A 72,089-nucleotide genomic window follows, 5' to 3' on the forward strand; every position below is an offset into this window, starting at 1 on the left:
TTGATTTTTATTGTGGAAAATAGCAACTGGAATATACAAACACTTATTGCAGGAACAACATGCATGAACGAAGGGCATACTTCAACTCACAACTTGTTTATTAGTGATTATTAACGACAAACCATATGCATTTTTTTCAAAAGTGTCAAACCAATGACTGGACTATATTTCTGCTCATAGTATATTTAGGGCAAATCATCTAAAAAAAACCATGCTAACTGCTGTGCACCAACAACGTAACATTCTGCATGTGCAGAAAAGATACTGATCAACTCCTCAAACCCAGATGCTGAAAAATATGACTGAAATTTAACAGAGCAAGTACTTACAATCAGAAGACCTCTCTTCACCACCATTTCTAGAAGGATCCATTAATCACTACATACCACCACACATTTCCACAAGTACCTTGCATCTGGCTGATATAATGATGTTATAAGGCTTTTCCGCTGTATGGACATCAATTCCAGTATTCCCCAAAATATCATTGCCGGTTTGGGAAACACATGCCTAAAACAGTACAATTTATATCAGAAAATCTTATGTTGGTGTCTGCATTAATAAGAAAGCTATTCCACACCTGGCTGAACCACATCATGGTTTGCAGTGGGAATTTAACACAGAAGAAAGTGAAAGTGAACATGAATTTCTGGTGTTATGAATTCTGTGATGTTAAAGAAATGTCTAATGAAAGACATCTTTAACAGGGAAAGTCCCATGCCTGCCTCCAGCTACCCTAATAAGTGCTCTTCAGCAAAATTACAAGCTTGTTTGTTTCTAGCTGAACATATATGTGCCAGCTCTTCCAAATATGCCAAATACCAACATGGGGTTGGTTCAGTAAACAAAGTAGAGCTACAATTTTGACACATCAGTGACAGAAATGATGTCTGATACAATTCCATATTTTGACCTTATATTCCTGTGCATTTTCAGGTGAACAATTGACTTGCCTTTGCATGTGTTTGTGATGCGTGCCGCAGGTAGGACAGGATATGCTTACCTTTTCACGAACACCTGGTATTTGATAGTGATTAAAAACACATGCTCAGAATCAGAATTGTAAAATCGACTCTCTTTTGACAGAGGTTTCTTATCAATATGGAAAAGGTTTTGTCACCTGTTTTTATATTTCTGTTGACATTATATTCTGTGGAAACCCTATCCACAGCATCACAAGATCAATGATTCAGTTGAAATGTGATACCCTCAGCAACTGAGGTGGGACTAAGTGTGTGTATGTCTCTTTTTCACCATTACATTTTGCAGAAACCCAAATCATCGCATGACAAGATCAACAATTCTATCACCTTTAGGCTTAGGGTTATCTTAGCCAGGTAGAGATTTCTTATGAATCTGGAAAGGGTTTTGTTGCTTTTACTTACATTTGTTTGTTTGTTGTTGAATGCAATATTGCAGCTATATGATGGCAGACTAAATATTTGTGATTGATATTATGCAACCCATGAAAATATCGCATATGCTTCTCACTGAAGTAGGTCATGTGACATGTCATCACTTGTCAAACACCTGTGTTGATATAACAGTTACATGCACAAGATATAAAAAATATATCTGCAGAAACAACTGAGTTTAAATGGTAAATACACTGTACAAATTACCTTCACTGTGACCTTCACTAATATGTAGGTCACTCATGATCTTTTCCAATTTCAAGCCCTTTCACTGTCCTTAAGATAACATTTAACAAGTATCATAAACCGACTGTAAAACTTTCACAAGTTAGACAATAAGACCTTTAAGATGACCTTGACCCTTGACATGATTGACCATTGAGTTTGAACTCTTTTAACAGGGTAATAAATGTGACATACCGTATTCGACGTAATAAGCGCCCAGGGCGCTCTCAAAATTAGGAATAGGGGGCTCTTATTAGAATATTATTTTGGTGTAAAAAACAGAGTTGAAAGATAAACTTTGTGGTTGAAGCTGACAACCTGAAATGTTTATGTACGACAGATATATTTTTCCAGAATTAAATTGCTCATAATTAAGGGTGCATATAACACACGAGTGCGTATCATACGCGAATAACTAAGTCTTGTGTACATTGATCAGTTGGAAGGGGTGCTAATTGGGATTGTTCACTTGCCAATATATTAACAAATATCGCCCTGGGCGCTTATTGAAGAGGGGCGCTTATTACGTCGAATACGGTACATGATATGTTATTCGTGAGGTACCCAAGCACGGAGTGGTTTCAAACACAAAGTGTGGTGGTGGTCAAATTCAGGGCTGCTTAAACACAACTACTCTTGTGATAGACAAGGCACAAACATGCAAATATCAGGATTGATGTGAACCAATAACCTTGTTCATCACATCTCTCCTCATAATATTTCAATATTTCAAGGGTGTTGTTGAAGTATGCCTTCCGTTTATTAAGAATAACTGGTACAGATCTATTCATACATTGGTAACACAAAATATCCAACGGAGGAAATAACAAACCAACATGCATCTGAATACATAGCACATAGTCATCATCTTCTTTGACTGACAACATACACCAAGTTGGAGATCATTTCCAATCACTTAAAAATCTTGATGTTGTAATAAAAGATACAAATTGTTCTACTACACCAGTACTAGTAAATACCTTTCAGAAGTTTGAATTACTGGTCCTTATAATGCAAAGAATACTTAGCTGAAACCAAATATATACACAAGACTGGGGATGTGCTCATCGGTAGATGGATAGGTTAATATACTTGACAAATGATGGACAACACATGATGGTTTGAACTCCATTCCGTAGTTGAGCAAATAATATATCTGTAAAACTTTAAAAATTGTAAATAAAAAAGTAATATGGTGAAGTGAAATAAAAAAACCCAACACTTTCTGTAGACATATGAGCATAAGTATTCCTGGTACAAAATATTCTTTTGTTTCAAACACAATCAACAAAGTAACATTCATGTCACACAGGCTTATTACATCACCGAGAATCATTTTACAAGTCACCTTTAAATAGAAACTTGAATAATAACAACTTGAATTTTTTAGACATGTCTTCACTCATGTTATGACTACAAATCATTAATATATAAATCTGAAAATGTTACTTTTAGTTTGAAACCAATTTATCAAACATGGTAATGCAACTCATGCAACATAAAAAACTACCACAAATACAAATACAGTCTCAAAACTGATATACAGCTGTTTTTACTGCAAACATAAACATACATGTTTGACACTATTTTTGAATAGACTCATCGTCAACAACTGTCAACTTCCATCAAGACAGCAATTATTATTCACAACACTTTCGAGAATAATGGATACATCTAAGTAAAGATTTACTGGTTCTGAAATAGATACAAAGATAAATATGTACACTGAATAACTATCAACACTCTCTAAATATATGGATATAAATAAAGTAAGTATTTAGGGTCTTAGGGCTCTGCAAACAACATAAGTTTTTATCGAATAATAAACTTGAACCGAAAACGGGTGAACAAGTGTGTGCAAAAACAATAGACATACTATCTGCATGAATATTACTTCTCTATATTTAATTAATTGATATGGCATAACTTAAGTTTAGAGAGTCAAAATACACAACACATATATATCATATTATTCTTTGTACAAAGTACCAAAACAATTAATAAGATATTGCAAAACTGTATATATATATATATATATATATATACACACACACACACACACATCTTAAAAATGTACTAAGTCAAAAACAAAAAAAAGGAATACAATTCTAGTACAGTAACAAATCAAAACAACAATACTAAGTTACAACATTTTTTTGCAACAATGCAGAAGTAGAGGAACGTCCTTGTCATTGACCAATAATCTTGTTTGCAATATGTGTTGGTACATTTTGCAAAATGCTTGTTGCACTACTCACAATACAATTATAACTGATTAGAATAATCCAGAATTTCAAATTTACAGCCCTTGTAATGTGAGAGGCCTGTTTGAAGGGTAAGATCCCAGAGTTGGACCAAGTGATGTAAAACATAGGTGATCACCAGACTTGTCCAATAGGAGCTATCAAATGGGCAAGTATAGTGAACCTCTTATTACTGGTGAGTTACATCAGTGTTGTATCATAGAAATTGACTTGAAGTCAAACAAAATTATTTGGACAAGATTGAGATAAAATTACAGGTTAACAGTATTTCATACTGTTATATTGCATATTCATTACATTTTTATGTCGTAACTTCTTTGTGTCACCAGACATGGTAGAAATCTTTTGATTGGTCCTCCATGAAAAATATTATTGTAGATATTGTAGATAAAAAGGATTTTACAGACCATATAGTAGTGACGAAACAAAGTATCATAACTTGTGCTTATTTTTAAAATCATTCATGAATATTGTATTCATGACGGTATTTAATTTTATAAATTGATTGGGTAAATACACATTTGAAGTTTACCAATAGTATATAACAATATGATGGTATTTTACTACTGGAAGCAACTTAAAGGGAAACAACACTCCAACTCTCAGTTGTCTAGCTGGCGCCATTTAATTATTCCTCGTAATCACCAGATGCCAATTAATTAGCATCAGTGACCCAACAAACTGGGCTTCCGACCAACAAGGTAGGACCTTGTTGACAGCAAGAGGGAATCCCCTTGAATCCTCGCATTTGATTGGATGATGCTAACTAAAACCTGTCACCTTGGAAATTTTTCTGTGTGTGTATATGTGTATGTACAATTAAGTAGTTTAGTATACAGCAAATATATGTACATATCATTTTGCAGCAATGAAGTTCAGGTCATATTCTCAAAATAGCAATGATAACAATTTTTCAGGAAAATTGGACATAGTACAACAATTATAACTCCCTTCTTTCCAGGTCATGTGTGCATAAATCAACCACAAAAACACATGTCAGTTTGGATGCAGCTCTTTATTTTTTATATTCTTTGTTACGAAATACGGTTTGTCATTCTTTGATCCTCGGGTGGATGTTGCTTCACTTCCCGCAGTGAGAATAACACGGAACAACGTCAAATCAGTCGAGATAATAGTCCATAATAAGCAAATTTTGATTAAGCACAGAAAAGGTTTTCAGAGGTTGGAGTGTTGTTTCCCTTAAAAGGTGTTAGATGAAGGTTACACCATTCAAACAAACACTATCTCGTATCATTCATCAATCCATTGCATAAAAAACATGCATCTTCAAACATAAAAATAATTATTTTTATTATCAAGCTGGGCATAATCAAAGTTCAGATTTAAAAACAACAAACCCTTTTTGCTTAAACTTACTGTGTTGTCAAAATGTAATAAGTAGTCCTGTCAATAATGAAATTATTTTTTATTTTTCTTCGTCCACACAGATGTAGCAAGAAACTCATGTTGAGTTTTCTACCACGAAGGTACATACTTCTACATTGTTCTTGAGTTATCTTTATGTTTCTATTCTTCTTAACAGCTGTATATGTAACCAGATTTCATTCTGTTTTTAAGCCTGAACTGACCCTTCATTTGTCTTCTCCTTGGATTTCCTGGTCGATGTGTCCAGGGTAGTGTTCAAAGGGGGTAGTCTACGTGGGGGTAGAGGTCTAGGAGAGTCGGTTGATCTAGCTTTACTCAGCTGTAAAGGCACAACAGTAGGATCAATATCCTCTGTATTGTGGCTTTCTGGTGGTAAGCTGTTATCAACATTGTGTTTCCGGACCAACTGATGAAGTGGAGTCTTCTTTGGTTGTTTTGTGCAATCGCTGTGTTCTCTGTAATTGTCATGCAATATGAAGTCAGTGTTTTCATTTCAGAGTGTGTCTCTTTGATGACTGGTTTGAACCCCTTACAGACAATATGAGTTGTATTATGTAATGTAAACTTGAATGATAATGTCTGTATACATGTATAGGACACCCCGTATCAACAAATGAAATATCCTCTTGGTCTCGTGTATGACCTGGTCATGTTTCCAGACAAATTATGAAAAAACACATACCCCTGGACTAGTTGTTATGAAATATTTTTTGAAAAGGTTAACACCATGAGGCAACATATAATTATGCACAATAACATATTTGACAACCATACAGTTATGTTTAACAAGTACAAGCTACAGAACCATAGATACATCATCATGAACCTGTGGTCAGGAATAAAAAATCTAAAAGAACAATGAAGAAAACCCTGCTATTTTGAAATTATCAAAACATTAGATATATTTCTTTCATGTATGTTGAAATAAAATTAAGTGACTTGTAACAGTAAAAGGTAGCAGCAAACATACAGTCTCATATTACAGAAAGTTATTGACAGAAATTCTTTATCATACAGAGCGATGTGTCTTTACATCTCACCTCATCTTCATCAAGCCATCACTGTATGGATCACCATGCAATGATATAACATTAAATGGATCTAATAGGCAAACAGTTTGGATGAGTTACATGGTTTTAATCTGTTTTGGCAGATAATCAAGACTGGTTGTTTTCTCGTATTGACATTTAATATTTAAATAGTTTGGATGATAAGAACGTTGCACAACCATCATCAGCAAATGAAAAAAGGCAACATATTTATAACTGGATCAGATAACTGTTGGTAGGATATCATGATACCACTGCAGGCATTCAGTTTCATTTTGAACTGCATGTTCAGGGTATATTACTTTTTTCCCCAAAGAGTTTGGCAAATATATGACTCATCAAAAGATCTGCCCAATAACATAACTATCTGGACATATCACATGTTTTACTTCATATCAAAATTCTTTACTTCATGCAAAAATAAAGGAGCAATAGGTTCAAAATGACCATCAGTGGCTAGTAACAGATCGATAATCTTTGAACAAGTTTTGGAAGGCAACAGTTCTTCCAAAAGAAAGATTGTATACAACAGCATTCAAAATAACAAGGTTCTTGCTCTTGCCATGTTATGAGTGATTTAGTAATGTTCTACATTTCCTCTTCGAAACGAATCTATCACTACGAAGAAGCCAATTCATTACAATGCAAAATGTCTTTGAATATTCATGTCAAGACCTCTGCACATTAATATCTGAAGTATTTATGGTAATAACAAAGTAGTATCTATTAAACTAACATATACTGTAAATCATGAAATATATGTGAGTGTCGACTGCTGGCCTAAAATGTGTTAATATATTCCACTATGTCCAGATAAAAAGGTGTCATTTTATTGATGCGAACATGGGACACTGGCATTTTTCACATTACTTTCATGACTTACAGTATACAAAAGACAGAGGGAAGCTTACATATGTTAATCAGCAGAAGTCTAACTTGCCAATAAAGCAGAGAGAGAGAGTACAGAACACAACAAGTCATTATATGAAATACATTATGATGCAATTTATCAGGGATGTTTCTCATGATTCACAAATTGTTAAAACTGATCAGCAATTTCACTGAATTAACAATGCAGATCTTTTTAAGGCCTGCAACACAGTTTCAACTGACCATCCCTGACATAATATACCATCACAAATAACAAAAAGCATTTGAAGGCAAGTTTAAGAGCTTAGAAGTGGAATATTCACACAAAGTGAAATTAGCACTACCAGACTATACTGAAGAATGTCACTCTTCAACAGGATAACCTACTGCGTAGTTCTGAAAAATAAAAATGAAGATTTTTGTAACATAATCTTTGAAAGAAATAAGGAAGAATTGTATTGAGCAAAATGCTAGCAAGAACTTCCAATAATGAGTATTAATTAACTTGTTCATTATGTTAGATTAATCCATTCACATGATTTTCTTTTGATAATAAATAAACCAGACCAGAAATCTGCATTAATGAGTGAGGCTTCTAATGTTGATGTTTAGTGATTTGACTAGTATCTAAAACCCTTCAATATGGATAATTGTACAGCATCAAGAGCCATGCCATGTGACCTTTGACAATGTTCTGATGATTGACCAATTTCGTTGGCTAATGAAATGTCTTTCATAAAGAACAGCTATTGCCTATTTATCAGATCTAGGTCATCACTTGGAAAACAATGTCAGGCAGATCACACCTTTGGTACTTAATTTTGACTGTTTTCAGTGGTACTTTATCAGTCTTTTATGATTTGTTTCAGAAATTATTTGTCACATAAAATGCAATCCTAAAATACAGTTTTTCACCACCAAGAGAGAATATATTGTCATTATTTTGGAGCAGCAATACCAGGGATCACTTTGGGAGGTAACTTAATCATTTAATTGCATTACATTTGCCTTCATTTTGAAACATGATTTGTGTTATTATGTACGATCTAAAAACAACTGGGAAAGCATGGTAGTATAAATACTTTCCAGTTTTAATATTCAAGAAAACATCTTTTTCAGCTTGAAGTTCTTTTTGAAATGTTGTATAATCCCTTCTTTGAAACATATCGATGGCTCACTATTTTGAACGTAGATCTGTGCCGAACAGTACTTTGATTGGTTGTTGAGTTTAAACTCATGAGAGACAGAAATTCTGTGCTTTGTTTAGCAATATATGAGATGGTGCTTGTAACAGCACTTCTGTAAGGAAGTTCTGGATAACCTAGGATGAAGGAAACTTAGATATGTTGAATCTTTATCAAGATTAGCATGTGAAAGACTGAATGTAGTTAACAGCTCATTGATAATGAGAATATAAGCACCATGAAAAGCTTACAAATGAGACCCTCATAATTTGCATAAATGGACCAGCAAATGAGTAAGAAAACAAAAGTCATCAGGAGATGAATCAATTCAGAAATGGAGTTTGACTACTTGTTCCCCACTTTTGGTTCATTGTGCTATTCAGTATTTTTCAATATCCCAAATCATCAAATGACACGTTCTGATCCAGAAAAGAGCACTTCCCTGATTTTAGTACAAGTCCAACTTGACGCTATTGTTATATGGCAGTGTACTTTACTGTTAAAAAATGTTGTAACTGTATTAAATGGTTTCTGGTAAGATTCAGTAGAAGCTCATAACTTTGTATTTGGACAATGTTGTCAGGAATGTAGTATTATTTAATGTAAGCAGTGGTGAGGAAGTAACTAGTTGGATGCTTCCCTCCTGAAACAATGTCGACTGATGTGGAGCATTACAGAATATTCTGGAAGGTGTTTGGGCTATATAAGAGGACGAAGGCATGATTATATCATCTCACATTTCATCTGACATTACATCAAGATCAGTGGTTGTGTGTAGATCAATTAACACCCTGGATTTCTTGCCAAGGCCTATCTCAGAAGCTTGACCACTGTTTCTTACAGGTGAATATCATTATCACAGAATGTTTTGCTATCACTACTGCCATGATATTTTGTAGTATGTATTGATTTGAAAACCTAGTTAACTGTGTAATAATATTGTTGGTTGTTTACTATTTGTTGTTTGTTTGTTGGTTTCATACTAAATTATTTTACGTACAGATTACTGGGTCAACATATTGTTTCAATTTTGGAATTGACTCGTAACACTATTGTCACATCATGTCATGCCGAAGATGCAATCACATGGACTATGTCAAGATGAGATACACACAAACTAAAAAGTATACATACTCCTTGGGTTTTGATGTTCCTTCACCTACAAACAAAATGATAATATTAGGACCAGAGTAGATTTGTTGAAATAATAATTTATGAATTTGTTCACAAAGAAATGCAAAATTAGTTATCAATTTGTATTTAGGTTTCCTCATAATTAAGGTGAGCTTCAGAGCAGTATGGTTCTGTCTAAGGAAAAAGACCCCAGTTGTAGAAAGAGGCCAAAGTTGCAGGATGGTGAAACATAATCCACCTTTTCTTTTCAAAGTCTCCCTTCGAAACACCAGAAACCTATGATTGTGGGTTTAAATCCCAGTTCACCCCACGTTCTATATTTTAACTTTTGTCAGCACCATACCCGTGGTTGCAGGTTTCACCACAGTGGTAAACATCTGAGACCTGCAACACTTTGGGCTTTCCTCTCATTAAACTTACATGCCGTGATAAAACAGGGATACTTTCAAAGCGGCGTTAAAGCCAACTCACTCTTTTTTAAGTCAAGTTTGGTTTCCAGGGAAGCATATATTGCTCCCAATGTAGATAATTCAATGAAATATGGAGGCAGGCTTGTGTGCTGTTGGGCCTAAGATGTGCTTATCCAATTTTGAAACTACTTCATGACCTGGTTACACCAACTATTATGTCATGGTTGAAGAGTACACATCGAATCATGAATTGTGCGTGTGCGTGTGTGTGAATGTGTGTGTGTGTGTGCATACGCATAACACTAGATGGAACATGTGAACACTAAGCGTTGCATCCGCAACTGTTAGTGTCACTGAAACACTAGGGGTTGATATTGCAACCACTAGTGTTAACTAGTGAACACTTAGGGGTTGATGCTGTGCATACATCAAACAGTTTTTTTAGATGAGACGTAAAACTATTTTTTGTTACATAGAGACCTCATCAATCAGATTACAAATCAATAGTTCACTTTCTGTGCACAAACACTTTCATATAATCTATGTACACTCAAAACCCCACACCGTCCTCCAACCCAACCCCCTTGAATGCTGCCAACCTCCCTCCCACTAACTGCCTCTGCCCTAAACCACCCCCAACCTGACTCCAACTCACTTGTAAACCCACAAACACTCACCCAGATTCTCCTCTTTTTCTGCAATGGTTAGTGTGAATAGTTACTAAGGGTTGATCTTGCATAGAATATCAACAAGGTTAAACCTTAGTGTAACTTTCAAGAAAGGCACATGAGGGGTTGCAGTTGCCACTCTTAAGGTTCACAGTTATACTAAAGGTAAGGTGAATACTAGGGGTTGAAACACAGCTCCATATGGCTTGTAGTTTTAGAGGAGATATGGAAAATATAAGAGATAAAGACAGACAGATGCATGGCTGACAATGTGCCAGGACATAAGTTTACTTTCATTCAGGTAAGCTAAAAAAAGGAATGATGGTGGTAAAGTTGGTGGCAGTTGAAAATTTCACCATATAATCAAAGCAACAGAATTAATACTTCTAAATGTAAGCTTCATCACAGGATTACAATGGAAAAGGAAATTAAGCAAAAGATACTCATAAGCTAATGGTACACATACCCATTTTCAGGAACAGGAATAGCCCAACCACATTTGCCAATCCAAATATCAGTCCAATAGCATTGATCAAGACAGCAGCAATGAAGATTCCCTCAGAAGATGCTGAGGAATCATAAGAGTAGGGTTGTTAGATCTATAATGAACATCAGTCATAATGCAAAGAATAACACTGAGCCCAAGTAACTTGTATATGACCTACCATATGTGCCGTAATACGCTAACTAACTGGGCAATTATATACCGGTACTCCTGCTGGGCTGCTATTTTTTTAAAAAAAGGTTGATATATTACAGAAGAAATTTCATTTAAATTTTCGGTCTTTAAGTAGGTGGTGATTATGAAGACTACATAAGGATCGGTCTAGAAGTTTGTCTGGGCTCACTCATTGGAACAGGGTGCTTAATACAGCAAATATCATACTCCAATATTTGTCTAACATCTACAAAATATAAATTGAATCTTCACATGATCCTTGCATCTCTTCACCACAAAATCAATCAGGATGGCAATCAAACCCGTGGTATCACAACAAAAAACAGTTGTGTAGTCAAGTGACCCCTTCAGTACAGATTGATTTGGCTTGTCATACATGAACTGTTTAAAAATGGCCTCACAACAAACTAGTTCAAATCAATGAATATTTCCCAAGCCAGTCACATATCAACTTTGCCTATTATCATGTGATGTAAAACACACACCAACAGGACTGTTTGTCAAACACACTGCATGTCTAGGACCTGAAGTTGCCATCATTCAATATTTGAAAGTTATATTTCAAAAGTTATTATCCAGAAGACAATGTCATACATTACTGTCTGAAAGCAGACATGTGAATTTACTAGTTATCGGTCAACCAACTGTGGTCCTTTCTAATTTAACTAATAATAAAATTTGACCTGTGTCTATGTCTTACAATAAATAGGATTCAACAAAGCAACATGCTGAAAGTAAGTGAGAATATTACCTCCACTACACTTTACTGATATCAGGATGATGAATATGATGGTAATCACCACCAGAATGAATCCAAAGATGATTGCTGCAATCCATAGGAACTTTCTCACATCTGGAAGATCAGATTAGCAATTAATTGAGGACAGTAGATACTGACAATGTTTGAACATGATTGAAGTCCACTGAATACTCACATTTCCTCCAGAACAGTATGTAAAAATTGTTCTTAATATCAGAGACTATTTGTAAACAGTCCCTGTTAATATTATTTCAAATGTATTTTTCATCGCACTGATCTCTGGATACAATTACACATGAACGTGGCCTCTTATAGTTTGTGATGTCAGATATGACTATGGTCAGCTCTTTTGAAAATAACACTTAGTGCCACAGCACTGTAGCTCAACTAGATGTGTAGTCAACAGTTTAAATTGTCAATAAAGACAGCAATTTTAACAAAAGTGGCTGTCAGCATTTTTTTTCAAAGATTTCTGCATAAATACTGAGAACTAAAAGCTAACACAAACATCTAATGATTTGGCATCATAAGGAGAAACATACCGTACTTTCTTGAGTATAGTGCGCACCCATGTATAATGTGCACCCCCCTCTAGCGGGTTCAATATTTTGGAAAAAAAGAAATTTGAATATTATGCGCAGAAAAAATTTACACCGTACCCTTTCAGCGAAGTCCGGCAAAACGAACGGGTGCTGAGAAACTTTGTCAGTACAAATTCGAAATTTGAGATAAAAAATCACCAGACATGTTTATTTACCGTTTAAATAGTATTGATTGTTCTGCTAGGCATTGTTTTATATCTAGGGATTAAGATTACCTTGTGTATTTTCTCGTAAACTAAGCCGGAAACAGCGATCAGCTGTACACACGTTTTCTTGGAATCGACCGGTGATTCGGTCAAGACACACCCAATGATATAACTTTCGCCAATAGTGTTGGCTGGTTATTAGCGGTACAGAAGACTCTTGAGTTACCTCCCTTGTCTTCGCTCTTCTCTCCCTCTTTATTTTGTACTCGCCTCGTGGTGTTCGGAAATAAAACCTCTCGCAACCGAAAAGCCTCTCCATCTTGTGTCCCAATCGTCAGTGGCCTAAGAGTGTCCGTCAAACCTTACTGGCGTGGTGGCAGCGCTACGGACAAGTTCCCACAGCTGACATTCGGTTGGATCGTGCAAAACACTCAAAGTCGCTTCACAGCAGACGATCGGTCAGTATTGCTTTTACTGGATAGCACAAGTTACACCCTCATCATGGCTAATACTGCGAGAGCACCTAAACAGTGGTGTTTAACCAAACACGAGACAGTTAATTCATTTGAGAACTGGCATCAAAATCTTTTGTATACATTGTCACTAGATCGGAACTTTGCTCCATTCCTAGCGACAGGTGCTACATGGCTCAAGAAAACCGCCCATGCTCCCTTGCGTGGATTTACGGATGATAATGAGGAGCTTCCCGTCGCGTTGCGACGAACAGCTCTACAAAAGGTCAGTGCCCTGGAACTTATGCTTGGACAAGTAGCCAATTATTGCCCCGTTATCTCCAGGAACACTATGGTGAAGAATTCTACATCCATTGGTCAGATCTGGCAAGTTATGTTCAGATCTGGCATGGAGTGATAATCAACGAGGACGAGGAACTTTCTCCCACTTTAGAGAACTTTGTTATACTCACATGGCTACGATTGATTCACCCTGAATTGCCAAGACTGGTCAAGCAAAGATATGGAACCGAACTACGCTCACAGACCTTAGCTTCCATCAAACCGGAAGTCTCGCAGGCACTTTCATCTCTCCTAGATGAAATACGCACAGGGGATGACGTGAAGATTATGAGGGCTGCAGCGTCCTCAGATGGCAACCGAAGATCTCCATTTACCAACAGACCTCCAAAGACCTCCCCCAACGCCCAAACAAGATGTGCCCTCTGTGCAGTCAAGCTGGTCGTTCAGACATACGCCACTTCCTCAGTGTGTGCCCACACCTACCAGAACGGGACAGGAAATACATGACGAAGGCTCGACAGATATCGCACATTTTGGACATAAACGACAATGACAATGAGGAGACAGAGGATGTTTTCACCATCGAGCCCCCAACATTATCTAAGTCTAACCTCTCAGCACTTAGGATCCAGGTCCGCCAATCTCCATATATTGATGTTTTCCACCATCATCATGGTGTCCGCCTCACACTCGACTCTGGAGCAACCGGCAATATGATTCGCCTGTCAGCCGCAATACGTCTAGATGCTAAGATTACCAAGTCATCACAGTCAGCCCATCAAGCAGATGGATCCTCACCCCTAGAAGTCGTTGGAGAGACCTGCATGACATTTGCGCGCGATGACAAACAGTTTTTGTTCGAAGGCTTGGTGGATAAGGACCTCGATGTCGATGTCATTGCAGGAACCCCCTTCTTTGCGTGCAATGATGTGTACACTCGACCAGCTAAACGACAAGTGCACGTCGGTGACAATGCTACATATACTTATGGCTCTACCGACGAACCAACCACTCGTCACACTGTGCGGCGTGCAAGCCTTATACGAGCTCCCCATGTTGCTACAGTATGGCCTGGTGAATATCTGGAGGTAAGCCTTCCCGACGACATGTACTCTCAAGATGGAACCGTGGCAGTTGAGCCACGTATCGACTCTAGACAAGTGACTACAAAAGACGACTACATGTGGCCTCCACCTAGCCTTTTAACAAGTGTCTCAGGCAGGATCCGCATCCCAAATTTGACTGATAGTCCACAGACCGTGAGACAACATGAACACTTTTGTCAAGTCAGACCAGTTGCTATCCTACCGGACAACAATGCGACAGCCCATGACCCTCCAACTTCGTGTCTTAAAACCTAAACTGTTCATCACCAGGGCGCAAACTACTCTAGCCATGTCAAGTTAGATCCTGATTCTACTATTCCCCCATTGGTAGTGGCCAGTTTCAAGTCGCTTCTTGAAGAGTATGACACTGTTTTTGACCCCCGGTTCCAGGGTTATAACGGGAAGTCCGGTCCATTCCAAGCTGTTGTGAACATGGGACCTGTACTACTGCCGCAGCGCAAAGGACGTGTTCCCCAATATTCCAGGGACAGACTTTTAGAACTACAGACAAAGTTCAACGAACTCGAAGACTTGGGTGTCTTTGTCAGACCTGAGGATGCCAATATCTGCGTAGAGTACTTAAACCCATCCTTCCTAGTCAAGAAGTCTAGCGGAGGCTTCCGGTTGGTCACTGCCTTTGCAGACGTTGGACGTTACAGTAAGCCACAACCATCCCTGATGCCTGATGTTGACTCAACGTTACGCCAAATAGCCCAATGGAGACACATCATTAGCACAGACCTCACAAATGCCTTTTACCAGATTCCACTCTCACGTGAGTCTATGAAGTACTGTGGTGTAGCGACCCCCTTCAGAGGAGTGAGAGTCTATGCCATGGGCATGCCGGGGTCAGAAACTGCTCTTGAAGAGCTCATGTGCCGAGTGCTAGGAGAATTACTTGAAGAGGGAGTAGTTGCTAAACTTGCTGATGACTTGTACTGTGGTGGGGATACCCATGAAGAGATCTTACATACATGGAAGCGTGTCTTACAGGCCCTACACCGGAATGGTCTCCATCTGTCAGCCGCTAAGACTGTTATCTGTCCGTCTACGTTCACGATTTTGGGTTGGATATGGAACCGAGGCACCATTCACGCTAGCCCCCACCGAATAGCGACCCTCTCGACATGCGCTCCTCCAGAGACAACACGGGGACTTCGTTTGTTCATTGGAGCTTATAAAGTACTAGCCCGTGTCATCCATGGATGTGCCACCCTCCTTTCACCGTTGGATGAAGCCTTAGCAGGTTCACAAAGCAAAGACAAAATCATATGGTCAGACGACTTGTCAACAGCCTTTGCTAAGGCCCAGGCTGCATTGAGTTCCAACCCATTGTGCTCCCACGTCCGGAGGATCAGTTATGGATCGTGACCGATGGTGCTGTCAAGTCTCGTGGTGTCGGAGCAACACTTTACGTCACACGCGACAGTAGGCAACTTCTTGCAGGTTTCTTTAGTGCCAAACTTCGTGGACGCCAGGTTTCATGGCTTCCCTGTGAAATCGAAGCGCTTTCTGTTGCTGCGGCCACGAAACACTTCAGCCCCTTCATCATCCAATCTCACCACAACACATGCATTCTTACTGACAGCAAGCCTTGTGTTCAGGCATTTGAGAAATTGTGCAGGGGTGAATTCTCAGCGAGCCCACGCGTATCAACTTTCCTTTCCACAGTCAGTCGATATCAGGCTACTATTCGTCACCTGGCTGGATCAGCAAATGTACCCTCAGACTTCTCAAGTCGGAACGCCCCTGATTGTACTGAGCCAACTTGTCAAATTTGCTCCTTTGTCCGGAAAACTGAAGACTCGGTTGTCCGTACAATGTCAGTTCAAGAAATCATCGCCGGAGATGCTAAGTTACCCTTCACCAGCAGAGCTGCGTGGCACGACATACAATCTGACTGTCAAGATATGAGAAGGACCCATGCTCACCTGCTTCAGGGTACCAGGCCATCTAAAAAGCTCACCAACATCAAGGATGTCAAGAGGTATCTCCATTCAGTCACCATAGCTAAGGATGGATTGTTGGTTGTGCCAAGAGTTGAACCTCTAGCCCCAACTCGTGAACTAATAGCAGTACCCTGCAAAGTCCTAGATGGTTTACTCACATCCATACATATCCAGTTAGACCATCCCTCCTCCCACCAACTTAAACAGGTAGTGCACCGTTTCTTCTATGCTCTCGACATGGATAGAGCTATAGATCAAACAACGAAGAGTTGCCATCAATGCTCATCATTACAGAAGATGACCCATACCATCATAGAACAGTCGACCTCTGACCCCCCAGAATCAATAGGTACGTCGTTTGCTGCAGATGTCTTGAAGCGGTCACGACAACTCATTCTTGTCTTGCGAGAAACAGTAACCTCGTACACCAGCGCATGTCTCATCGAAAATGAGAGGGGAGATACACTACGCGATGGTCTCATCCGCCTTTGCGTTGAACTCAGACCATTAGACGGTCCAGTAGCTGTGATCAGAACAGACCCTGCCACCGGATTTACCTCTATCATCAATGATAAGCTCCTTCACAAGCACAGAATAAATCTTGAGATAGGGAGAGTGAAGAATGTCAATAAAAACCCTGTTGCCGAAAGAGCCGTCCAAGAGCTAGAAGAAGAACTTCTACGCCAAGATCCTTTGGGTGGCTCTGTCACAGTTCTGACGCTTTGTGTGACCCTAGCCCGGTTGAATGCTCGTATATGGGGAAGGGGCCTATCGGCCAGAGAAATGTGGACACAACGGGATCAATTCACTAACAGTCATTTACCTATCAGCGACAGGCAGTTGATAACTGACCAACATTCCCAGCGTTCCAGTAATCACCGCCACAGCCAGAAGTCAAAAGCCCCGAAGGGAGTTCTACCCTCTAGTGCCCAGGTACAGGTTGATGACCTGGTTTATCTTCACACAGACCGTAACAAGACTCGAGCTAGAGACCGCTACCTTGTGGTCCACTCAGATGGTTCTTGGTGCAACATTCAAAAGTTTGCCGGAAAGCAGTTGAGGAGTGCTTCATACGGAGTGAAACAGTCTCAGTGCTTCACAGTACCTAATTTCATGCCGCTGACGTAAGTACGCACTCATGCAGGGGCCAATGAGGATGACGACAATGAAGGAGACAAGTCAATGGCAAGCTGCCATCAACCACCAGACCCCCCTCATATTCCTCTAATCCTTTCTAGTCCTCCAGAGAATGACCCTATACCTGAGTATCAGACTCATGAGATGCCTGCACCAGCCTGCAGTTCCCCTACTATCCAAACAGACCAAGAAGATACAGTCAGCGATATTCCCGCCCACGTCTACACCTCTGAACCCGTGACTAGTCAGGTACAGACACAGAGGTACCCTACACGCTCACGTCATCTACCCAGCCGTTTACGTGACTACGTCCTTGACTGATATAGACAATCTGTGAGTTTATTCTCAAGCGAGTCATTGTGGACTCACACAGTGTGTTTGGCAGAATAATCCCATAGACTTGAGGGCAGTTTACCCTATGACGGTCTATCCTATGCTTCATACATTTTGTTTGTCACTATTCCCATAATGTTACGTTTTCTCGTACATTATAGGCAATGTTTGTGTTACATTTAGTTCACACGGCGGTTAGTGTATGGTACCACCATTATGTCCATCTTAATTACCAGGCAGAAAGCCCAATTCTTTACTCAGTTTCTGTTACTGGCCTTCTGGAGAAGGAAAGAAGAAGTTACGCCAATAGTGTTGGCTGGTTATTAGCGGTACGGAAGACTCCCGAGTTACCTCCCTTGTCTTCGCTCTTCTCTCCCTCTTTATTTTGTACTCGCCTCGTGGTGTTCGGAAATAAAACCTCTCGCAACCGAAAAGCCTCTCCATCTTGTGTCCCAATCGTCAGTGGCCTAAGAGTGTCCGTCAAACCTTACTGGCGTTTATAGGATTTTTAATGCAAGGATCAGCAACAATTGTATCTGAATAATATATTCCATTATTTTCTTAATTATATGCAACTTTACTAAACATATTTTAAAAAAAATAACCCTAAGCGAAGCAGCTGATCGCTATTCCTGAGTATTATTTTTTACATGGAACATGTCTGACCAGTCACCGTCAAGGCTCACACGCACGGGATCACGTGAGCGCGAGAATTTCATGTTGACATAGAATCGTCAAACAAAAACAAATATGACTTTTAATGAGTCAAAGCATGTCATTTATGATATATGTATCCATTCTCTGTCAACTAAAGTTCGTTTCAAGGCGTCAATAGCGGTATTCTGACCGTGGTTGCTGTTAATAACGGTGAGTTGTGCGATCTTCCGATCGCTTCACACACGATTTCGCCGAAACTAATAAAAACAATATTATAAGGAATTTTGAATAAAATTAATAAAATAAGTTACAAACATAAGTCCAGAAATACAGGGTATATGCCAAAGTTCAGCTTCTTTAGCAATTTCAGAGGTGAAGTTTACAGAGCCAAATGTACATTTTGAGAGTATACAAGAGCAAGTGAGACCTACAAGCAACTAAACAAAATACAAAATGTTATTATCCTTCCGTAACATAAGTTCGATCATAACATAAGTTCGATCAGCCATTTTCATCACTTACTCTCGTGTTGTTGTACGAGATTTTGCGGTACCTGGAGCTTTCATCGAGAGCGGCAGCCTTTTGCTTCGACTGGACTAAATATGCTTCGTGTGAAAATACACAACGTAAGTTTAATCCAAATAATTATAAAAAAATGTACTTTTAACCAAGGATTCCTTAACTCACTTTTTCCACAAACAAAACATCGTAATATTAAAGAAATGAGCCATCGTAAATGTCAGAGAAAACGTCGTCTGCTTTGTTTACTATCTGGACAATGGAAGTCACATGACACAATAGGTCACGCCCTCGCCAGATTAAAAATCTATGGAAGCTTCACTGGGCCATATCTTATTTCGATTTCCACGTAATATAAAGCTCTCTGGTCGACGTGAACTTTTTATATTAGGGGTTTTCAAGTGTATGCAAGTTATTTCAAAGAATGAATTTAATATTTTAGGCCATCTTCGATGGAGGACCAACAGGGAGGGGCCAGTACCGTCAATATGTGTCAAACGCACTAGACAAGGCATATGAAGCTGTTATTGATGGGATGGCTATAAGGAGAGCTTCTGAGAAATTTTGTGTACCGTTTTCGACTTTACATGATTGGATAAGCGGGAAAGTGTCAGTTGACTGTGTAACAACTGGAAGGGAGCCTCTTCTTTCACTTGAGGAAGAAAAGTTATTAGTTGACCACATCGACGTCATGGCTAACTTTGGATATGGTTACTCCAGGGCAGAGGTTACCGCTATTGCCACTGATCTTGCGATCCATCTTGGAAAAAGAAGTAAAGATGATCCACCTCTTTCTATGCAGTGGTTTTACGGTTTTGTTAAGAGATGGCCTGATCTTCGTGTTAAGAAGCCCCGATCTTTAGATCTTCAAAGAGCCAAGGCAACATCCGAGGAAACCATTACCCATTACTTTGATGAACTCGGCAGCATTTTGAAGAAATATAGGTTGGAGGACAGTCCACAGAGAATCTATAATGTAGATGAAAAGGGACTTGTAGAAAATCACGTTCCACCTTCCATAGTTTCAAGTCAACAAGTGCCAACAGCTGTTGTAGCACCGAGGTCAAGCACGACAACTGTCATCGGATGTGGTAATGCGTCAGGAAATGCTATTCCCCCGTTTTTCGTCTTTAAGGGACAAAGAATGCGAGAGGAGCTTTTGTCAGGTTGTACACCAGGATTGACTGGAACTGTTACGGAGACGGGATGGTCAAACACGGAAGTTTTCCAGCATTATCTACAATCTCATTTCAAGAAACACGCTGTCGCCGCTTCTGAAGAGTTTCCGTTGTTGGTCTTGTACGACGGTCACAAGTGCCATATCTCCATTCCACTTATTACTTGGGCGCGTGAAAATAATATTGTTCTATTTGTGCTTCCAGCTCATACTTCACATGTTTTACAGCCGATGGGTGTTGGTTGTTTTGGACCCTTTTCTAAGGTTTACAACAACCTTCGTCACAAGTCCATGCGTGAGAATGCTTCATCATCAATTGACAAACACTTGATTTGTGAATTAGCATGCAAGGCCTATAATCTCTCACTCACTACTTCTAATCTACAGTCTTCTTTCCGAAAATGTGGAATCTATCCATTCGACAAGTCAACTACTACCAAAATCAACTTTGCCCCGTTTACAGTCTTTAAACAAGCTTCAAAGTCGAATGGCGAAAACGATGACGGCGATCAAACTAGTTCCTTGACAGATGTTACAACTTTCTTTCAAGACAAAGAAGATGTTTTAAGCAAGAAGGCAGTGCCTACCAAGAAAAGAAACGTTCTCAGTGCCGTTGTTGGTGGTAAGCCGATAACAGAGTCTTCAATTCTGGATAAAATAGTTTCACATCAGGCTAAGGCATATGTGCCAAAGAGGAAATCTCAACCACCTAAAACCTCCAAACCAATTTCGAAGAAGAAGAAATGCACCCAGGCATCGCCCCGACCGTCAACAAGCAAAGCGGCAAATAATTCTCCTGTATCTATCAACGATAGCGATCTTTTGGATTGGTCTTCTGACAGCGACAGAGAGGCAGATAATGAAGTTTGTTGTGTTTGCAGCAAACGTGAGCCACAGGCAATTGGCAACTGTTATTCAGAACTTTACACTAGCTGGGCTCAATGCACTCATCCAACCTGTCAGCATTGGGTACACCTTCGTTATTGCACTTCAGTGCGTGTAGTCAGAAGAAACTCAGAATTCTGGTGCCCTTGTCATAACGAAAAAGAAGAATAATATCCAGACTGTATCTTGTGTAAATATGTTAATTTTCATGTCTTCTTCAAATTTTAACATTTGTGTGGGATTTTCTCTAAACATTACAAGAAAAACGATAAATCCGACAACGTGGCATTGTGTGATGTACTGTGACACGGATAGGACACCATACATTCCACTGTATGCGGGAGAGCGAGCCAACCAATCAGGTGACCGAACTTATGTGACGTTGTTTCTAGGTCATGTTTGTTTACTTCAAACATGGCGGGCGAAGTAGCGATCGATCTGACAGTGGATTTCACTGGAACTTTGCCAATATGGACGCTAATAAACAGTAATTAAGGTGAGCTTTCGTTTTCTTTATGTTTCCTTTGTTTCGCGCTAGTACAGCTCGGGATTGCTTATGTGATCGAACTTATGTTACGCAAGGATACAGTTTTTATAAAAATGTCTGAGTAAAGGCCAAAACAGTCTTTTTTCCAAAAGGCCTTTGATGAAGTTGATATGCCACTAAACAAAATGGCCAATACTTGAATCCCATTAGTTTGGTTGACATAAAAAGACTTGCTTTTGAATCACATTTGGTGGCTAGCAAGCAACGTTTTGCTGATTTAATAAACACTGGTCGGATTCCATTCACAGGAGTGAGTATATATTTCCTTACCAATATTAATGTGCACTTTTGAGATATTGGCTATGATTATCAAATATATTAGACAAGGGTGGTCATAATACTTCAAGGTGATGCGACAAACAGAAAATGGATGTAACATTGGAAATTTGACTAAATTGTTTTTTAATACCTGTACAACAATATTTTCCTCTATCATCAAATAACAGGGGTCCTCAGACAAGTTAACAGTAAACATTCACTTGTCCTGAGATTATTGGCCCAAAGATATAATTTTGTATAAAAAATGTTGTTCTGTTTGTTCATCAGTAAAGCTATATTAGAGGAGCAAATATGTTAGAGCAGGGTAAAAGTGCAAGGTCTTTGTCGGTGTTCATGGGCTTCAAACAGTGATGTACCTTTTGTGTCTGTCACAAGAAAGAAACCCCTCTTAAAGTGCTGTAGGTAATTGGCTCTTGCCTGAATGTCCGAAGCAATGACTGTTTTGTTAAAATTTTACAAAATTGGCCCAATATTTATTGCTCATAGTAGCATTTTCACTTTGACACACAAACTATTCTACTGAAAAGGTTGAATCAATGTCAAAATTCCAGATGAAAACCAAATGCTAACATATCAAATTTAACAATGATACATAATGGAGGAGGTATGGCAAAAATTACATTTTCAATATGGCTGCTGTGACAGCCATGTTTAAAACTGGATCCAACTTCTGTGACCAAGATAATTCATACAAGTTTCAGCTCCATAGGCCATGTGGTTTGAGATGACAATCTCATTAAAATCAGATCTTAGTTGTCGCTATCACTAAACAAAGATTTGTGGCCATCCCATTACGGGGCACGTCAGAATGACCTTTCATCCGACCAATCAGAGTGTCACTTACCAAATCGGGAAAGTGACAGTGGGAATGTGTTTTTCTAATCATGCAACCTCAAAAAGGGTAACCCAATTGGGTGGATCGGTGTTAATGATGACAATCACTGGATTGTCTGTTCCAGACTTGATTATTAACAGACCGCCGTCATATAGCTGGAATATTGCTGTGTGCGGCGTAAAAAAACAACAAACCAACTAACCAAAATGGGTAACATGGGCATTCCAAACATTTCATAGCCCGTTGGAAGTACCGCCATGCAATCGCGACCATCTGTTAGAAATTCAAGAATTTTCTTTTTTCTTTCTTTTTTCAAATTTTGAATCAGTATTTTTCAAAGCATAGTCTAGAATGGAATTTGCCAGTTTAAATTTTGTGCTGTAAAGCTCAAGAAAGCTGCTTTCTGATTCTCTAATGTCGACTTCTTTTTAGTCATCTCATTAGTCGGTCAAAGTTCGCAAAATGGGGTCTGACATGACCTGTAATGAGATGTCCTCAGATCCATGTGTAGCAGTAGCAAGCACTAAGATCCAATTATAATAAGATTGCAAAATTGCAAAAGGTAACGATGGATAACGGACAATGCACCATGACATGTTCACATGACTTTCAGTCAGGTGAGCTGAACATATAATCCACATGTGGGTCAAGACCAGGGGTCCGGAAAATTTAAAATCCCAATCGGACATTTGCATTTAGGCCATGCCCCCTTCAAATAGCGTATATTAGTAAGACTTTTCACACACATTACAAGTTGTTACGTATTCATAATATGATGAATTATTTCAATCTAAATTGTTTAATTCGCCGGATAATTGATAACAAATAATATCATTTTAGATATACATGGAAAACATACGTTTGTTTCTGTTATAAACACGATCTGTTAATGTAGTGAACGGCCTAATTAATATTCATTATCTGCTCAAGTGTACGCGTTGTAACATTTGGATCGACACTATTATCCCATATTTGGTTATCATGTGACCTCAAGGGGGAAAAAAGGTTTTTTTAAAACCAAAGATTATTTAAAAACAAGACAGATAATATAATCACAAATACTAAAATATTGTTGATAGCAATAGTTATTTGAATACTTTTTTTTCATCTGTACTTAATTATTGACCATAAGAAAATTTGATATCAATCGTCACAGAAAGCAAAATGGCAGTCAATCAAGATTCAATATACGACTAGCTACTGAAAACAATAAAATCTGCAAATCCTCATTGTATGTCAACCAAGTGAAAGTCGTTAGCCACGACTTACAAAATGATCGTCCGGACTTTGAGGGTTTGGCTGATCTGCTCGAATAATCTGCATCGGTCGACTGGCTGTCGTCACGCTTTTGCTTCTTGTCTGAGGTTACGTATCGTAGAATTTTGAGGATAATGAGGTACATTACTTCCTTACTTACTTTGGAGATTTAACGTGGGCTTTCCAACTGATGCGTATTCGCACACGGGCCAGGCCAGGCCAGGCCATTTAATGTGTTTCCGAAAGGGGCGAAAGTGGTGTGTGCAACCCAAGAGGGGGCTTTAGGGGTTGCTTATATAGAATTTGGGAATTTTGAGATTTGGAATAGATGCAGATGGGGTTGGGGAGTAGAACTAAGGGAGCTGGGTATGGTGGATGTTTGTTTGTTTATGTGATTTTGATTTGGTAGATTATAGTGTTTTTAGATGCATTTTATTAGTTCCGTTTTGATTAAGAATTCGCCTAAGGCCTTGAAGTTTTCTAGTTTATTTTGTGGGTTTAGTATTGCTTCTAGAATGAGAGCCTTGTTTAGATTGAGGGTGGTTTGTAGTGTAGTTCGGTGTGTTAGGTAGTGAGTGCAGTGGATGAGTGCGTGTTCTGGGGTTTCTAGTTGTTTGCTGTGTGGGCAGTTACCTGTAGTGTGTTTTTTAATTTTTTTTAGGTGGTTATTTAGGTTGGTGTGTCCTGTTTGGAGTTTAGTGATTACTCTGTCGATTTTTTTGATGGATGGAGACTTTTTGGTTTGGTTAGTGGTTTGCTGAGTACTTTTTTGATTTGGCTATTTGAGCTTAGATATAGGTTATGCCATTTTTTGGTGATTTTTTGCTTGTTTACGCTTTTAATTTCTGATTTTGAGATGGGTAAGTTTAAGTTTATTTCTGGCATTTTGAGTGATAGTTTGGCTGCCTTATCGGCGTGTTCATTACCGTATATTCCTATGTGGGCGGGTATCCACAAGAAGGTTAGTTAGTTGCCTGCCTTAGTTAAACCTGTGTGTTTGGAGGTCGGATCTGAAGATCTGTCCGTGTAAATGTGACACCAATTTGGCCAATTTTCGTGTATGTATGCTAGTGTGGTGGTTTCAGCTATGTTTGGGTCGGTTTGTTTATTTATTTGGCTAGCTAGTGTTGTGTCTATTTTGGGTATTTTAAGTTTAGGGGTGAAGATATTTGATTGTTTGCAGTTTTGTTTAAGATTTTTAATTTGGTGTTCGTTTAGGTAGTTTGTTATCTTTGGGATATTAGAGTAAGTAAGGGGTGTTTACGAGCTAGAGCTTGGTTTTTGGGGTTGATATTTTGGTTTATTAAGTTTTGGATGAGAGGGTTTGATTGGGACGCGGCCCAGAAATTTAAGCTTAGCTGTTCCCTGCGTAGACTTTTCTCCTGGCATTTCTCCTGTTAATGCCTGAAGTGAGGTGTAGGAGGTGCCATGTCGGGTGCGTGTAATTAGCTTGAGAGCCTGATATTGTATTGAGTCAAGTTTTTTAGAGAGTTGTTTAGGGTGTTGTATATGGCGCAGCCGTAGTCTAGTTTTGATCTAATTAGTGATATGTAGAGAGAGAGGAGGGTATCTTTGTAGGCTCCCCAGTTAGAGCCAGTTAGGCATCTTAGGGTGTTTAGGTCTTTACTGCATTTAGTTGTTAGGTTTTGGATGTCAGCATCCCAGGTGAGATGTTCATCGAAAATAAGTCCTAAGAATTTGGTTTGTTTTTGAAATTTGATTGTTTGGTTGTTTAGCTAGAGGATTGGGGAGGCGGGTTTCATGTTTTTATGTTTGAATACTATTCCTGTTGTTTTTTCTGAGTTAAGGGAGAAGCCCCATTTGTCAGCCCATTGTTGTATTTTATTAAGAGAGTAAATTTTGGGCCATTTTAATGCTTTTAGTGCAGATCCAGAGGGCTCCATCATCCGCGAATTTTGATGTGTTTACTTTAGGGGATAGGCCCTCGAATAGATCGTTTATCATTATACTGAAGAGGGTGGGGCTGAGGATACTGCCCTGGGGAGTGCCATTTTCTAGGGGACATTGGTCCGATAGTGTTTGGTCTATACCCACGGTTATTTACGATTGTTTAGGAAGTACTGGATGTAGTTTATTATCTGACCTTTGAGTCCTATTTTTAAAAAAAAATTTATTAGCCTGTCGTGCCATACCATGTCGAAAGCTTTAGAGAAGTCTAAGAAGATTCCTGTGGTATATTGTTTATTTAGTTGTCCTGTCTTAATATCTTGCACTAGTCGGGCGAGGTTATCTACGGTTGAGCGGCCAGGAGTGAAACTGCTTTGATTTGGGTTTATGATGTTATTTTGGGTTAGGTAATGTTGTAATCTATTTTTAGGCATTGATTCCATTACTTTACATAAGTTTGAAGTTAGGGATATTGGTCTATATGAGTTAGCTTGATTAGCTGGTTTATTAGGTTTAGGGATTGGTATGACTAGGGCCTGTTTCCAGGGAGTACGAACCTGTCCGTTTAGGTAGATGAGATTGTATAGTTTGAGTAGTGCCTGGAGTAGTTTTAGGGGGAGTTTTTTAATTATTTGGTAAGAAGTTAGGTCTAATCCTGGGGCTGTGCCCTTTTTCCTGTTTTGGATAACGTAGAGGAGCTCCTCCATTGTGTAGGGTTGGTTTATTTCTAGATTGTTATTGTTTGGTTCTTTTGTGGGTTTGTTTTCTGTTTGTCTTGGAATTTTTGGCTGAAGTTGGTGTTACTGCTAACAGCCGAAAAGTGGTTGGCGAGATTATTTGCTTTTTGGGCGGGGTTGGTTGAGTTGTTAATGCTAGGTTTTTTTATGTCGTTTTAAGCCTCTAATGGCGTGGATTTTGCCAGACCGTTTTTGCATCTGTACGGTTATTTATACCTTCGCAGAATTTTTTCCAGTCTCTACTTTTGGCTATTTGGACTAGTTTTTTAACCTGGTGGTTTAGTTCGTGGGCTATGTTTAGATGTTTGTAGTCGCGTTTTGCTTTATTGAAGTCTGATTTACGTTTTCATCTAGTCTGTTCTATTTCCTCATTCCACCATGGCACGGTCAGTTTGCCTGTCTTAGATGTTTTGAAGGGGATGGAGGTTTTGGCTTTGGTTATTATATAGTCTGTTAGGTTTTTACAATAGGTTTCTGGATTATTATTTTCTATTTCGTTTAAGTTAGCTTCGTTGCAGATATCTTGGAATTGGTCCCAGTTAGCTTTATTGTAATGGAATTTTGGTTCTTTGTTTTCCGTTTGGATTGGTACGTTTGTATTTCCTATAGTTATGTCTATGGGGAAGTGGTCTCAGTAATCAATCCTCGACTAATTAGTGTCAACTCAGTTTATTGCCTAATACAGTGAGTGACCGCTTGGACTATCAGCAAGATTACAACAATCAAAACAAACAAAGCTTGTCAGTGTAGATAATCTTCATTGTGTAACAACTGCAGACAGAAATGCTCAGTCCTAACTGTTGATTATGTCCGGTCAAAATTTAAGAATGTCCGGACAACACTTTTTAAAATGTCCGGACAGAAAAATTTAAATGTCCGGTAAGCAATTTTTTAAACCGGACATTTGAGATTGTCTGGCGCATACAACGGTTTCTGGACCCCTGGTCAAGACATACACACCTGAATTTGCAACAGAGAAATAGGGCAACATAAGTATACAGGTTGTATTAATGCTATATATACGAACCATATTTTGTTCATTGATAAGTGTCAATAATCTTATACAAAGAGAGTTAGCAGAATGCAGATCAATTACTGAGACTCAAATATGACCTACTATCATCTCTCTTTGGTTCAATCTTCACTCGTCTGTCCGGCACACTCTCTGGAAATAGAAAAATGGCTGATATGGTTATCATACAAGAGCATGGAGTAAACAATTACAACAATAAGGGACAGATGTTGTTCAGCCATATGCTGATTTCTCCTTCAAAGGAACTTGAGTGAGTGAGTGAGTTGGGTTTAACACCGCTTTGAACAGTATTCCAGTTATATCACTGCATAAAAACTGCACAAATGCACAAAGTCAAAATAAATTGGAAGATTTATACTTTACAAGTCTTAACTAAAGATAGGGTCAGAAACTTTTCAATAATTTTTTAGCACATATCTAAACCTGTCATTTGGCATAATTTTCAAAATAAAATTATGGATTATTATTTATTGTCAAAGTCAACTGTTCCACATATCCGATCAAGATAAAACAATCAGGCTCCTGTTTTGTAATGAAAATGATGGGTAAGAGCAGTGCTGGTGGTCTAAGTAAGTTGTACCACCTCCTCATGAATTTTTAAGGATGAGAGCCAAAGCTCTGATGCACGTAAGTAAATGCAGTTGTTGGGTATTGCATTAAGATTTTCAGTTACATTAATAATATTCTTCACACAAAATGTGGATGGATGAAATGGTTTAGTGTTGAATATATTGGCTAGAGGAAACTGTCCTTGAACTTCCACACAAGTCACTTTTACTAGCTACATTTGTTCAGTAATAAAAGCGTACTCGCCCTAAGAGTTCTTGTTCCTTACTACAATCCACATTATCCTTACATTTATAGTGTTCTTTGCCACACTTTTCAGTCACAAAATCACCCAACGAATTATAAAATACCATGTCATTCATGCGTACTGGTGAATTTGATGTCTGACGCTTGGTTTTCAGTTTTCGCGATTCTTTACCACCCTGTATCTGGTAGATTATGGAATGGGACGAGTGTGCCAAATGGCATTGTAAGTGGCCGGAGGCTAAAGTCAAGAGACACCATGTCTACCCATAACCTTGTAGCCTATGCGACCCTTTCCATTAATTTCCATAACATTTTAGTCAGGACTAGATAAAGTTACACTTCGTTTAACAGTGTGGACATAGCTCATTTGCTTAGCTGTCAGGCTAACAATCCAAAGGTCACGAGTTTGCATCCAATGGATTTTCACAAAAACTGGTTGCTTGTCTTCGAGACATGTGGCCTTCAGAAGAGAACGTCTTCATAAGAATTTGTGGTACTGTACTGTAAAGGTGCTCCTGATCTTTCAATAACAGATAATATTCTCATTGTTTCTGTTATTTAATAAATGTTTTTTGTGATGTAGGAAAGATGCAAATGAAAAGAGATGTGACACATGCAGTGTTTCAACAATGGGATATCCTCCTTATGTGTGTTTTTGTCATATTTCTATCAAAAGGAAGTATTAGAAGATCAACCGTGTACAAATAAAGTGGAATATGAACTTTTTAATAGTGAGTGGGGGAATAGTATTCCAGTTAAACCATAGTGTGTTAGCTTATGAGTACATGTATGTATACTCATAGTATGGGAGGAAGGCCCAAAGTGACACCAGTTGTAGATATTTAAACCCACATGCACAAATATGGTGCTGACAGACGAAAGATCAAGGTTAAGCAGACCCAAGTCTGCTGATGTCTCCTTATTGTCAATAAACACCTACCATGGAGATAAATTCATGTGTCAGTAATGATGGGTTTGTCAAATAGTGTATACTAATTATACATGGAGTATATAGTGTCAATTGCAAGAATAACACCCTTGACTTACTGTTGGTAATTTCCTTAGCTTTTACAGACTTCTCGAATATGATGTGAGCCTCTTTCTCCTTCACAAATATTGGTTTCGTCTATGAATAAATCAGAAATAGGATTATGGCTTGTTAATGAACTTTATGTTAGATCACAGCATAAATACAATCACAACAATGCCTCATACAAACATGAAACTACAAACTAAGCCAAACTGTGCTAAAGGTACAGAAGCTCGCTCCTCCTTAACATTATTGATGAGATGATCTCACAATGCTGTTGTAAACATAAAGAATCTCCACTGATTGCCTTTTGACAAAGTGTTTCAAGGCCCACAAATTTACATACCACCATGCATTACTTTTACTTCAACATGCCCACTGCAATCTCAAATCAGTTCCAAGCTGCATAATGTTAAACCTTCCACATTTCCACCTTATGACATCACTACCAGTTTAATGGCAACATTTCTGGTTTTAAATAATATTAATCAATTAGTTCTATGCCTCTAGCTACATTAGTACGACAGTGCCGTGAACAACATGTTTAATTACTTTGACCCTCAATTACAGTTATTTTTAGTTGGAACAAACAACAGGTGGTTGGTTCAATACACAAAGAAGCAGAACTATCTTATGAATAACCAATCCAGTGACCTTGACCTTCAATTAAGGTCACAAAAAATCTTATCACTTCAATATGCACTGTACTGTATGTACCATCATTCAACAGTCAACACTTATTCTGTTATTGTGAAAATTATACAGTTTGATCTTGAGAAAAAACTTGACCTTCACTAAAAGTGACAAGTATTTCAAGAAGATTTCTAAGGACTATCAACCTAATAAGACATGCCCTGGAGGAATGAAATGTAAAAATGAAAATGAAGCACATGCTACTCATTTAATCTTAGTAAGCATGCCCTAGTTTGTTTGTCATAAGATTGTTATCATTTGTCAGCAGTCTAGTGACGGATGACAATCCCTTGAGTTTTGTCGAACAAGCATGTCGGTATCAATCTGTTGAAGTATCAATTTGTCAATCCTTCAATGTCGATGCATGATGATCTTTTGATCAATGTCGAAAAAATATTGAACGGTTTATGAGTTATGCTCCGGAAACTAACCCTACCCTCACAGAACCTAAGTCCATCTTGTTGCCATGGAAGCGTAAAAAATAAAAATTTCTAAAATTTCTAAATAGCAAAAGGCACCAGTTCAGCATGTACTTGACAGACCTGCAAGGTTTCATGAAAAAATATTGAACGGTTTATGAGTTGTGCTCCGGAAACAAAACATGACAAACGGACAGACAGAGCCTGTTTCTATATCCCCCGCCAACTTTGGTGGGCGGGGGGATAATAAAATAGGGTCTGGTGGGGAGGAAAATAGCATAGTCTAAAGTACAATCAGACCAAGATCACCACATACACACACACGCACCCAATAGATGACCAGTCCCTGAAAGAGAGGCACTGCATTAGTCATTCTACCTTCATTTTATGCTCTTTGAACAATGCGTTGCAAAGTTTATCATCCACACGAAGGTCGTCTTCAGCAGTGAGCTTAACTGAATCGATCCAGTCTGTAAACAAAACCAAGAAATACAAACAAGTAAATTCGATCAGTTGTACTGACAGATCACTCTGTTTAACAAGATGCTTGTACAACACATACAGAGAACCATTTTCACTAAAAGCAATTGTTGCACACCTTATTTCATGTGTATCTGCATAACTTGACATCTCGGTCAATCATCGAAATTAAATTTTAATGTGAATTGTACTATGTATAGAGAGCAGATGTACATTGTTTGTTTATTAGCTTTTTGTTTTATGCCACCTTCAACAATATTCCAGCTATATGACGGCAGCTTGTAATTCTTCAAATCTGGACCAGATAATACAGTAATTGATACGATGAGCAGGGTATGATGATATGCAATCAACCAAGTCAGGAAGCCTGACCACCTGATTTATCAAATCACCTCTTACGACCAGTACAGAGAATGTATACTTTCACAAAATAAATAGGAGATACTTTGCAATTACTTAAAATTCCCAAAATTGTAAGAGCTATTAGTCTCTAATAATAGTTGTATGATACTAATGAACAAATTGGGAACACATTACAACCGATAGTGAAGTATTTCAGTAGATGTCATGACCGCCAATGATCTTGGAGGACGATAGAGGTAAGATGGGAAATTTCAAAGTTGACGTTTTAGGATCAGTAGTGCATGATAATCATACCACCACTTTTTGTCCAACATCTAAAAACATTACGCTTGACCAGCGGCTATTATCCCAGTTTCAACGTTGTGTACACCATTGTCTGTTGGCAATATGGAGCTGAATGAAGACGATTTCTAATCGTCTGACCTGTAACTAGTACTCAAATAGCCTGATGAAAGTTTGCAGCAATTTGATTCGCCTTTTGCCCTCGATTTGGTAGAGCCTGGTTTTGGATCAATTGATCCTGAACTCTTGCCATTGACCTGGGACGCCCTGAACGGGAAAAATTGTATAAATGTATATTATGGCATGATAATTCATTATGTAAGATGGACCAAGGTACACCAAGATATGTCCAGCACCAGTGAGGGCCGAGTCAGCAGTGGTGTGAGTCGTCCATGGAAACTGACCCATGGAAGGACAGCACCACTATTTATCATACGCTGGCTCGGATCTCGGAGGAATAAGAACTTAGTATAGTCCAGGAACCAGGGGTCAATTATCTGCATGAAATGAGAGAGTCTTCCATTGGTATTTCTGAAAGGGGTATCCCATGGGGTATCCAAAACAGAACTGCTTGAATGGCACAGTCGGGGCATTCAGCCAGAATTAACCCTTTTCTCTCATTTTGCCGGTATGGACTATCTGGCGAAAAAGTGGGGTAGTGCAACTTCAAAATTGAAATGCGCTCTTATTAATGGACCTATAAAAGAGATATAGGTGTCAAAATGAATATCGTGGTACACTCCATTGGATCCAATCATGAATATGCAAATTGACCTTTTTACAGGTTAGTAGGGGGTCAAAGGTCACATGACGACCCTGCTTCACTTCGAAAGAAATCATACACATTCAACATCAACTGTTTAACATCTGCTTAGTAGCGCTTCTTGTCATAGAATGAACACGGTCACTGTGTAGCACGTGCAGACCGTGCTTGCGCTGTTCCTTCCACGTCTTGTCCCCCTACGTGTCATGTACACATTTCTATACAAAATTACATGATAGTTTCTTAAAGAACTTCATCCGTCATGGGTCTTAAAATAAACAAAATTCAGATTTTGTTGGGTACAGGGTATTCATGGTCAAGTACCGTATTGATGTTTTATACACTTTTCTTGATTTCGAGTTATTTTGCAATTCATCATTCTCATTTGGAGTCAAACGGACTTTACTAAAAACTAGCTAGTAGAAGAGAAAGAATGAGACTTAGAAGTTGATGTTCCTACACACACACACAGGAAAGAAGCAAAGATTTTCCCGCCTTTGAACATGGAAGAGCTGTTAGTTGCCTCGTGCTATCACGGCTACTATTGGGCATGTATAGTTAACAGTGAAGAGGATCTCTGCTGAAATCTGAAGATTTTAGTTCTAGTGTGATTTCAGCCTATATACAGGTTTATGGCATATATCATGTTCTGGAGTCTTGTTGGTACCTGTTTCATAGTCTGCAAATCACATATTGTGAAACATTGAACATATTGGCAACACCATGCTGACTTCTGCCAGTTTTCAGCATGACCATAGCCTGTTGACACTCTGCAAGTTGCAGACACCACATTGCTAGTTCAAACACAAACAATGAACGTGCTGAGCAGAATGAACAAGAAGGAAGTGAGCAAAGCTCACATACCCCTGTTATCTCCGCTGGTCAACAACAAACAGTAAATAGTTTGTTAATTAATATTTCATTTCATATTTCTAACTGATTTTAACTTCAATGTTTTAAAAACTAAGATTGAGTTCCAGTGACAATTGACCCCCCCGATCTCCCATGTTACCAGTGTTCACTACGAGGAAGTAGATCACCATAAACACCTTTGAATAAAAATTTGATTGAGGAGTTACATAAGAAGAATTATCAAAAGGACCAAAAATTGTTGATATAAAACACATAAAAATGGAACAATATCATATAAGAAATTCAATAAATTAATAATTTCCATCTAGCCTTAACAGATATGGTAAAGAATTCATAATTTCAAACTAACACAAAGCACCGATACTTATGATGATCTACATGTGTGGAAACAATTTTGGAAAATATATTAGCTATACAAAACCAGTCATCAAATTTTCTAAATTCCATCAGTTTCCATGAAAACAGCAAAAGAGAAAACTTTCAGAATCTTATAAAAGATAAAAAACAATCATAGTGGTTAATGTAGCAAGTTTGCTGAAGCTAGGATACATAATATTGTAAACATGGACCGTACAAAAACTCTACCCAAAATTTATGTTTCACCATAATTCCATGGAAACAGCAAAACTAAAAATATGCAGAATCTTCAAACTAGCAAAAGGCACAAGTACTCATTGTGGTAAATGTGTGTAGCAAGCTTGATGAAGCTAGGATGCATAGTTAAAAAGATATGGGCCGTACAAAACACCCACCCTAAAAGTTTAAGTTTCTTAATGTGTCCATGGAAACGGCAAAAATTAAAAAATTCACCATCTCCAAACTAGCAAAAGGCACAAGTACTCATTGTGGTAAATGTATGTAGCAAGTTTGGTGAAGCTAGGGTGCATGGTTAAAAAGATATGGGCCGTACAAAACACCCACCCTGAAAGTTTAAGTTTCTTAATGTGTCCATGGAAACGGCAAATATTAAAAAGTTCAGAATCTTCAAACTAGCAAAAGGCACAAGTACTCATTGTGGTAAATGTGTGTAACATGTTTGGTGAAGCTAGGGTGCATGGTTAAAAAGTTATGGGCCATACAGACGGACGGACGGACGGACGGAACGCTTCGTAAACGGGGGTATAATAAGATTGACAGAAATTTATATGGTCCAAAGAGAATAATTGACCTACATTGAAAATGACACCCTATGCACGTGTATGGTGCTACTGTGTGTAGCGTGTGGAAACTATCGGATGTGTTTTTTGCATTGGATGTTTGTCGTCAACACTTGGCTTTGTTCTAATACTTGGTATTAACATTTTCATGATACCCTACCTTTTTGCGAATGGAATATACAGGTCGTGTCACATTTACATTTACAATTCTTATTACAGAACATGTCTCATATCCTGTGAGTTCAAAAAGGTCAAACAAGTGATCAGATAATATAAAAAAGAGAGAAGTACATCTGGTTTGTATCATTAGGCATCAATCAAACAACCAAAGAAAAGAAAAAAAGTTTTCTTTTCAAATTTCCAAAATGGTGTACATAATAACATTTGGAAGACTTTTGTTGTAATGATATATTTAGTTTTAGTCCAAAGATGAAAAATGGCTTTTCATTAATCTGTTTATATTAAACTACCACAATTAATATGATATGATAAAAGGTGAGACATATGATCTGAGGACTAAAAGGCAAGAGCCCAATAGTAATAGTTGATCATTATTATTAGGGCTCCATGCTTAAAAGGCAAGAGCCCTAATGTAATCGTTCTGTTAATTATTATAAGAGCCCTATTTGATCGTGTATTACCGTATTCGACCCATTAAGCGCCTCTCCCCCAATAAGCATAATGTGCATTTTCTCGTAAACTAAGCCGGACACAGCAATCAGCTGTACACACGTTTTCTTGGAATCTACCGGTGATTCAGTCACGACACACCCAATGATATAACTTTACAGGATTTTAAATGCATGGATCGGCAAAAGTTGTTTCTGAAACTATTTCTTTATCAGGAATAATATATTCTAATATCTTGTTAATTTAGATGCAGCTTTTACTAAACATATTTAAAATAATAATAACCCTAAGCGAAGCAGCTGATCGCTATTGCCGGGTATTATTTCTTACATGGAACCAGTCTGACCAGTCACCATCAAGGCTCCCGTGCACGTGATCGCGACACATGTGTGTCTGTGTGTGTGGCTGCTTGTACTAGTCCGGACTGTTGCTGATTTATACTGCTAGCCCACTGAGATACCATTCTGCAGTTCAACATGAATACCCGACTCAGACACAGTATACTAACTCTGAGCTGACCAGTCCTTGTTTTAGTCCCTTACCGACCGCCAGACAGGGTAACAACAAATACCATCTTTGAACGTCTTTTGGCATGACGCGGCCGGGGATCGAACCTCGAACCTTCCGCCCTGCAGGCGGACGCTGTACCACTAGATCACAGAGGTGATCGACAGAAAATTCAATGATATTAATGATTTTATTGAATTTATGAAAAAGGACAAGATCAGGTTTGTTGGCCTAGATAGGTCTGAGGCTGTGTACAGGCCTATTCCAAAGAATGTTGTATTTATTATTTTTCATGACATCCTCTACATATTCTGGGTCATACCATGGATGGATCTGTGTGTCCAAACCACAAGCATGGCGAAGACGGTAATAAAATGATTAGGCCACTCCATCGTGTCGCTTAAGATACTGTGTTTGTGCCAAAGCAGGGCATCCACTGACAATGTGTTGGACAGTCTCATTAAATTCATTGTATTATCATCATTATCATCATCATCACCATCATTTTCATCATCATTAGTATTTTTATGCAATATATTGCTGGGAAGAAATATTTAAAAGAGATGCAAATTCTACATCAACTGTAAACAGGATAGAATAGCGTATTTATTCACATGACCTTCACCAAAGAAAAAAACAATTATGTACAACAAAAATTATGCCATCACTACTGGTTACAGATGGAATTCTGACAGAGCCACATCAGGAGAATAAGGTGGGTGCTGAAGGAGTTCAAAGCCATACTCTTTAAATGTAGCCATGGCTGGGAAATGACTACTGATCTAGCAATATGATGCTCTATCATTGGCTGGTTGGTCATCACCATATCGTGGATTTTCTGGATCATTTCTGGTGTTGCATGACAGGGTTTGTCTTCTAGGCATTCCCTGCCACACTTAAACTCTGCTGCCCACCTATTTACAGTCACATAGGAAGGGACATCCTTCCTGTGTGGTGTACTCATGTCTTCATGGATGGCTTTCGGTGTTAAGCCCTTTTCTGCAAGTACTTGATCACTGTACATTCCTCAAGTTTGTCCATTTTCCAAAGGTCACAGACACCTGCTTATTTTACTGACTTGTCACAGCAAAACAATTTGCTCATCTGACTCAAGTTTTTGTGGACATACGAGGGGTGTTCATTAAAGATTTCCCCTAAACCACTTAGGGTTATCATATTTGGTTGAAATTTCACATGTGTAATGATACATGTATCTATAGGTTATGTCTGAATTTGCAGCACCGAACTATTAATCTTACCACTTTTACAGGTGTTATGATCGAGTAGGGTGTGACAATGGAGCCAGTAGAATACCGAGCAGTGATTAGGTTTTTATATTTGAAAGGTCGCACACCAAAAGAAACTTTCGATGAAGTGAAAGCAATTTATGGGGAAGATGCCCCATCATGTTACGTTGTTAAACACTGGCATCGCCAGTTCAAGTGTGGTCGGACATCTGTGGAAACAGCTGCCATTCCTGGTCGCCCCCATTCAGCAATTGATGAGGACACTATCCATCAAGTGGAGACTGCCATTTTGGCAGTCCAACGCATAACTGTTCGCCAGTTAGCACAAGATGTCAAGATCAGTGTAGGGTCTGTGGAAAAAATCATCCATGACAATTTGAACATGCATAAGGTGTCTGCACAAATTCCCAGGTTGCTCACACCTTTCCAAAAGCAGGAACGAGTCAATTGCTCAAAGGATCTTTTGGACATGTGCAAAAAAAACCCAGGCAAACTTTTTTGACAGACTTATCACACAGGATGAAACATGGGTCCATCACTATGATCCTGAGACAAAAGTTCAGTCGATGCAATGGAAGCATGTGGAGTCACCACCCCCAAAGAAGGCTCGTGTCCAACCCTCTGCAGGCAAGGTCATGCTCACGGTGTTTTGGGACCAGCACGGAGTAGTGATGATGGATTTCTTGGCAAAGGGTACCACAATTACAGGAGCTTATTATGCTTCCCTGCTGCGGAAATTGCGGGACGCTATCAATCTTAAGAGGCATGGCATGCTGACCAAGGGTGTCCGTCTCCTGCAAGACAATGCTCAAGTACACAACTCTCATGTTGTCCAGACAGAAGCGCGGTCCTGTGGCTATGAAATCCTTCCACATCCTCCTTACTCTCGACCTTGCACCATCTGACTTCCACCTCTTTCCAACCATGAAGTCATTTTTGAAGGGAAAACGTTTCACAGATGATGAAACACTGATTTCTGAAGTCAAGTTCTTGTTTGAGACGCAAAATGAGGGCTTTTACAAGCGAGGTCTCCATAGTTGCATAAAACGATGGGAGAAGTGTGTAACTCTTGGGACCTATGTAGAGAAAGACTAATACCTATGCCAAGTTTCATAGGTCCATCGGAAGTGGGTCAGGGGAAATCTTTAATGAACACCCCTCGTACCTACACGACTGCAGCTGAGTGTAAAATATGTATGATGTAACAGATGTCTAAAAACTAGTATATGTGCAAAATGTGCCTTTGTAAACACTATCTAATGTGGCAGAATATATTATATCAGTTTTATTTTGTTTTAAGATTCTAAACAAATACATCACGAGGTTTACATCCTGTTTCATAATGATGACCTGTTCTGATCAGATGAAGAAAAAAGATTGATGTCGCTGAATGGTGAGAATAAATTCCATAAACAATTTCTGCTAAAACGATTGAATGAGGATCCTTCATACTTACTAAAGAAGTAAAACACCTGGTGATCAAGGACCAGTTGTATAATGATAATAATGATGACGACGCCAATGCTTGCGGGTACGAAGGAAGATACTGAAACATGAATGTAATGATTAAAAACCTCAAAATACAAAAACTTTATTTCCTCTATTTTCTTTCTTTTGATATGTTTTTCTTTTCAAGCACTTAGAAGAGAACGCAACAAGAAAGGTTGTTCACGATATTTTTTCTTGAATGCATCAAACTTATTAACACGTTTCTTCTTGCAACATTTTCCCATTTCCTTCCTTAAACATGTCTGATGGACTGTTTGGAATTCAGCAAATCAGTAACAAATTTGGAGGTTTCAAGGCATCACTTTACTTCCAAGAATTGTATTGATGTCATATCACTGCAAATGCTCAGGAGCCTTAATAGGGATTCCAATGTTAGACTGGAGAAAATCAACCACTGACATCCTAAACTATATTTTACCAGAAATAGAAATGTGAAATCCTGCAGCTGTCCTCATGTAGTACATCTACATCTCTCAATATTCAAGTTTGACTGCCTTTTGTTTTCATTTCAACACATTACAGTTTCAGCAAATCTGATGGCATTTTGTTTAAAGTTTTGAAAAACATACTTGCTCAAAGCTCTCAGTGCTACTGTCGAACCCAGTTGACAGGCACATACCGGTAGTCGAAGGACAACCCCAAATGAAACTCACTATAACTGTTTAACGAGCAGGATTTGTGAATATTTAAAGTTATGTATGGTATGCATAAATACTCAGCTTACAAAATATCAAAACTTTCAGAAGTTGATTTACCTAAAAAAAAACATCAATGGTTAAGGAAGTATCTGCCAAATTTATCAGCACACAACTACCAGAAATGGCCATTGTTGACTTTTGGCACTCCACGTTGAGTGCCATGCAGTTCGATATTTTCTTCAAAATTTTATCATTTTTCATCCTTGATCATAATTATTTCTTTGCTGACGAGAGGAAAACACTCAAGTTCCTTAATCTATTAAAATTAGCCAATTTCAGTGAAATTAATAATAAAAAACAACAATCTGAATCGTAACATCATCGATTGGATGGAACGTGTATGATCATGGCAACGGTTATTGGTAAATATCACATCTTCATCTTATATATCCAGTACCTGGAAGTTTTTCATATTTGTTGTTTGATGTCCTACAATCTGATCCTTGTCCAGTCACGGAACACTTTATTGTCAACCCGCTTGAAGCCAGGATAGTCGTAGTGATGCCACTGGCTGAAACTGTATCTGGCTTGAGAAGTGTGTCTCCATTCTGCAAGGTTATATGTAACTTTAATTGTCACAGAATAGAGACAAATGATTCTCGACATTATGATTCATAATTCACAACATGGCTGAGAATATTTAGGAATAGGAATTCCAAACTTTCTTTTAACTGGCATGCCTTGAGGAAGCATCTTTCATTATGACATTAAACCAGAACATCCCATGCCTCCAGCAAGCTCAAAAGGCAAAGTAATATTCATAGTGTGCGTTCAAAATCCAGACACTAGAGGAGACAATGATCATAATTCAGACTGCATACTTCACATAGAACTAAATGCTACTGATACAGCCACCAACAGACAAGTAGACCAGGATGAAAGCTTGATTACAATTTGATCGAATGATTCACAGTTTATGAATTCTTGCAGATGAAAATCTTATTACAGTCAAATACATACCCATAACTCAAGTGTGAGGTTTGTCTCTGTACCTAATGTGCAGGTCACAGTGAAGTCAAAAATCCTTTCCTCTTTGTATGAAACCTTAATAGATTCTTTTGTTACATCTGAAAAGTAAACATTTGACTTATGTGGTGTGGTTCAGAAACAACTACAAATACAAAATATGAAAGTTATAATCGAACAGTAAAAAAAATTGAAATGCATGTACTTTTTATTAACTTGCACATAAGTCCTATATGCAATTATCCATAAGTCCCATAGACTTTTCAGATAACAATTACAATTAGACCACCACGACATGGCCATTGTGGAATAAAGATAGTTTCACTGTACTGTAGCTGACCTGGGCATGTAGTCAACAGTTTGAAATGTCAATATAGACGGCATCTTGACAGAAATTACCATCAGCATTGACATTGAAATATTTTCTGCATAAATACTGAGGGCAATAAACTGGTGTCTAGCCGGTTGAGCCACATTTAAAAAATGACTATTGCCGAATGCGCCACATTTTCAGCTGTGTGCATGTCACCTACTCTAGCCGGTAATTAATTAATCAGATTACCGATACCTTTATATGAGTGTCCCACATTTCAATTACTAAGCGTGGTGTTCTTTAGAGATCAATGGCGTTCTTAATTGACATTGAGTTAATCCTGTTATTCATAACATATTTAAGTGACGTCCTGTTCACTCCATGTCACAACCATGGCAAATGCAAAAGTTCAAATAAAGTTCATTGATGGCTTTAAGTTTCGGTGTAAGAGCAGTCGTGGTGAAAGAAGATACTGGTCCTGTATTGTCAAGGAGTGCACTGCAACGATCACAACTCAGGGTGAGTTGCTCCACGCCACCTCGTGACAAGGTGGATGATGTGTGGCTTGATGCCATTGCTGACTCTCCTGCTGGCCCTTAAGTGAATGCCTTCATGGACTATGTGACAACCAGTTGGGTTCAAGGACAGGCCTTCATCCCAGAGATTTGGAATCACTTCGACAACCAAGGCCACCGTACCAACGATCACCAAGGGTGGCACAACTAGAAAAAGAGACTTTACAAGAAGTGCCACCCGAAGTGCCGATCTACGAGGTAGTGAAGCTCTTTCAGCGCGAGCAGTCACTCACAGAGGCTGCAGTCCTGAGACCCTCTTACCAGTGGTCAGAACCTTCACGAAGATGGAAGTACAATTCATTACAAAATTGTGACCTGTAATGTGACAATGTTATATGACCTGTCATGATATCCATCAATGTAATGTTGAATATATTATCCCTGTTCTGATCTGAATAAAAAATGAGAAAACAAGACTTAAATACGGTAACTTGTTAGAATCGCAAAGCATGTTTTGACAGCATAGCCATGAGAGTCACATTCCACAATCACGCAACCGTAACCATTGCCCCGCAAGCCACATCAACTTTGGCTATCTATTTTCGAAATGTGGCTTAGGCGGCCTGTAACCCAATAAACTAACATTAAAATCTAATGATTTGAACAAAATATGATGTCATCGTAAGAAGAAACATACATTGCGTCCATATGTATGTGAAGTTTCAGCTTTAGTGGTTTCTAAGAAGATGATGTTTACAGTGCAAGGAAATCAAACAATAGTTATCACTTTGTATAATTCTAAGAATAATACCTCTATTACCTCATAGCCATAAAATCCTGTTTTGGTTGTATTCATTCTATTAAATCTTATATTTTTCAACAGTGCAAGAAAATCAAACAATAGTTATCACTTTGTATAATTCTAAGAATAATACCTCTATTATATCATAGCACTAAATTCCTGTTTTGGTTGTATTCACACTAAAAAAATCTTTAGATTTTTCAACAGACATCCTCATCATAGCCAAAATATCTCAATGCCATATTACCATGCGCAGTGTATCAAAATCCCATCTCTTGGAGAGCAATAGTTAGTGCATTTCTAGCCTTTCTGACAGTACTTTAAGACCCAAGTCTGGTAGTAATAAATTTCACATTCAATGTATTTTTGCTGACTACTTTGAAAAGTTGTCTAATCCCGATAAAATTCCAGATCTAGGGGAGGGTGCAAAAGAGGGTATCGCACAATCTGAGAGTGATACTGTCAGCATGTTAGGTTGGCATGCTGAAGAAATCTTAAATGCAATAAATCTGCTGGTTATGATGGTACTATAAACATATTTCTTTAAATTGGTGAAAAAATTATAATTCCAGTATATATTAAAATGATTAATGCTATCTTGAAGTTTGGCTATTATCCCATTAAATGGAGGGAAGGTGTGGTTGTTCCTATTCACAAAATAGGCAGTAAATCAGTTGCAGATTATTATAGGGGTATTACTCTACTTTCCTGTATTGGTAAGTTGTTTACAAGTGCATAAAATACAAAGGTTAAAGAATGGTTTGACAAACATTCTATATTAGTGGAAGGGCAGTTCGCTTTGAGAGAGGGTCACAGCACATTTGATTGTATATTTGTACTTCATGGTTTAATCAACCTCGCATTCAGCAGAGGAATAATGATATACTGTGCTTTTGTGGATTTCAACAAGGCAATCAATCATGTTTTAAGTTTTGGTCTAAATTATATTCATTGGGTATAAGCGCTAAATTACTGACACTCATCCAGAATATGTATAACAATGTGTCTTCATTTGTGAAGCTTCCTGGCAGTTATCATGATATAACATTTATACTAAGTTTTCCTATAATAATTAGATCCACATCAAGTGCTTTTATGAGTTATCATGGTGTAATATTATACATCATTTCATATAATTATAGTTTAGCAAGTAATACTTATCATCAGGTAAAATGCACATATATAATATCAGTAATACAGATATTCATACACAGATGTAGAGAAACCAGTTAATGTTACCAAGTGAAGCATGGCTGTATCTAAATATTAAACATTCTCTAACTATGGAAATATATATATCATTAATGGATGTAGTTAAATATAGAGTAGCTCTAACACTTTTTCGACTCATGTCACATTCTCCAATGATTGAGAAGGGATGTTTATGTAACTTGATATAAATAAGGGAAGATGGGCAAATCTAAATGATAGCCATGGTAAATTGTGTCTGTCCTTTTTGTATATACAAGTATCCAAACATGTTAAAATTTATTTATCATTGTGAAGATGAATATCAAGAAATTGTTTACGAAGTAGCTGAACTGCATATAATATATGACAATGTTATAATTTAAACTGTCCATGAAAAAATTGTCTGCCACTGAAGGTCTTTATGGGATAATGAGTTTGGGTAGGGGGATGGATAGGGGGATGGATATTGATGGCTGTCTGTTGTACCTACACATGTTCATGTATAGTTATTTTGTACTTCCATTTTGGCCTTTGGGGTGCCTGAGAAATAAATCACAATGCATGTAAGGTAAACCCTATCCTCCACACCAATGCAACTGCGCATGCAAGAGGCAGCAAAATGTCACTTCTTTCAACCAACAACCTCATTGATTAGATGCAGATATTTTGGGGAAGTGGGGGGGGACTAATTCCTGATATAGCATTCTTCGAATTATACCCAGTAATAACTATTGTTTGATAACTCCTTTGAATACCGTACCTCCATTACATAATAGTCAATAGAGGGAATGGTGGAATATGGCATCTAGTATTCTCAGATAGTGATACTTGGCCACAGTGATGTTTATATATATATATTCCTACTTCACTGCTGCCATTTATATATACATTCACACCTCGTCAAAAGTATCACCAAGTTTGAAGAGTAATAACGTTCATGAAAATAGAATCCACAGACTGAAGTAAAAAAACATTTGCTAGTTTCCATTTAATAAATAAACGATGAGTAGGTGTTGTTTATATAGAGGATTAACCACTGAGTTCGGTTGTTATGAGTGATTAATCTGTCACGATTAGAACGAGTGTGTAGATTTTTCGGTAACAACCGTACACAGTGGTTAATCCTTTTTCTCCCATAACAATACGCCATAAAAAGTCGAGCTCGTAGTTGAAGATTTCCCGTGTTTAGTAACCACTCAGGATTCTCCCCAACCTGGTTTTCGAATATGCTCACTAAGACAACTGCACTCTAAACAGGTAAAAAGGATCTACCGAAGACAACTCACATGAGTTTTCCGTGACAGGCAAGCTACTTGTTAGCATTCATGTTATGTTTTTTGTTAACTATTAAAAGCTGGTGGGAGTAACGTTTTGAGAATTAGTAATGTGATTTGATATTTGTTAATGGTTTTGGAAGACTCGGCCCATATCTATATTTGCATTCGTCTCGCCGTGACTATCATTCTCAATGCGCAACACTAAATAGGTCCACTTTTTAGTGTATGTAAATACGTTATTCGTTTATTTGTTCGCTAGAAAGAAATTTTATAAACCCAATTAAGAGGAAATTAAATATTGTCTTATATATTGTGAAATATTGTTAAAGAAAAAACAAGGGCCCAAAGGAACTGTCAGCAGGACTGATCAGGCAAGATTCTATAAATACCAACTCAGGCAACTGATCAGCTGATTACATCTTCTCAAATCCATCAATGGATTGTAACATTTTTGGACGAATTTTCCTCTTTAAAACTAATTTTACAGTGAATAATTTAATATGTAATATGATGATTATTTCATGTCATCTTTTTTTCTTTTCTTTTCTTGTTCCTGAACATGGTGAGCACGTGTTTTTATTATACAAAAAAAACCTTATTCAGTGGACAATTTTTCTTTTGAACATAATATTTAACATCATGACACCAAAAATGTTACTAAATGAGTCATCTAATTTCCCCATATTTGTGAATGACAAGAAACAATGTGAATTTCACAAGCACAATACTTTATTGTGTGTGAAACATAAATACATAGGATATATGTAAACAATAAATTACCATTTAAGTAGTTCTACAAATATTTGCATTTTAATACCCTTGTAATTTTACATTGTTATTTTACTGCAACAGTTACCTCCAAACTTTATTCTTTTGTTTTTTTATCAGATTAGAAGTTAAGACTTACTGATAATAGGTAATTTAAAATTAACATTTTCTTCTTTTTATCTTCATGAAAACAAGACATAATAATAAATATGTATTTTAGTGACCTGTTCATACATGATTTTTTTGGTAAAAAGTATAAAAATTAAAATTAGACATTGGTAATGAAAAGAAATGGGTTTATGGTAAAATGTTATAAGAGGACCTCTTGTTGGTCACTTCATCACCCATAAATTTGAGTTTTTCTTTATTTACCATGTTCTGAAAATTTACACATTAGAATAATTTAAAGTCTCTGCATATAGCGACACAGCTTTCTACTCCCAGGCAGCCAATTAGATTATGTGGAAAAAAATAAACCATGGGAGAATGATAAATAAACCGATGCGGTATCTCGCTTCGGTTACCGTCTTCTCATTATGCGAATCAACGATAGTCATAAGTCATATTAAAAGAAATATCAATATTAATTAATAATGAATAAAATTTACTATAGCCCACGAGGATATTGGAAAGGTGTAGGAGCAATAAAAAAATTAGCCACCGCAGCTAAGGTATCCAAAGATGTAGCCAAGGATTGGTTAAAGAAACAAGCGATGTGGCAAATATATTTACCAGCACCGCGTTATATACGGAGGAAGAAGTTTGATATTTTTACAACGAATGAAGTTCATCAGGCTGACCTCTTGTTTCTTCCCCACGATAAGGTAAGACGCAAAACGTATAAATACGCTTTAACCGTAGTGGATGTGGCTAGTCGATACAAAGAGGCTGAGCCATTAACCTCGAAAGATTCAACAGAAGTAGCTAATGCACTGAGTCGCATATATAAACGCGGACCACTAAAATGGCCTAAGCTATTTCAAGTAGATCCCGGTCGCGAGTTTATTGGATCAATAACTAAACTGTTAACAAAGCACAATGTCGAAATCAGGCGTGGTGAAAGAGAGGCCCACCGTAGTCAAGCTAACGTCGAAAGATTTAACTGGACATTTGCTGAACGTTTGTTTGGCTATCAGTATGGGATCGAAATGAAATCGGAACGATTGAGTAGGGCTGCAACAATACAGAAAGGTCACGATACGATACGCATCTCGATATTCTGGTCACGATACAATACGTATCTCGATACGCAATGATAAAAAATCAAGACTGAAAGCATGTTAAGTTTGAACCTTTCATGATTTTGGAACAGTCACAATTATTTTATAATAACAAGACAACTGAAGTTGTTTAGCTTCAAAGTGAAACTTTCTCTAACTTTCCTTCAAAACAATTCAAAGTTCAAACACCAGAAAATAATTAATGTACTCCACCAGTGATACAACTTCAAAGAATTTTGATGCAATGGTCGAAGAAATTGTATCTGAAATTATTGGTTTATCAGGAATAATATATTCCAATATCGTGTTACCTTAGTTGCAGCTTTTACTATACATACAATTATCATGGAACTGTTCTGGGTGAACAATACCTTCCAAATGACGTGCTGGTTTTCTTGGGGAATTAGTCAGCAAAGAGCCAGAGTCACAGGAGACTAATCACAATTTTATTTACAAGAACAATTAACAATTTACAATATACTTAGATAATAACTGAGGGTGCCACAGAGAGTTGGTACAACACTCTAGGCTGTGGGAGAGAGGTCTGCTTGGTAAGAGAGTCAAACCCCTTTCTCTGTTAAAACTTGGCTACAGTATGTATTTTAACAAAAATTTGAACAATAAAAAGGAATGTGATTGGTTAATACACGATTGGTTGTGTCCTAAGCTAAATGGATGGCTAGACAGAGGGGAATACTAAATCCTGTTGGACTGGCACTAATCTTGTTGACATATTTACTGGATGCTTTGAAAGAGATTATGGTGTCACTATAGATGAGCTTGTGTTGGGGCTAATCCTTAATGCACTATAAACGAGCTTGTATGGGGCCTTAATTGAGTCTTAATTGAAGCAATGTTATTCTAATATACCCCGGTAGGTGATGACAGATATACTTAAATAAAATAGTTCCAGGTAATCTATAAGACTATGTAGACATATCCTTTGTCTGGGAGATGGGATCTTGACACCTTAGGCTAGCATTTATCTAAAAGCTATAACTGAAACTACTGATATTTTATATATGCATTTTACCTGACGATAATTATTACTTGCTAAACTATAATTATATGAAATGATGTATAAATATTACACCATGATAACTCATAAAAGCACTTGATGTAGATCTAATTATTATACGATAACTTAGTATAAATGTTATACCATGATAATATGGACAAATATATCTCATTCTCGTTGACTAAAACTATACATTATAGGGACAAGGATGGGAAAGCTAGAATAAAGCAAAGTAATGGGCTTAGATTCATAGACTCCGTACAGTTTCTGTTATCTTCCCTGGACAATTTAGCTAATGCGAACAATCCCGATGACTTTGTGATAACTAATCAATATACCGATAGGTTAACACGTCATTTGTTGCTGAGAAAAGGTGTATATCCTTACGAATATATAGATGATTGGTCTAGATTCGACGAAACTAAATTACCACCCCTTGAATCATTCTATAGTAACTTAACAGAATCTAAAATAACAGATGTTGATTATGAACACGCTATGATGGTTTGGGATAAATTAAGTTGTAAGAATTTAGGCGATTATCACGATCTGTACTTGAAAAACAATGTACTGTTACTCGCCGATATATTCAAGACATTTAGAAAGACATGTTTAAAACAATATGGCTTGGACCCGGCATGGTACTATTCCAGTCCCGGACTATCGTGGGATGCATTGTTGAAGAAGACCGGTGTAGAACTAAAATTACTCACCGATTACGATATGCACTTGTTTATTGAGAAAGGGTTAAGAGGTGGTATATCGATGGCAGCGAAAAGATATTCTAAGGCTAATAATAAATTAGTGGAAGGATACGATCCGAGTAAACCCGACATGCATATATTATATCTCAACGCCAACAATTTGTACGGATGGGCTATGAGTCGACCTTTACCCACGGGTGGTTTTGAGTGGATCGATGATATCGATATCCATAATATCAATGTGAAAAAAGAGTACATACTAGAAGTTGACTTGGAATATCCAAATTCGTTACATAAAGACCATAACAGTTATCCACTAGCTCCCGAAAGATTAATGGTGAAAAAAGATTGGATGTCGGAATATCAACACTCCTTGATGGGTAATACTAGGTTAGCTAACGTAGAAAAACTCGTACCAAATTTGATGGATAAAACAAAATATATAGTTCACTGCAGAAATCTCCAGTTATATCTATCGTTAGGTATGAAACTTAAGAAAATACACAGAGTTCTAAAGTTTGATCAAAGCCCTTGGATGGAGCCCTATATAAGGCTGAACACAGATTTAAGAAAGATAGCTACCAGCGATTTCGAAAAGAATCTATATAAGCTTATGAATAACTTATGAATGAGTATTATCGACTTGTCAAAACACTTAATGTATGACTTTTATTACAACGAACTTAAGAAGCAATACGGCAATAGATGCGAGGTGTTCTATACCGACACAGATTCTTTGTTGATGGAAATACAAACCGAGGATGTGTATAAAGATATGGCAGAAAAAATAGATATGTACGACACGAGCGATTACCCAAAAGATAATCCACTCCACAGCGTAGTAAATAAGAAGGTGTTAGGTAAGATGAAGGATGAATGTGCTGGGACTCCAATAGCGGAGTATGTAGGATTAAGACCTAAGATGTTTTCTATAAAGAAGTCCTATAATGGAGAGATAAGAAAAGCTAAGGGCGTTAAGAAGTATGTGGTAAAAAAGCATATCAAACACAAACAGTATAAAGAATCATTATTCAACAGTAGAACGTTCAAACACTAAATGAACTCTTTTAGAAGTTACAATCATAGGATATATGGATTAAGAATGAACAAGACGTCATTATCCCCCTTAGATACAAAGAGATGGATTGATAATGATGGAGTAACTACCTATGCTTATGGTTATTTAGGGCGGTAATACTGTACCGTTGGGAACTATGAACAACTCTTCTCGTACAAATGCCCTGCCCGGTCCATCTTTAAGATAATAAAGAATAGGCTCTCCTTCTTTCATAACCAATCGACTAATGTTATATGTCTTAAGGGACCATATAGGATCGGTTGCGCGACGTAGGCCTCCTTTGAATTTACCGGGCTGGTATAAATATCTTACGCTTACTCTATTCGGAAGTTTTTGTTCTTTGCCTCTCCTAGGTGCTGAAGATTCGGAAGTCACAGGTTTCATTTTAATCGCATCTGATGGTTTCTTCCCTATTAATCTCGTTACTTCATTATTCAGCGCTGATACAACAGCTGATAAACGTGTCACCCATTCGGTTGATCTCAATCGTAAGGGTGAAACGATACACCGATATTCCGATGCATCGCGATACTTGACCCACGATACGATATACTACAAACGTGGGCCCATTTATCGATACGCCACGATACGGAATGCAAATGTCAAGTACAGCGTTTCCTCGCTATTGTGCCTTTCAATAAACCGCTAACTTGGTTATAGCGCGCTAACGCATGGCTCCCAAAAACGTACTTACATTTTTAATAAGCTCAGGTTTTACACCGACAGATGTTTTTCCCTAACTCATAAAACATCATCAGCTGATCACCGCAAGCACATAACACCAAAAATACCAGTCAGCAAATCCCAAATGAAGTACGCAATTCAATACCATTATTATACTATTTTGTTATTAAAACGTGTTCATTGTATATCTGGACTTTATCTGTTTGTAATATATTTTATTAATTTTATTCAAAATTTCATTTAATATTGTTTTCATTAAGTTATGTGAAATCGTGTGTGAAGAGATACAGCAACCACGGTCAGAATACCACTTTTGATGCATTGAAACAAACTTTAGTTGCTAGAGAATGGATACATATATTAAAAATGCCATACTTTGACTCGTTAAAAGTCATATTTGTGGCAATTTGGCTAATATATGTCAACATAACGTTTTCGCAATCGAAGTACATGTAGCACGGGAAATCCCTAGGGTGACTGGTCAAATTGTAAATATCCTGCAAGAGCAATCACCAGTACCAAAATGCTACACTTGTGGTTCTTATAATTTTAAATGTATAATGGTATAACATTTATACTAAGTTATCTTATAATAATTAGATCTACATCAAGTAGTGCTTTTATGAGTTATCATGGTGTAATATTTATATGCATTTTACCTGATGATAATTATTACTTGCTAAACTTTAATTATATGAAATGATGTATAAATATTACACCATGATAACTCATAAAAGCAGTTGATGTAGATCTAATTATTATAAGATAACTTAGTATCAATGTTATACCATGATAACATTATAAGGAATGCCCGTTAAACCACCGTCGGTCTTTGAGATAGCTTGCATAATGAGATGTGAATCGTATCCTCTAAGGTTATGAAACACAACGGGGATGGGAATCGTTTGAGAATTCATTTTTAGTTTCAAGTTACACTCGTTATGCGCGGCTCCCCGATAATTACCCGTGACGTGACAATGATCTCTTACGGAATCCCCATCCAGGGGTTTATTACAAACATGACAACTCGTTGACTTCTTATAGGCCCTCCAATTATCCCTCGTCATACACATGGGTTTCTTACACGATAAATTTCCCTGATTATTCTCTCTTCATTTTGTAGATATTCTAGGAACTTTCCCCCTGCATCGGGACCTCTGTAAATCACGGGCGGGTTTGTTTTCCCATCATACCTTACAACTATATATCCAAACCCGAAAGGAATATATTCTTGAGTTTTTTACCTAAAACAACTATCAGTATTGCGTTCAGTATTTTCTATAGGTTTGATAAGCGCTTGGAAGTCGGCCTAAATTACGTACGGTACTAGCATTTGATTACAATAATGTTCAAATTTTAATATATTTTTCCCCTCTTTAGGCATATCGATCCTGATAGCGGTCTGTCCAACACCTCTGCAGTCTTCTTTATGCGCTTCTAATAGATCTTGTCTGCTGTACCCATGTAGACATCTTTCACAGAAATATTTCTTTCCTTTATATTTAGTTTGATCGTATAATAGACTGTTTAAACTCTTTATCCATGTATAATGATATTTACCATCTTTTTCGATCAGAAATGAATTGATTCTGGGGCGGAGCTTAATCTGTGAACAACAATTCCTTTAGAAGAATGTCCGAAAACATTTATAGCTAAATTATTTTGCTGTTCCACCTTATCAATTTGTGATATTGGTGTAGGTTCGTCTATACCATCGAAGTTGAGTCCATCGTTTTGGGGATAGCTCGAAGGTCTATCCGGATTTTTGTCTACGGGGAACAATGCAGATCTTATCATCATTCTTAAACAGTCATCGGATTTATTTTTTACATTAATTATGACTTTTTTCTTCTTATAATACGGGGGTAAATCTATATAAGATCCACCTTTGAAGGGCATATAATTTGCTATATCTAAATATAAACTATCGATTTTATCCACACCCCAACCCGAACCTCTATTAGTCCAGCGTTCTAAAGTTTCCTCTGAATTGATGTATCTAATGATGCATTTATAGTATCGGATTCGGTTATAACTTCTTGATTGCTTCGGAAATATGGTTCGGTACATTCAGTGCTATCGTCTGTGTTACTTTTACTCAATGACATTTTAATCGTCAGCTGGTATTTTATACTATGTAAATCATCTAACTCCTCATTAATTTTGCTCGATATGATGGGCTTAACATCATTAACATCCATGTTGGAATTAATATCCATCTTCCAACCTCTTAGATATTTACCAACGCCGGCGGATGTGGGTACAAATTTTAATTCTTGTTGTTTTTTATTATTATCAACATCATTATTATCTAGTAAAGCGATCAATTCAGCTCTTCTCATTCGAGAATAACCTCTCAGACCACTGTTTTTTGCTTGAGCTTTGAGTTCTCTAACAGTCTGGGGTTTGTTGTATTCCAAACCGAGAAAATCGATCAATTCAGCTTTTCTCATTCGAGAATTATCCACATAGACCACGTTGCTTTGCTAAGGCTTTCAGCTCTCTGACAACATAAGTCATTGTGATATATAAATACATGTGAACTAATGTCTAATTGGTTTGAATTCTATCCAATCTATTTATCTCATTTCGGTATGCCTTTTTCCTCTCATAAATAATTTGAAACCGTTTCTTGTCAGCACCGTGACTCTTACATAAACAGTAACTACCTTTAACCCCAATCCCACATACAGAACACGAATAATTAATGTGCCCTTTTCTAATTGCAATGGAGTGGATTCCACAAAAATCCGAAAAAGCTAGAGCATTAACAATAGCTCCACCGACCATCATCGCAATTGTTGCCATGTTTATATGAATATAAAATATTCAAATGTTCAATAATACAAAATATTCAAATGTTTAATTACTTCATTATATCTTCCAGGATAAGCCCTTGTTTGATGAGCATATCTTTTGTAGCCATTGCCAATCCTATATGAAGAACGGCCATACCGATATCATAACCATTAAAATCTAGCTTGGGAGTAATCTTTTTAGCCATACGGGCATAGCCAATGGCCAAACCGCTGACCACCGCTGAATGATACGTCGCGTTTACCAACATTTTACTGTCTGTAACTGGAGTAGTCATGCTTCTTATAGCATTATATGGGGGCTAACCTCTAATTGAACTTGTTGTTGTGACATCGGGGGTGACATTTTCTCTTCTCCGGTCTTATAAAACAACCATACAGCCACTATAGCAACAACTCCTACTAGTGCCCATGTTTTAATTGGATCAATATTTGAATTATTCATTAGTTACGCTTTGCGAGTGAGTCCTCCCATCCTGCCTGCAGACATTTTTTTTTGGTTTTTCCTCGTCACTCTGGGTTGTTTTTGTGGTGTTTCCTCATTCACTCGTTGTTCCGCACTCTGTTGTGGTTGTGCAATCGGGGTTATTATTTCCTCGTTCACAATCTGTGGTGGTGTCACTTGTTGAGTCTCCATTATTATTAAGTGGGCACGTATGTTTAAATTGACAATACCTAGCCGTTATTAAAGCTGTGGTGAGTGGAGCTAAGAACATTCCGTATCTATGATAAAACTCACAGCTCACTGAGCTTATAGCGTGTTCGATGAATGGTTTTTCTCGAGAGATTCGCATAAATACATGCGATGTTCTGCCGGGATAGGGAGAAACGTACTAGCTACAACTGTGTATAGTTGTTCCATAGCCGAACCTATTGTTTTAGTCATGGTAGCTCCCAGTCTAGACTCGTAACGCACGTACAGTTTTTTAATTTCTTCGTCGGTCATGTTGTCAACTTTTTCGATGGTATAATTTCCCCCCAAATATTGGGAACATTTTCCACCGGCTACCAAAGCCGCGAGTCTTTCTCTATGTTTATCTAAAGATTTATCTACATCTTGATCTGCATAATCAGATTCTTTGAGCATTTGTTCGATGAGTTCGTCGCATTCCATAATGTAATACCTAAGGAGATATTTAAGTCTAACATAATATAATATGGCATATCCAATACATCCCGTAATAATGAACTGTTGCGAAAGATTGAGGATTTCAAACCACATTATGTCATATTAAACGCTAATGTTCAATTTATCGTATTTTTACTATAATTTTGCTATATTTGCTATAATTTTGCTATACTTTTGCCAAATTTTTCTACATTTTTGCCACATTTAGCTATATATTTGATACATTTTGCTAATCAATTGCATAAGCAGCTGGTTGATCGGTTTTTAATACGAGTTTACAGTGCTTCAATGCCGCTAACAGTTTTCTGACTTTATCTCATTCGAGCTTGGTATGAATAACATCATTTTCGCGTAGACATTCCTCGAATGAATCTCGATCTTTGCAATGAAACAGTGCTACCCATTTGGTTCTTTCAGGAGTTGTATTTTTGAGTAAGTACCCAAACGCTATGTTGAGTATGTCGACCGGAGAATGCTAAATACGAAAGCATATTTTTTGTTGTTGTGAGTTCTTTACTCGTGCTGCAGTCGTCTATTATGAAAAGGGTTGATTCTCCTTTGTATTTCATCGTGACATACTCGTAAACAGTCTTGTAAACGATCGCCCGGATCAACTCTGTGTACCCCATCGTCATTCATTACCCAATCTCTCGATAGGTATGTTTTATTAACTCTTATAGTCGGGCACAGAATAATAATATGATCGAAAACGTCCCGATAATGACTTTGTAAAATATCTAGAATAAAAGCTGTTTTTCCACAACCCGTTTGCCCGCATATGATAGTGCAGTGTAGTTCTTTAGGTAAAAGATTATTAATAGATTGCTTGCACGAATCTTCCATTCTGTATATTAAGTTGCGCATCCATAATCATGTACAAATATATGTTTAATTTACCAGCCGTATTCCTGGAGCTTCGTTAACTGTATAGTGACACCCTTGCTGACATTTTCTATTCTCCTCCCACTGCCGTGTAGTTGGTCATCATCTGTGGTTCGCATGTCGAGCCATAGCGTGTACTTTGTGGTGAGGTATTCACCCATCGATACATCCCCGAGAGACAGATCTTTCACAACCGCGTTAACTTCTGGGCTTCGTTTTATAGAAGGGAGTTTTTTAATCTCATCCCACTGTTGATACGCTAGCATTCCTTGACTAAATAGTTGATTAGAAACGCCCTCGATAGTCTATTATACTTTTGTAATCTTGGGATTGTAGAACTTCTCGGTATTTCTTTCAAATGCATCGGAGGGGTCCTCGAACAACATTAAAATACCCTTCAACGACCTCATTGGGACGTTTAGATTGATATTCCACGTCGTATCTTTTTTGTTCCTTGTGATCTTTCGATGTCGAAGCACGCATGTCGTACAAAATGGCTAATGTTCCTGTATTTGTCTGGCTAATTCGGGATCTGTTTTCATATCATACTCCAGCGAGATATTGTCAATGGAATAGCTAGCATCTTCAGCAGCTCAGATTACTCTGCTCTGCCGTAGTTATTAAAAGTGAGTTCGTATTCTAACCTATCGCCTAGGGATGCTTGATGAAAGGGCATGTGGGAATCTAGTAATTCAAAGTATAGTGCAATATAGAATCGGTTACCTAATGCGTCGGCCTGATCTTTTACGACGGTACCATCACCACTAGAAGCATCTACACGCAGTCTCAATGTGTTCCGATTACATATACCTTGGTACTGTAAGTTTTCCTGCTCTTTTTCCGTTCTCCAGAGATCCATGTAACAATAGTATACATCGCTATCGTCGATACTCAAAACCTCATTACCGCTAATTTTAATTTACCGCTATGTTCTGAACAGGCTCCCTATTAACGTCGATAGAAGTCAAATTAATCGTAAATGCTAGTTAGACAGTTCCCGAAACTAACACATCGTGTGCGCCGAGATTAGGAAAGCGAACCAGAAGCGTTTGGTTTTAATCGATGGTACTCAGGTTATTAGTTATAGTTACAGACTGATGAATTGCTTTGACCCCTAATAGATCTCGAAGTCTACGTTGTGGATTTAACTTGCATCCGTATTGCGAAGACATTGTCATATTGAAATTATATAACCATATGTTTAATATAAAAATGGATGAGTTTAATCTAGATAACATAACTGATACTAGTACAATCGAAGAGGGTACTGATAATACCAGCTTTGGTGGCATGAATCTTAACGAGGAACTTTTACAATCAACTGTCAGTGATTATTACGATAACTTTAAAGATGTTAGTCCTATTGTTCGTGACTATTCAAAGTTTACGATAGATAGTAAAGGAATATTGCGACTGCGTGGCGCTCCGGATATTGATCTTATGAATTCTCGTACTCGTAAGCCCTTAGCCTTGCCTACAATAGCCTCTAAACACGGTATCAGCACTGTTCGTGATGAATTAGGTTTTGTAGACTACTCACAAGGAGCAAACTTTTCGCAAAGACTACTAAGGTTCTTCGGACTTCGCGTACTGAACTCGGTAACATAGATAATTTGGAAGGAAGCTCGAAGGTGGCCTCGGACGGACTCGGGGAAATCTTGGATACCTATTACGATAATTCCAAGGTCAGTGTATCAACCATATTCAGAGTTCAGTATTAGGGAATTACGAGGTCTTGGAATAGGTCTCGAGGTCTGGAATAATATTTGCCAGTATTTTAACCGCATTGGGATTTATTATATCGACTTTGACTCTTGCGTTAACCGGTGGCACAGGTGGTAGCGGAGCACCGCCTAGTGATAGGTATGGTATAAAAGAGTGGATAAAAAAGCATTTAAAAGCATTAGGTTCAGCACTGGGAGAGTTCGCTGAGAAAGCCGCGTCTGCACTTCCCGGTATGAAGGGGAGTATAGTTTCCTGGCTCTTGAATTTATTAGCTAAGACCACAACTTGGCTTAGTCAAAACTTGTGGGCACTGATCGTAGCAACTGCAGGGCTGTTGTACATATCCGCTAAGAACTATTTATCCAAATCATAAGTAAACCAGCTGCGACTCCACCTACTACAAGCGCTGTTTTTTCATCGATATTTTGTTGATTTTTAGCCGCAATATGCGGTGGTACTTGTGGTTGTGCGTCCGTAGATGGAACATGTGGTGACTGTGGCTTGACTATTCCCGTTTCGCCTGTGTTTGTTTGCGTTATTAATTCGGTATTAATATCTGAAATTATACCTGGTTTTTGTTGATCGGTAGCAATAACAATTTTATTATTATAATCTATCACTTGACCGATCTTAAGTTCCATATTACTCGGAGACATGTATAATCCCGGCGCATAAACTTTGATTTCAGCGTACTGTAATACATCTTGATAACGCTTTATAGAAGATGGTATGTCAACTGGTGAATTAATGGCGTCCTCCACGTTTGCAACAAACTGTTTTTGCGCATCGAGCGCTGTCCCAGGACCGATGATTCCCGTTCATTTTTGCGATTGTGCACCGAGAATTGCCCATACATAAGTTCTTATTGATTCATTAACTCTTACAACTCCTGGGTTAGTAAAATTATTTTCTGTTTTATCATTAAGAAATTCATTCCAAGCGTTTGCGGTATCGTTCAGTTGTATAAATTTTGTAACAATATAAGCCAAACCACCCTTAAAACTCATAAGAGAACCTCTCCAATCGTTACTCGAAAGCTCCCAGCCATGATTAAGATTATGCAATCTTACAAAGATTGTTTTTCTGTAACAACTTAAATGGATCGAATGGTTGATGAGTTTTTTTAACTAAATCATCGCTGTCTTCTTTTAGTCCATTGTATTGTGTACGTTTTTAATTTTTCGTTCAAAAAATTTGGAGATTTGCATCTGTATATATTTTTACATACTATAGAGCCTACTCAACATAAAAACCAATGTTTCCAATTTTTGGGGTCCATAGTTTGCGAATAAATGACGCTCAAACTTGACCACTTGATGCCAGGGTAAATGACAGCAATAATGACTAGTTGTAGGTAAATATTATGAAAATGAGTTATCTCCCCTTGTGACATTGACCTTTCAAGTCAACATGGCTGAAACAACTCTGACAAGAAGAGTTTTTCCATCATCAAGGAAGGCTTATCATCAACCAAGACCCGCTGAAATTCATCTAAATAGGTAAGTGAATATTTATAGAATACTATGACGCGTGCTATCTATGTTGGTTCATTGATAATTATTGAGAAATTGAATGGCAATGATTTCTTCATAATAACATGACTGACAACATAGGCTTGATCTGTTTCATTAAAAGTATATTGCAACCATTTGCTACATGTTAAACTTAACTAGAAATGCTTCCTAGCGTATATTCAGTTTCAGGAAATTTCAATTTTAGTGTAAACTATCCTATTTAGCTCAAGTTATGCTACATAAAAGGTATGTGATGTCTGATACCTTGGGGCCCGTTTAGGGATTCAGTATAATTATTTTTGTTAAATATTGCAATTATTCTTGTTTCTTAAATTTTTCATAGATAATTTATATACTTTTACGTAGCATGCCCATCTTTTAAACGTACATGTAAAAATTTTATATGCGTGCATTAAAAACAATTTTCAATACATCCTTAAAAGGGCCCCACTGCAATGCTCTGTGCATGTCACATATTGTTGTGTCCAGACAACTAATTACTTTTGCTTGCAGACCTCAGCTGATACGTAAAATATTTTGGTAATTTCACTTGCAAAATAAAACCCATAAGAAATTGTAGTATACATGAAACATTTTTAGTAATGTTTTCCTAACAACTATGAATAATAACAAATTCTAGTATGAAGACTTGAAATGATTTTTTTTACTAAAGAGCACAAACACTTTTTAAAAATATATCTCGACATATATTTTTAATAAAGGATGTTTGATTATAAAAACAAACAAAAAATACTATTTCTATTTTCTTCTATTTTTACTTTATGATCAGTATTGTTTGTTTCAGGAAAATTTCAACCTAAATGATGATATCATTACAACAGCTTGGGCAAGTGAGTCAGAAGATATCAACATCAGTCACTACAGATTGGAATCTTTGTATTCTGTGCCAAAAGAATGCCCATCATGGATCATTCATACTAGTATCGCAACCAAGATTGTATTCTTACGACCGCTTGCTCCATGTTTTGTTTGAACGAGCGAATGTCCATGATGGTGAATATACTGGTATATGGCGAAGACTTGAAGGCTGTGACAGAGAGACTTTATCATCTCACAGTGCTGCCTGGCATCGGACTTGCTACTCCAATGCTACCAACAGCGATCAAATACAGCGAGCACGAGACAGGACACAGAAAGAAATACTTGATGATTCCACACCTTCAAAAAAGAGAGGCCGTAAAAGGAAAGGAACAGATCTCCATGAGGAAACATCCGCACCATTTACACGGTCGTCTACAATGCCATTGGTCAAGGACTTGTGCTTCTTTTGCCAGGAAGAGGACAGACAGACACTTTTTAATGTCAGGACCTTAAATGCTGGGGAAGATTTAAGATATGCCGTTGAAATTTCAAACAATCCTGCCTTAAAGACCAGACTTTATTCATCAATCTCTCCAAGTTATGCCCATTCCATTGATGTAAGATACCACAAAAACTGCTGGACTACAAATGTATTTCATGTTTTGCACCAGGAAGCCCTCAAAGAAAACAAGCGATCTGAATCTGGACATCAAAGTGCCTGTTTAACCGAACTTATTAATCTGGTATGTAGACAGACAGACAACAAGGCCTATCTGTCAATGGGAGATATTGAAGTTACATATATCAACATGCTGGGAGGTATAGACTGCTTGTCTGACCATGTACCTACTTATTCCAGGCAGTGGCTGAAAGATAGGATACTTACAGAATTACCATCCGTCAGATCTGTTCTGCAAAAAGACCGAAGAAAACCGGCTGTTCTCTACTCCCCTGAAGCCTGCGAGAAAGAGATGGTGCATGCTGCAATTGAGAACGACCAGGGCATGGACAACATGAAGGTTATATACAAATCAGCACAGCTTGTACGAAAGAGTATAGAAGCCTTTGACAGAGATGACAAAATCAACAATCCCCTATCTGTTACAAGTAACATTAATGACATCCCAATCGAGCTGTACACTCTGATACGCTGGATGATGGTGGGAACTGTTGAAAACCTTCAGAATGAAGCAAAAGCCAGCGTTGTTGACAGAACAGTACTGACTGTATGCCAGAACATAATGTACGGTTTCAAGTCAAGAAGACAAGTTAAATATACACAGAAAAGAGAAGGTGAAACATTCAGATCTCACAATGGAAGAGAAAATCCTCAAATAATAGGATTAGGCCTTACAGTCCACCATGACACAAGAAACAAGATGATCATGGATCTACTCAGTGCACACAACTATTGCATTCCATACAGACGTTCTCTAATGTTGGAAACAGCTCTGGCCAATGCAGTTGTGAAGAACACCAGACAGTTCCAAGGGTTATATGTTCCACCATTTCTGAGGAAAGGTTCGTTTGTCTTTTTTGCTGTTGACAACACAGACTTTGATGAGGACACTCATGATGGCAAAGGCACCACACATGGGACTATTACTGCTGTATATCAGAGCACTGGAGCAACTGGACAGCAGATATCACCACCCCTTGAGATCACTGAAGCAAACAGTCTCTCTGTGGCTCCCTACCATACCAAGATGCTTCACTGTGAAAAACCAAATCCAAGAAACATTCCACATTCAAAAGACAAAGAATTTATAACCAACAAAGCAGGTATTGGAAAGTCCTATCACTTGACACACTTTGGCTGGGTTGTTGCTTCCATGATAGCCAGAACAGATGATGAGAAAGAAGCTAGCATGATTCCTGGATGGGCTGGCTACATGTCTTTGTTGTCAGAGAGACAATCAACAACTAGAGTTGGTGCCCTACCACTCCTTCCAGAAGTAGCACATGAATGGTCTACACTGCTCACTGTCATATTGCAAGCTAAGAAGTTGAAAGAACTAGCAGTTGGAAATGAACATCCTACAGTCATCACATTTCACATGGCCCTTTATGAGAAGGTAATCAAACTCCTAGATGCTAAGCCTGAACTGAAAGAAAACATAGTGCCACGACTGGGAGAACTGCATGTTGTCATGGCTGCGCTGAGAGCTTTAGGCACGTCCATAGAAAACTCTGGCATTGATGATGCATGGATGGAAGCTGATGTCTTTGGCCCCACAACAACAAGACAGGTTCTTACATGTACACATTACAAACATTGTCTTCGGGCTCATATGTATACCTACATGGCACTCTATGAATTAGCATTACAAGAGTTCTTCAAGGAATATCCTCAACTTCAAGAAGTTTGTGTGGAAACAGCAGCTGAAATCGAAAGAGCATGCAGGAAGACTGATAAATCATCAAAGGCTGAAATTGTCAAAGATGAACATTCTAATCTGATTGGTCAAATTCAGAATGAAGAAGTCATGGAATCATTTCTGAAATGGGAGACTGAGAAATCAAAGAATGCTATGTTCAAATCACTGATGAATTATCTACATCGAGTTGAGACAATTCTGTTCTTCATAGCAGCTTCTCGCAATGCAGATCTGAAGCTTCATCTTGAGGCTGGAGAAGAACTGAGCGGATTATTCTTTGCTATGGACCGACTCAAGTACAAACGACTGTGGCCCCGATATATTGCTGACATGCATGCCCTGAAGATCAAATTCCCCGAGACTTGGAAGGAGTTTGAAGCTGGAAACATATCAGTTACAAAGAATGACATTCCATTTACATCCATAGGCGCTGATCATGCATGTGAACATCTGAACAGATTAATGAAAGTTCACTCAGGCTTGATTGGTATCTCAAACAATTCCAATGCCAGGCAGCGTTTCTTTTTGGCCTCTCCAGAACTCTCTCGTCTTGCTAGTGAGTACAAAAGTCAGTTTCATCGAGAGGCAAAAGATATGGAAGAACATCATGACCTTTCACCAGGAGTCATTTGTCGGGATCACACTGCAGTTGACAAGATCAAATCTGCTGTTCTGGATCATGGTAATCCATTTGCTTTTGAAGGTGACAAGATCTTTAACTTAATGACGCATGCCTATGTCCCTGAAGAGTTTGTGTCTCAGATCCTACACATTGATGAAACAGGAAAGAAGCTCTATGAAGAGTACGTGTCTCAACGAATCAACGGGCCAGTGAGTCTTTGGGCACCAGTGAAGAGGGAAAACAACAAGATGTACATGTCAGGATGCCAAAAGCAAACAGTTCGTCTCCGAGATAAGAATGTGGATCTCAGTGAAACAAAAGATTTGTATGGAAGGCTGATGGTTCTTGCCAGATCAAGTAGAGACATTGACTTGAAACAGGCAATTGGTAACTTTGAGTTCACGCTGACTCCAAGGTCACTGTTTTCACCAAGCGGATTACTGTTACCATGCACCGACAAGTCCAAGTTGATCAGCAGTCTTACAAAGTTTGTAAATGAAGAAGCAATGAACTATGAAGCAAGTCAGCCAGAGAACACAGTTGATGACAGTGACACAGAACAAAATCAAACCTTCAACAACATCCCAAGAAAAATTGCTGTTATAGATGGGATGGTTGTACTTCAGAAGATGACAAAGTTACCAAATACAGTGGAAACAGTTGAAGATCTCAGTCAGCTCTTCAATGACAGAGTGATGAACCTGGCAATAGGGTTTGATGAGGTCATACTTGCTTTTGACACATACAAGCAAGATTCCCTCAAATCTGCAACAAGAGAAAAGAGACGCCAAGGAAGAGATCCCATTCAGTACCAAATTAGAGATGACACCAGAATCAAGCACATCATGTTAAATCGTTTTCTGTCTCATGACCAAACAAAAGCTGATCTGACAGACTACCTGGCAGAAAAGACACTGGAGTATAATGCTGATTCGTCTCAAACCTTTATTGCATCTGCATCCGGCTGTACCAGGAGCAACAGAGACTTGGAGTTTGAAGCTAACAATCATGAAGAAGCTGACACACTCATGATATATCTTGCTATTTCAGCTTCACAGCGCAATCCAAGGAACTCGCAGTTGACAATCTTCTCTCCTGACACTGATGTCCTTGTTTTGACCATTGCAAATTACAGCAGTCTCCTGGAAAACACCACACTCTCAATGGCCTCAAATGTTCTTCCAATAAAGCCTCTTTGGACAGCCCTAGGTGTGAGGAAATCATCAGCTTTGCCAGCCTTCCATGCCTTCACAGGAGCTGACAATACAGGCAGATTTTCCCGAGTAGGAAAGGCAACATGGTTTCAGAAATACTTGAAAACGGATGATGATATTGTTAATGCTTTCCTTGTGCTGACTACAAGTGATGAACTCTGTGACCAAATAATTTCAACATTGGCCAGATTTGTATGCAGTGTTTACTGTCCAAAAGGCCTCTCTGTGACAGATATTCCAGAGCTCAGATGGTATCTCTTCTGCAAACATATGGCAGAGAGTGACAAGCTACCACCAACACTGGGTGCTCTAAAGCAGCACATTCTGAGGGTTCATATTCAAGCTTATGTGTGGGGTCAAGCCAATATCGCCCATCAGATCCAATTAGATCCACTTCAACATGGATTCCATAAGGACAAAGATAACCGGATCCAACCAACAACAATGGATGTCCTCCCAGCCCCCAAAGCTATTATTGAGATGGTGAGGTGTCAGTGTAGGAAAGACTGTTTGACCCAAAGATGTACATGTCGATCAAACAACTTGTCATGTACAGAACTCTGCCTCTGCACCTCAGTGTGTGAGAACGACGATGACACAAATATGTCAACTAATGATGGTGATGACAGCAATGACATGTTTGATGACTCTCTGTGAATATGATATCAAGACACATATCAGGAATTGTGACTTTATCATTCAAGACATCAAGGGACCTATTTTGGTGTAATGTGACTATGACAATTCTATGTGACATTTTGAAAATTTAAATGCCAAGGTATTGATACAGATGGCTCTTATGTTGCTGAGTTGCTGGAGAAACATATAACCATAGGTAATTATTGGATAAATGACAGTTTTTAAGGGGTCATATGATAATTAAGGTACAATATATTCTTTAACAATTTTACTTTGTGATAGACAGTTGTAACGTATAGGATTCTATCCACACTACTGATAATATTGCAAAATCCAACTAAGATATTAGAAAAGTTGAGGTAGTTTTTTGTTAAGAATGTGAAATCATTACCTTAAGCATGTCTAAATTACATATGAGTAAGCATAATATCACATATAAACAATTAAATGACAAAATAAACACCTCAGAAGCCTTAGACTTGACAAATATGGGCAAAAATGGCCGCCATCTTGAAATCCAAGATGGCCGCCAAATGAATGATGGGAAAATTTGGAAACATTGGTTTTCTTCATCTGTACATTGAAAGCTTTCAGAATATGTATAGTTTTGCTAATCTCCAATTTTTTTCAACGAAAGCACATAAGGAACTGGACTATTTAACAGTTCTTTGTCCGCTGTACACCTAGACCATGGTTTGCTCCTTTAATACGCCAATCTTTACTCGTAGAAATATTAAATTCCTGACAAATACGCTCATACGCGAACTTATTGTACAGAATGTTGGTGGAATTCCATGCTCGATCCTGCGGTAATGGAGCACTAATTACGTCTAATCTGATAGCACACGTGAAATGATATAACAGACTTATTCAGTTCAAATCCTGGAGCATAAAGAGATACACCACATCCCGTTGTGGCACACCATATGGCAAAGTTTAACTGATTCTGCCAAAATTGCATTGGATTGTGAAACCAATCATGCACCATTTTATCACTAGTTGCCGTGACCCTGTACTTTTCAAAGATATCAGGGAATTTAACGAAGAAATCAAAACCATAGGCAGTTACTATAATTGATTGATTAGTAATGTATCTCGATTTCATATTTAAGTTATGATATAGTATCATTGTATATTTAATATGTATGTTACACTTCCGGGAATAACAAATGGTCAGTCTATTGAACTGCTTTATACTATCGATAACTCAGATGGACAACTTGAAGTCGCCCTATGAGATGTAACGTATTACCCGCGGTGGATCAATATAAGTGCTGCAAGAGATAATACTCAGACAGTAATAAAAAATATAAAACGCCTTATACCTGATGGGTATTACAGCATATGCTCACTCAATGATGAATTTTTTAAGCCTTTGGGAGTTAGTCTCACACAAAATGAGTCGAATGGGATGCTGATTTTTAACTCGAGAAGGGCTTGTAATTCTTGACTATACCGTATTAGATACACTTGGATATGCACGTGAAAGAGGAGTAATAGATCCCAACAAAACAGTGCATGTAGTTAAATTGCCCGATTTAGTTCCCTATAAAGAGTTGTGCATCCATCTTGATCAGATCAGTACGACGGATAATATTCAACTAGAAAGTCCTTCAACTCTGCTCAGATCTATTCCAGTGAAAGATGAAAAATACAATAGCGGTAGAACGGAATCTTTCTCAACATTACAATATAAAAAATAGATGCGTGGTATTATTTCAGACCTCAAAATTTCTGTATTAGATGTAAAACACCAACCTGTACATATAGGATACTTAAGTGTAACACTCCATATCATAAATAATGGTTGATTCATCAGGCCCTGGAGCGCTCAGACAATGTAATACAATTGCGCTTTCCGATCTCGGAGACACAGAAGGATTCGGTAAACCCGGTACGGATAGTAAGTTATACGCTTTACACTTACAAGATAATGTATACAAGCGGAAAGAAGTCACATTCACGGGTAATCTAGGAGATTTAAGCGATGTCGACGTTAGAATTCTGCAAGAATCTCATCTCTGCCAATAAAGATCCAAATGCCACTAATAACTTATTACAAACGGAGCTAAATAAGGGTTACCTCATTGGTCCGTTCACAGAGTTCCCGTTTCCCTATCATCGTATCAATCCCATAGGGATAGTCAAAGGCAAGTATTCTCGGAAACAACGCATGATTGTTGATTTATCAGCACCGCATAACGACCATGACAATCCCAGTCTAAACTCCCTCATCGACAAAGAACAGTACTCCCTGGTGTATGTCAAGCTGGATGACGCCATACAAATCATCAAACATCTTGGACGACACGCATATCTGTGCAAAGCTGATATTGTGGATGCTTTCAAACTGATACCCATACATCTCTCTCTCTGGCATCTACATGGTATCCATTGGGACAATTGCTTGTACTACTTTACCAGACTGGTCTTTGGATGCAGATCCAGCCCTAAATTATTTTACCTTTTATCTCAAGCCATCTATTGGATCGCAACCTACGTGTACCACATTCCTCATATTCTTCATCTACTTGATGATTTTCTCACAATTGACGCAAACAAGGACGAGGGCAATGCAACCATGAGTAAATTGCGACATCTCTTCAACGATCTCAAGATTCCTTTGTCACCAAGGAAAACAATTGGCCCTACGACATGTTTATAGTACCTTGGTATCATCCTAGACACTGACAAGATGGAAGCGCGACTCCCAGCTGATAAAGTAGCTAGAATCTTTGCTGTCGTCGATTCAGTTCAAGAGAGAAGAAAGGTCACCAAACGACAACTGTTGAGTGTGTTAGGACATTTAAATTTTGCAATGCAGGTAATTAAACCAGGTAGAGCCTTTGATAGCTACCTGCTCAAGCTTGCACATTCTGTCCCCCAACTACATCACCATGTCAATATTACCCATGAGTGCAAACTAGACTTCTCGATGTGGCGTTCATTTTTAACAGACTTGAATGGCATATCATTCTTTTACGATGACGAGATCTCAGCACCAGAGATAGAACTCTACACAGACGCTGCAGCATCCATCGGTTATGGTGCTTATTTTAGGGGTAAATGGTTCGCGCAGCAGTGGCCAACAGACTTGCTCGATATCCTGAATGGTGACCTGTCAATAGCACTACTTGAACTGTATCCAATTGTCATGGCTGCTACAATTTGGGGAAATTACTGGTCAAGGAAAAACATTAAGTTCCACTGTGATAACAGTAGCACGGTAGAGATCATCAATAAGTGTAGATCCAAATCACCTTTCATCATGAGACTTGTCAGAAAGCTTGTACTGACCGCCGTTTGTGGTAACTTCCATTTTGTTGCTGCTCACGTACCAGGTAAAGATAACTGCATAGCTGATTCTTTATCTCGATTACAGATGGACAGATTCAAGAAGCTAGCTCCCAAGGCAGACAGTGTGCCTACCCCATGTCTTCCAATCACAGCAATCACCATTCCACCTGCTCAGATCTCAACAAACTCTGGTCACAAGCACTCTCCACGAAAACGCAGGCGGTTAATAAATCAGGACTTCATAATTTCCTGAACTTCATGGCCATGTGTAGTGTACGCTGGTGGCCTGCTGCTTTGCCTCCTAACACAGAACAAACCCTCTTGTGCTTTGTAGCACACTGCTTCTACAAACTATGTTATAAGTGTACAACAATCAGGAGCTATCTCGCTGCTGTGAGGTTTGCTTATCTAAGACATGGAATTGAGAATCCATGGTCAGTATGTAACCCTCTGAGGCTAGAGACCATCATGAAAGCAATTCAACGGATACAGAGCATTTACCTATAACTATTCATGTTTTGCGCAATTTGTGTTTCCGATTGGACAAGCGTTTGTTCAATCATTATACTAACGTGTTATTGCAGGCTGTATTTAGTCTAGCCTTCTATGCCTTTTTGAGATGCGATGAATTCACTTGTGCCAAATATGTGTATCAAAAACATTTATCCATGAATTCGATTACCTTCAACAAGGAATACACCTGCTTTGATCTGTTTCTCAAGCAATCAAAGACTGATCAGCTAGGGAAAGGTGTGACTAATTACTGTATATGCAGTGCCCGGACCGACTTGCCCGGTTCAGGCAATGAAAGACTATGTTTACCTGCGCAATCAGTCTCAGGCCTGTGCCTCGGACCCATTGTTCCTCACCGACTGTGGTATACCTCTCCACCGTGACTATTTTATTCATAAACTACATCAAACTCTGGAGGCAGCAGGATACGACTACAAGAAATTCAATGGACATTCTTTTAGAATCGGAGCGGCCACCTTCTGCAGCTGCAGCTCATGTACCAGACCATATGATTAAAGCCTTAGGACGATGGAAATCAGACGGCTACGCTCGGTATATCAGAGTCGATAAGGGCTCCATCGCTGCAGCTCAGCGCAATATTGCTCATACTTAGCATGCTCAGCAGCCTGTTTATCCTTGGCTATTACATTGTGTATATACTCTTTGTAGCAGTATCTATGCAGGCAAATTCTTTGCTTCAGTGATAGTGCACTTATCTACAGTCAAATCTTATGGTTGACTCTCACTTTGTCTGACCTTGTCAATCTTCCTGTGCAGCCTCTCAATCGTGTAACTTTTTCAGAGTAAGCCTTGTCGTTATTGTCCAAGTCCAATGTTGTTCAGGAGTAATAATCCTATATGCAATTACTAGGTATTATTTTCTTTATGGGGTATTCTCAGCCAGCTGTATCATGGTATTTTATTTTTATCCACATCTGGCTCGAATTGTGGCCTTACTATCCTCCTCAAATTGCTGGGATAGTTCCCCCTAAAGTTCAATAATCCACATCCAACTTGTATGCTACTTGTATTCTCATTTATCGCACCATTTTGTACCGTTCTGTGTAGTCACTCGCTGTGCTCTGAGGCTCAGAACTATAGCCAGCGTTTGATCCCAATGCTTGGGCATGACCGATGCTTGATCATGTACACACTTAGTCGTGTGCCAATGATTTGGCCGTCCAGTTTTGCCGTGTCATGTTATTATTTGCAAGTGGCCAAATCATTTCCAATGCTTGGCATGATTGATGCTCAATCATGGGCACCCTTAGTCATACCTGAGAATTCCCCATACGCCAAATTAATAATTTTGTATTTTATCATAATAAATGTTTGAAACTACTTTGTGTTTGGTTGTCGTTATATACTAAGATAATAAATAGTGGCATTGTACTTGCGGCTTATATCCCATCAAAACGAGGAAGTGTGTTAGTCTCTCCCCTGCCAGAAGACCCAGGTCATATGTTATTTAGTCGCCCGGCAGTCCAAAATGTTATTTTAAATTTGGTTACAGAATTCAGTGATATTATTATTGAGTGCAATATCTAATATTTCTACGCTTATTATTGAAGTCTTGTTCGGAGATGCACCAGAAAATGCCTTCGAAATATTACCAGGTCTATTGATTAAATGGCTAAAGAAACACCAACGTCGACGTTGTAGTATTATTCATATTGGAGCATCACCCGTTGCAACCCTCGAGGGGATACAAATTATTAAAAGTGACAGCATTTCTCTTACTAAGATATTCTTGGCGTATAATATTCACTTGATAAGGTTGATGTATACTCTCAAAACATTTAAGCAAGACCAATTAAAGACTATCATATGACCGTAATATACACTATATATCCGGCGCTGATGGATACTGTTGATTGATTTCGATTACATCAAATAAGCGACATAAAACATCGAATAGAAAAGGAGAGGGAGTTAAGACTTGGATTGTATAAAAAGTATCGCAAATGCTCTGGATGGAGTTACAGCTGGTGTCGGTTTATTATCACCTATAATCGCTGTGCCTATCGTACTTGGCATGGAAATAGCCACCGGAGTCTCAGCACTGGCAGGAATAGTGATAAAATTCATTTCTCTTAAGTTGCAAAAGAAAGCATTAAAACACGATAATATTCGGACACTCGCCGAAGCAAAGTTGAACAGCATTGAGGATCATATTTCGACAGCACTGGCTGATTGTAAGATATCCGAGGAGGAGTTTCATTTAGTGTTGCCAGAACTCACCAAATACAACGTAATGAAGCAGGAGATTCAATCAAAATCTTGTAAGACCAGTGGTATTAGTGAAGACGAGAATTTTTTTTTCATAGAACAGGGGAGGCAACAAGCGCGTCAATTATTCCATGCCAATACCAAAGAACTGGTTGGAGATTAAAAATAGATTGCTTACTATCATTAGATCACATTTAGACAAATGCTTTCATAAATATATAATAATGGAGAATTACAAACCAACAAAGGAAGAACTCGAAAAAGCTATTAAAACATTAATGCTCAGGAACATAATTATCAAATGGAGAGAATTACCACAAGGTATATATTATATTTGTGATGTCAAACCAACCAAATACGGTCATCAATTGTTTCTTTCCAATTACCAAGAAGAGTATATAGTCTGGTCTCCTAGTAAAATGAACGAAGAACTTAGTAAAAATGTTGAGTATCACTTCGTTAAAAATAATGGTATACATATTAGTAAAAATAATAGAGAATATTTTCATTACAATTTAGTTTAGTCTCATCATTGTTTTTGTACTAATGGTATCATTGATTGGCCAATTTAGCTGAATCTCATGATGATAGGTTGAATCGCATAATCATTTTGGCATAAAAAAAGCCACCTGTATAGGTATATAAATCCGGTTCCAGTGGAAGAGAGCCAGAACCCCTATTACCTATACTACTTTCGGCCATCGCGTCTGAAAGCATTGCCCAGCTAAATCTAGGGGGAACAACTCACTTGACAACTCGCTCTTAAAAATAACATCATCAAATTTACGACGTCATCAAGTTGTGTGCACATGTTCAAATATCCATAAATGAGTGGGTGAGTGAGTGAGTTGGGTTTAACGCTGCTTTTAACAATATTCCAGTTATATCACGGCGTGTCAACTTAACGTGGGAGGAAAGCCCGAAGTGATGCAGGTCTCAGACGTTTATCACTTAGGTGAATCCCACGAGCACGGGTATGATGCTGACAAACCTAGAAACATAATCGGGGCGAACCGGGATTCGAACCCACAATCATAGGTTTCTGGCATGTCCAGGGGACGCAACTCTGCACAGGGCCACCCGCGCCCCTCCATAAATGACATTATGATAGAACAATGTTTTATTGTGAAATAAAAAATGCTTAGTTCTTCATGGTTCCTTGTGATTAATTGCGTAGCTATCATATATTTAAGGATATGAGACTGAAACTAATTTGCCAAGATGCCAAATGAATGGAATGTTCAGTAAACTATGTTTATAACCAACATGCTTATAACCAGCTGACAGATATAACAAACTTATTTTTGGTCCCCGCCATTTCCTATAAGTATGCCATATATATGCTTATAATGAACTACAGCTGTAACGAACTAAGATTAGTGGTCCCTCTGAGTTTGTTATAACTGTAGTTTACTGTAGTTAGTAGTGCATGGTCCCCCACACCCTCAGCTGACCAAGAAGGTTCTCAGAGTATATCTCGGAAACTGGGTACAGTTGGAGGTTTCTTCTACCAGACTCTTCCATTGATCATTTAGTTAAGTATTGTGCAAATGTCTACTACGTCATACCAAAAGACGTTAAAAGATGGTACTTGTTGTTACCCTGCCTGTCGTTCTGCATTAAGGGGCTAAAACAGGGACTGGTTGGCGCAAAGTCAGTATACATTGGCTGAGAGGGGTATTCATGTTACACTGTAGCATGGTATCTCAATGACATCGGTCCGAACTAGCAAACACAGGACATTTTGTTTAGACATAAATCCACTGATGCTTGAGAGGAGGGGGTGTTGCATTCATATTGAGTCACATTTTTGGCTAGGGGCCAGCAGTCACATTCTATTGGAGACGCATTAATTTCACGTTTTACAGTATACAATAATAGTTATTCGATAAAAGATAATTTCAAATGCTTTTGGCTACCTAGACTATTGGCTCGACTTCTTAATTTTACCACTGGCTACCTGGAAAAAAATACTTGTAGCTACTTGGTAAAAATTTAAACTTTGAGGCCTGCATATAATGGTCAGGAATGCCCCGTTGCAACCCCAAGGGTGAGAATCCAAAATGTGTCTGGACAACAGTCATTGTCAACCTTTGCCCATCTTCTTTGAGATGCCTCCTCAATCAAGGAAACCTGGGAGATGGAAACAGAGCCACCCCTCACATGTGAGTTCCCTCTGCCATGAAATGAACTCTAATGTGAAGTCAACATCAGAGTCGACTTAGGCTTTAGAAACGATTGGAGAAATATCTATTGTGCCTGATGTTGTGTCTGGTGATCATGTTTAACAATAACCTGCGCCAACTGCCTGTCTACTAGAGGATTATGTACATTTAAGTTATGTTTCCTGTTCTGTGTTCCAGATCTCCATCATTTTTGACGTCGAATAAAGATATCTCAAAA

The 72,089-nt window shown here is 38.2% G+C and overlaps 2 protein-coding genes and 2 pseudogenes across 2 annotated transcripts; 3 read left to right on the forward strand and 1 right to left on the reverse strand.

Moving 5' to 3' along the window:
• Positions 1 to 5,539: 5,539 nt before the first annotated feature.
• Positions 5,540 to 30,899, reverse strand: LOC139457075 (uncharacterized). Its single transcript, XM_071238517.1, has 7 exons — positions 30,879 to 30,899; positions 29,767 to 29,845; positions 27,991 to 28,038; positions 12,036 to 12,137; positions 11,072 to 11,173; positions 9,528 to 9,552; positions 5,540 to 7,605 (listed from the first exon to the last, which is right to left on the reverse strand). The coding sequence occupies exons 1-7, from the start codon at positions 30,897 to 30,899 to the stop codon at positions 7,593 to 7,595; spliced, it is 390 nt and encodes a 129-aa protein (XP_071094618.1). The 3' UTR covers positions 5,540 to 7,592.
• LOC139457987 (uncharacterized) lies at positions 13,294 to 18,060 on the forward strand (annotated as a pseudogene).
• Positions 19,332 to 21,481, forward strand: LOC139457579 (uncharacterized). The gene is made up of 2 exons (XM_071238955.1): positions 19,332 to 19,355; positions 19,691 to 21,481. Exons 1-2 carry the CDS (start codon positions 19,332 to 19,334, stop codon positions 21,479 to 21,481), a joined length of 1,815 nt encoding a protein of 604 aa, XP_071095056.1.
• Positions 30,900 to 65,634: 34,735 nt separating the features above from the next.
• LOC139457076 (uncharacterized) lies at positions 65,635 to 68,070 on the forward strand (annotated as a pseudogene).
• Positions 68,071 to 72,089: the final 4,019 nt, after the last annotated feature.

The sequence above is a fragment of the Haliotis cracherodii genome, unplaced genomic scaffold, assembly GCF_022045235.1.
Source record: "Haliotis cracherodii isolate W230 unplaced genomic scaffold, xgHalCrac1.p SCAF_12, whole genome shotgun sequence".
NCBI lineage: Eukaryota > Metazoa > Mollusca > Gastropoda > Lepetellida > Haliotidae > Haliotis > Haliotis cracherodii.

Excerpts from the sequence above, each read along its gene's own strand:
- LOC139457579 (XM_071238955.1), top strand. The coding sequence starts at position 19,332 with ATGCTTCGTGTGAAAATACACAAC. Across the intron at positions 19,356-19,690 it reads TTCGTGTGAAAATACACAAC|GCCATCTTCGATGGAGGACC; the intron begins GTAAGTTTAATC and ends TTAATATTTTAG.
- LOC139457075 (XM_071238517.1), bottom strand. The coding sequence starts at position 30,899 with ATGGACTTAGGTTCTGTGAGG. Across the intron at positions 11,174-12,035 it reads ATCAGTAAAGTGTAGTGGAG|CATCTTCTGAGGGAATCTTC; the intron begins GTAATATTCTCA and ends ATGATTCCTCAG. Across the intron at positions 9,553-11,071 it reads ATTCCTGTTCCTGAAAATGG|GTGAAGGAACATCAAAACCC; the intron begins GTATGTGTACCA and ends TTTTGTTTGTAG.